Source organism: Tamandua tetradactyla, chromosome X (assembly GCF_023851605.1).
Source record: "Tamandua tetradactyla isolate mTamTet1 chromosome X, mTamTet1.pri, whole genome shotgun sequence".
Lineage (NCBI taxonomy): Eukaryota > Metazoa > Chordata > Mammalia > Pilosa > Myrmecophagidae > Tamandua > Tamandua tetradactyla.
This window is the reverse complement of record NC_135353.1, coordinates 99,784,644-99,845,591: the sequence shown is the minus strand read 5'-3', so window position 1 is coordinate 99,845,591 and position 60,948 is coordinate 99,784,644. Positions and strand designations below refer to the sequence as shown.

At 41.6% G+C, this 60,948-nt stretch overlaps 2 protein-coding genes across 3 annotated transcripts; one reads left to right on the top strand and one right to left on the bottom strand.

Moving 5' to 3' along the window:
* Nucleotides 1–655: 655 nt before the first annotated feature.
* GCNA (germ cell nuclear acidic peptidase) lies at nucleotides 656–43,803 on the top strand. The gene is made up of 13 exons (XM_077146995.1): nucleotides 656–672; nucleotides 1,867–2,057; nucleotides 4,079–4,136; nucleotides 15,313–15,359; nucleotides 16,446–16,485; nucleotides 18,084–18,169; nucleotides 33,052–33,414; nucleotides 35,000–35,075; nucleotides 35,404–35,484; nucleotides 39,116–39,260; nucleotides 40,574–40,712; nucleotides 42,601–42,805; nucleotides 43,116–43,803. The coding sequence occupies exons 1-13, from the start codon at nucleotides 656–658 to the stop codon at nucleotides 43,363–43,365; spliced, it is 1,698 nt and encodes a 565-aa protein (XP_077003110.1). The 3' UTR covers nucleotides 43,366–43,803.
* A 3,357-nt stretch (nucleotides 43,804–47,160) lies between these two features.
* On the bottom strand, nucleotides 47,161–49,717 carry CXCR3 (C-X-C motif chemokine receptor 3). Of its 2 annotated transcripts, none has more exons than XM_077145325.1 (2): nucleotides 49,647–49,717; nucleotides 47,161–48,656 (listed from the first exon to the last, which is right to left on the bottom strand). In XM_077145325.1, exons 1-2 carry the CDS (start codon nucleotides 49,656–49,658, stop codon nucleotides 47,559–47,561), a joined length of 1,110 nt encoding a protein of 369 aa, XP_077001440.1. In that variant the 5' UTR covers nucleotides 49,659–49,717; the 3' UTR covers nucleotides 47,161–47,558. The 2 variants fall into 2 exon arrangements, with proteins under 2 accessions (XP_077001440.1, XP_077001441.1); XM_077145326.1 differs by having other exon boundaries at nucleotides 47,161–48,653; nucleotides 49,647–49,705.
* Between the last annotated feature and the right edge of the window lie 11,231 nt (nucleotides 49,718–60,948).

Sequence of the window (60,948 nt, the reverse complement as noted above, 5' to 3'; positions counted from 1 at the left end):
TTGCTTATTGTAACAGGCTTTTGTTTCCAGGTATCATGTCTGTGGAACACTTAATTCTGAATAGTGATATAGATATTACTGGAAACTAAATGTTTTTTTTCTATTATACTCTGTCAAAAAAGTAAAGCAAATTGTGCTACAGAAATCAAGATGTTGTCTTGCGAACTTTAAATAATAAATGAATGATTTCCCCTTAATATGGCTGGTGTATTTTGTGTTCCATTATAGTAAATGTTGGGCTGAGTAATATGGTCATTAAGTGATTAAAACCTCCATTTGAACAGCTCCAAACACATAAAAGGAGCAGATTTCCCTACTGCAGCTATGATGTTAGGGATCGTTTTGTTTTCTTAGCCAATTTTGGTGGTGATGAGATGGGGTTGGTTAAGAAACATTCAGTAAAAAACAAAGCATGTGATTCTCACCCTGCCCATTCATGCTTGTAACTCTTACTTATGACCACTCTGATTTCATTTACCTTTGTAGTCATTGTTTAACATGGACTACTCTTGACTCTTGAAGGCTCATTTTTTCCTTCCTGCTCTGTACCAGGGTTGTACTCAACCACAGCTATGAGGGAGGTAATTTACTACTTAACTTCAGTGGGTTGTGACCCTCAAAGCCCCAATGTGGTCTACTGTTTGTCTTCTAAAAGATGGTGTGGGAAGAAAGGTGTCCAGTAGTGTACTCTGAAGTTCTTACCTCTACTGTCTTCTATTTTAAGAATCTGCATCAGTTATTTCCAGTCTTTAGCTCCTGCCTTCAGTCTAAAGGAGTTGCTTGCACCCCTTGAACCAACTTGTGGAACTTCTGGACTGCCCATTTTAAGATGTCTGTCTCACTCTTAATCCACCTTACTTGAAGCATATGCTTGTTAATATTTCATAGCTAACACTCGAATTCTTTACCCACACTTTTTTGAGGCACACAGTTAATTGAACCCCACATTTTATAGGTTGGAAAATGTACTTGCAGAGGCTTATTTGCAAGTCTGTCGTAGAGATAAAGTTATAATGATTAAAGCTTTTTTCCAATTCCCTATCTGGAAATTAATAAGTAGGCAGTTTGGTTAAGAGCCTGAGTTTTGGGTTTGAGATTCAGGTTTGAATCCTAGTACTGCCACTTTCTAGCTGTGTGATTTCTAAAATGAGAGTTCTAATGTTAACTTTTTAAACTAAGTGTCCTTATAAAGAGTAAACCCACATAAAACACTTGGGATCACAAACCTCATACACATCTTTAAATGCAGGGACGTTTTATTTATATTCTGTTGGACAAACCTTAAATTATGAAATCTGGGGGTGTCTGCCAGATAGACAGGTGCAATCTAGGAAGCATTTGCTTCCCACTTTTATGTTTTCCTTGGTGTTCTTGGAGTGCATGCCAAAACTTCAAATAACCACCTCTTTATCTCCAGTGATGGTGTTCTGTCCTCCCCCAGCACCCACTTTCAGAGGGTTCTGGAAAATAGTGTCATAATTAACTTGCTAGACGCTGTTGGATTGCTGTCTTGCTCTCATCTAGGGGTCTAGTGGCCTTCCCCCGAAGTTACTTGGAGAGCAGGCCAATAGAATTAAAGATCTGGGCAATTCAAGCAAGGAATTGGCTCACTTATCCAAATTCTCACAAGGATGAAACTTTGTTATGGAAAATTCAGCTTGCTTTTTCCTTACCAAGAAGTTAATTTAGGAAACTTTTTTCCACAGAAACAGGGTCGGAACCCCAAACTCTGAAAAGGCATTTTTGAGACAAACAGGCAACCCGTGGAAGGGATAGATAGCCTGACTCGGGAAGCCCTGTGGCTAGGCGCCAAATTTCAGTTCCTGTCCCCGAGATTTGAATTCGCCTCAGGACCTCCTGTGATAGGTGGGTGAAGGGAGGGCGGGAATACGTCAGTTCCTGTCTCCTGGGTTTCTGGCGCTATAAAAGGCGACTGTGCCTGTCGTCCCTCACAGTTGCTCAGGCTTTTTCGCACGCATTCGTGGAGTTGGAGGTGAGGGAAGAGTTGAGGGAGGGAAAGGAGGAGCAACGATCAGCCTCGCCTCGAGCGATAGGAGGTAAGTGCTCAGGTGGGCACTTGTGGGAACAATCATGAAGACCATTCTGGTTGAAAAGCTTAAAATCGGGGCTGCCATATACCTGGAACTCTGAACGGCCATGAACTTGGCGTCTGAGATTTAGGAAAAATATATTTTTTTGCCTATTTAGACTTCTTTTTTAAAGGCTTTCAGAAGAAAAGACTTTGTTCTTGTAAGGCGAGAGTGGAGAATGGGGAGGTAGAGAGGTGGCCTGAGGAGGTGGAGGCCTGAGGTGGAGATCTCTGTGGGGGCATGAGGAGATAGAGGGTTGGGGTGCAGGGTGGGTGGAAGGGTCAAGGTCTGAGGGGTGGAGAGACCGGCTAACCCCACGGGAGCAGGATGTGGGACACGGGGCTGGTAAAGGTTAGAGGCGCCGCGGGGATGTGTGTCAAGGCCTGATCTGTGGAACTTCGGCAGGCAGTTGGAAGTGGGAGTAGGGGGTGGAGGCCTGAGGGGTAGAAGGCCATTTGGCGTGAGACCCGAGAAGGGATTTGGAAATGTGGGGGGCGGAGAGGGAGGGCAGTGGTGAAGAGTGTATGAAGGCATAGGTGGGGGATGGGGTGTTAAGGGCTGGCAGCGGGAGGCAGGAGTGGGAGCATGAAGGTTTGAGAAGAGTGGAAGTATGAGGGGAGAATGGGGGTGGGCTGGGTGAGGTGTGGGAAGGAGGCCTGATCGGTGGGGTTGTGAGGAGAGAAGTGGAAGTATGAGGCAGAGTGGAGGTCAGCTGCGGATGGGAGAGACCGTGGAGGCCTGATGGGTGAAGACAAGCTGACCGTGTGACGCGGGCCTGGAGGCGTGGAGACCTGAGGAGAATTGGAGGTTGGATAGAGACACCATGAGGGAATAGGCCGGAAAGGTGGCTGACAGGTCGTAGTCAGTGGCTTGAGGGAGTAGGGAATTGGGTGAGATGGAGGCCTGATTGGTGAAAGACTGGCTGGCCGCATCAGGCGGGAGTGGAGTTGCTGAGACCTGAGGAGGATTGGAAGTTGGATAGAGCGTTGGCAGGAAGGGGATTGATTAGTGCAAGACAGACTAAGGTTGCTAGGGGAGAAGTGGAGATTTGGGGAGCAGTGGCGGCCTGATTGGGGGGAGATCGGTTGGGCGGGAATAGGGGGTGGTGGCCTGATTGGTGGGAGATCGGTTGGGCGGAAATAGGGGGTGGTGGCCTGATTGGTGGAAGACTTGTTGGGCGGGACTAGGGGGTGGTGGCCTGATTGGTGGAAGACTTGTTGGGCGGGACTAGGGGTGGTGGCCTGATAGGTGGAAGACTTGTTGGGCGGGACTAGGGGGTGGTGGCCTGATTGGTGGAAGACTTGTTGGGCGGGACTAGGGGGTGGTGGCCTGATTGGTGGAAGACTTGTTGGGCGGGACTAGGGGGTGGTGGCCTGATTGGTGGAAGACTTGTTGGGCGGGACTAGGGGGTGGTGGCCTGATTGGTGGAAGACTTGTTGGGCGGGGCTAGGGGGTGGTGGCCTGATTGGTGGAAGACTTGTTGGGCAGGACTAGGGGGTGGTGGCCTGATTGGTGGAAGACGGTTGGTGGCCAGAATCGGGAGGAGGCCTGTGGAGACCTGAGTGGTCCGAACTTGCTGGTTCGGGGAGCGGTCGAGCACTGGGCAGAGGACCCTGTAGGGCTTAGCATGTGCTAAAGACAAAGATGTAGAGAAAATTTAGTTGGGAACTAATACATGAATGATTCTCCTCTTTGCACAACTTGCAGAGCACACAGAGATTGAGGTGATTTAACATTAGGGGCTGCCATGTACTTTGGCCTTTCTGACCTGCTAAGAGCCTTGGTGGAGTAAGATGGGGTGGGTGGTATGTACTGTTTCTAGTTTTCTTCATCTAGGAAAAGTCTGCTGCAGAATAAATTTAAACATTTCTCATTTTACGAAGCACAATTTAGTCTTCAAATTAGCTGCTCAAAGATAAATGCAAAATGTCTAATTGGCTTTTGGGTTCTTGTTTTCTTAAGAAAGTATATCTTTGTCTTGACTACAGAGGTGGAAATGTCCAAAGGAGAAAAGGCTAGCGGATCGCAGATCCAGGATGAAGACTGGTGAGATTTGAAAAGTTCTGTTTTCTCTTAGTGTAGCTCTATTCTGTTGGCAAACAGCTTTCTCAAGAATATATATGTTTATTTCATTTAGAGTTTGCAGTGGTATATAACTTGGTTAGTCCTAAAATAGGAATTGTAAAGAGGGATCTTAGAATCCTAAGAGTACAGCCTCCTACCCAATGCATGAATCCTCTGTGCAGCATCTCCTTTAGTGGCTAGGAGTGTACAACCCTATGAAGCAAGACAATGCATTGTCAACATGGATAATTTCTAGAAAATTCTTCATTCTGTTGAACTTCAAACGTGTCTATATGTCACTTCCATCCATTGTTGACAGTGCTGCCCTCTAGAGGGGACAGATGAAGTCTTTTTCTTCAGATAGCACAAAATATTAACAGATAGCTGTCTTAAACCTCTTCTAATTCCTGTCTCTCCTGGAATACTGCTCTGTTTTTCTCCTTCACAGACAAGCATATACGTTTTTAATACGGGAGGAGGTGTGAACCATAGAATAGACTAGAGAGTCTGGAAATAGACCCAAATGTACATGAAAATTTAGTTTATCATAAAAATTAAATTTCATGAGACAAAATAAAGTATTGATGGCTGAGAGATTCCAAACAGAGTCGAGAGGCTATCCTGGAGGTTACTCTTATGCATTAAATAGATATCACCTTCTTAGTCAAGATGTAATGGAGAGGCTGGAGGGAACTGCCTGAAAATGTAAAGCTGTGTTCCAGTAGCCATGTTTTTTAAAGATGGTTGTATAATGATATAGCTTTCAAAATGTGACTGTGTGATTATGAAAACCTTGTGTCTGATGCTCCTTTTATCTACCTTATCAACAGACGAGTAAAACGTATGGAATAAAAATAAATAATAGGAACAAATGTTAAAATAAATTTAGATTGAAATGCTAGTGATCAATGAAAGGGAGGGGTAAAGAATATGGTATGTATGAATTTTTTTCTGTTTTCCTTTAATTTCTTTTTCTGAATAGATATCTTGGAACATTTGTTCCAAGAAATTATCACGATGATGAATATGCAGCTATGTGATAATGTTGTGAATTACTGATTATATATGTAGAACGGAATGATCAAAAGTTAAGAATGTTTGCATTTATTTGGTGTTTTTTGGTATTTAAAAAAATTAAATTTCAAATCAGTGGAGAAAAGATGGATTGGGTAGCAAATAATTTGAGGATAGCTGACTGATCATTTGGAAAAAATTGGAGTTGGATTCTTACTTCGTCATTCTTTGTACCAAAATAAATTACACTGGTATCAAATATTTAAATGTTAAAAAAATAAAACCATTAAAAATACTGGAAGAAAACATAAGTGGATTTTGTTTCCAATAATTTTGGAGTAGGCAAGGTCTTTCTAAGTTTGGCATCAAACCCCAAAGCATAAAAAGGGACAAACTGGAAAAAAATATTTGCAATATCTGTGATAAGGAACTACTTTAATCTACAAAGAGCTTTTACAAATCAATTTTTTTTTTAAAAAAACGGTGAACAAACTAATAGGAAGTGGGCAAAGGGTATTAAAAGGTAGTTCTGAGAAAAAAAATGCGCATGGCATGTACACATTAAAATGCAGTCAATTTTTAATTATATTGCTTATAATTAAAGAAATGAAAAATTTTCAAATGAGATACCATTTTTTGTATATCAGATTGGCAAAGATGAAAAATGTTTGATAATCCCCAGTGTTAACAAATGTGTAGCAAAACAGGCAATCTCATATAATCTTGATGGAAATATAAATTGATGTAAACTTTTTGAAGGGCATTCTGGCAGTATCAAAATTTTAAAGGCTCTTGGCCTTTGACCCAGCAATTCCACTGCTAAAACTTTTTCTTTCACTTTTTACAACAATTTATTTCACTTCTTTATACACATACATATAATTTCACACAAGTGTATAGATGTGGTTATATAATGCATGCCCCTTTTTTTGTAGTTCAATGCTATTTTCTCTTGATTCCTTTCTTTCCCCTTTTCCCATCTTTTCTTTAACCCATGCTAAGTATTTGTGTCTTTCCATACATTTTTTCCATGTTCATATAACAATATATAGACATATAGGCTTTTTTGGTCTTTGTTCAGTTCTGTGAAAGAAGGATGTATGATGTAATTTTATATAGATTCACACTGGTATGCAGAGAAATGTGTACAAGGACATTGCGATAGTAAAAAATTTGGAAGGAATTTAAATATCCTAAGGGACTAACTGAATAAATTATGGTTAATCCAAAAGATGTGGTGAAAGCTGTGTATGTTGATAATGGAAAGACTACTTAGATACATAAAGTGAAAAATGTAAGCTGCAGAACAATCCATAAGCATAATACTGTTTGTAAAGGAGGAAAAAAAAGTGTGTGCACTTAATTCGTGCTGGGACATGCTTATGCTTAAGAATTTTCTAGAAATATAAATAAAATACATTGTTCATCTCTGGGGGAGTCAGACTGCTAGAGGAACAGGGACAGATGTTCCTCTTCCTCACTCATTTCATTGTTCTTTATCAGTTACAAAAATTATCTGGTAAGCATTATTTCTTGCCAGTTGTTGAAATTGGAAGTGGGTGGTGGAATACTCACCTTCCATGCAGGAGACTTGGGTTCGAGTCCCAGACCATGCACCTAAAAACAACAACAACAACAACAAAACTGGGGGTAGGGCATTAACAAAAGAATGCAGTAAACTACATTGGGAAATAAACATCTTTTAAAAAAGTATTTTTATTGAGAAATCTTCACATATATACAGTCCAACCATATTATACAATCAGTGGCTCACAATATCATCTCATAATTGTGTATTTATCATCATGATCATTTTCTTTGAACATTTTCATCTCTCCAGCAAAAGAAATAAAAAAGAAAAAACTCATACATACTATACCCCTTACCACTCCCTCTCATTGACAACTAGTATTTTAATCTACTCAATTTATTTTAACCTTTGTTTTCACTATTATTTGTTTATTTTATCCATATTTTATACTTATCTGTCCAACCCTAGATAAAAGGAGCATCAGACATAAGATTTTCACAATCCCACAGTCACATTGTAAAGGCTTTATCTTCATAAATGCTATCATTATACAATCATCTTCAAGAAACATGGCTACTGGAACATAGCTCTACAGTTTCAGGTACTTCCCTCTAACCACTCCAATACACCATAAACTAAAAAGGGAATATGTATATAATGCGTACGTATAACCTCCAGGATTCTGTTTGAAATCTCTCAGCCACTGACACTTTATTTTGCCTCATTTCTCTCTTCCCCCTTTTGGTCAAGAAGGTTTTCTAAATCCCTTGATGCCAAGTCCCAGTTCATCCCAGGATTTCTTTGTCCCATGTTGCCAGGGAGGTTTACACTCCTGGGAGTTATGTCCCATGTAGAGGGGAAGGGCAGTGAGTTCGCTTGCTGTGTCAGCTTAGAGATAGAGAGGCCACATCTGAACAACAGAAGAGGTTCTCTGAGGGTGATTCTTAGGCCTAATTTTAAGTAGGCTTTGCTTCTCCTTTGTAGGAATAAGTTTCATAGGGGCGAATCCCAAAGTTCAAGGGCTCAGCCTATTGAATTTGTTGTCCCTACTGCTTGCAAGATTGTGAAGAATTCCCCAAATGGAAAGTCCCCCAAGCGGACTTTGCAAATACCTTTTTATTCTCTGCCAAATTACTCTGGGATTTATTGCGGCATCATACTAACCTGTACAAACCAACAGAATCTCAAGCTCTATTCAAGATTCCATGTAATTATGGTGTTCAAATAAACTGATCATACAAGTTAAGCTAGATAATGCACTACCCAAAATATAAATTTTGCACCCAATAAACATCCTTTCCTTTGATGTCACACAGAAGTTGAAGTTTTAAAATATGGAGCATATCATATTTTATGCTGTATTCTGATTTACCTTAGTCTTATCCAAATCAGCCTCATTCATATCTTTAGTTGAAGTCTGATCACTTTTTCAACTTTTTCTAAACAGTTGCTGTATGGGGTGATGCTGACTTTCAAAGCTTCAGTGCTCTAACTCAGAGTCTCAGGTGTCACATACATACCCGAAGTTTCAGGGAACGACCAGGTTATAGTCAAATAGCTCAGTATTTCAGAATTTAGAAATAACAGTTACAACTCCTGAATATATGTGACTGCTGTAAGAGTTTACAGTCTAGGACACTTTACAATAGGCCCCAACCTGATAACCCATGCTCTCGACTCCAATTCTCCTCATTTGTACATTATAGTTAGTCCATATGAGTGTGGCATGATAATATTTGTCTTTTTGTTTCTGGCATTTCATTCAACATACTGTCCTTAAGGTTCATTCACCTGTAAATCAACATCTTACAAGTATTAAAAAGAAATGCTGGAGACCTGGATTCAATTCCCGGAGCCTGCTCATGCCAAAAAAAAAGGAATCCTGGTGGTGTATGGAAAAAAAATACACCTAATATAAACTATGAACTATATAGTTAATAGTACTATTTTAATATTCTTTCATCGGTTGTAATGAAAGCATCACATTAAAATGCAGTGTCAACAATAGTGAGGTTTATGGAAGTCTGTATTTTTTACATGACTTTTCTGTAAGCTTACAACTTCTCTAATTTAAAAAAATAATAATTAGAAAGAAATGCTGATTAAAAGTTATCTACCTATTAAATTCACAGATTTGTAGTATTGAATCCTATAATGGTAATGCTGCTGACATCAAAAACTGATACAACCCTTTGTAAACAGTAAAGCAATTGTACCAAGAGTTATAAATTGATTGTACTTTTGATCAAGTTGACTTTGGGAATCAATTCTAAGAAAATCCATTTTATGAAAATAATTAAGTACATAAAGATGCTTATTGCAGCATTTAGTTAAAAATAGCATGTGTGGTGTGTGTGTATGTGTGTGTTCAAAAATGCAAAAAGTGAAATTGCAGCTCTCTCTATGAGCCTCATTCACTACTCCAAAATTGAGGGTGCCTGGGGCAGATAATCAGCATTATTTATCCTGAGAAGTAAAGAGCACTATGGTTTATTAGTCAGTCCGTTGTGAATTTGGTTAACAAGAGTCACTGCTGAATTTGATGAAGAAGTGATAAACCTTAGTTCCTTTAGCTCCAAATGTAAAGACCAGATCCTAGATCTGGTTGGAGATAGCCTTGAGGCCAGTCAACAACCTGCCAGTCTCTACACCCACTCAAGCTTCAAGCTGGGACTATAACTTCCCATGATCTGGGCATTGTATTTTTATTAATGCAGACAAGATCTTTAGTATTTGTTTGTTTTTAAACAGCTCTGTCATGCTTTGGGCTGACTCTGTACCTCAAATCTTCACATACAAGGGCATATATGTGTAATAAAAGTTTTAAATGGAGAAAATTATTACTTAGTAAATGAGATCTGGTAGGCAAAATCTTTCAAAACTTGAAGTCCTATGGGTATGTGTAGGGTGTGGTGGAAAATAATAAAAGGAATCCTTGAAATAATTTTTCTAGAGCCGTTCATGCATTCGTTCATTTAGCAAATATTTATTGAATACTTACTTTGTCTTGAGCAAGGTAAAACATACATTTCCAAACCCTTTATTAGCTTACTATCTGGAGCAGAGGATATGAGCATGTAAACAGGAAATTACGGTATAGTGTGATAAGTGCTGTAATGGGGGAGAAGTACATAATCCTGTAGGAGGGACAGTCATTGCATTAACTTGTTTACTTTTTTTTTTTTTTTTTTTTTTTGGCATGGGCAGGCACTGGGAATTGAACCGGGGTCTCCGGCATGGCAGGCAAGAACACTGCCACTGTGCCACTGTTGCCCACAACTTGTTTACTTTTGACAATAGCCCTGTGAGATAAATGGTTCTTGTACAACTGAGGCCCAATAACTTATTGTAAAAGTCTAGGTAAGAAGTGATGGTGGCTTAGAGTAGGGTGGTCTTATTAGAGTTGGAGAGATTTGGATGAATATGGGATATATCATAGTTTATCATTTCTGAGACACTTTCACACTCACATTTCTGAAATCGGGGTGCATCTTATGCTTGATGGCATGTAGTTTAATTGGTAATTATTTTTTCTTTCTTGGTCTTAATGATGTCATAAATTAGATGAAATATGTTATAGAAGTAGAACCAACAGGCCTTGATGATAGATTAGATGCAGGAGATGAGGGAAAGAGAAATAGGAATCTAGAATGGCTTCTAAGTTTTTGGTTTGCATTACTGAGATGGGGAAGACTCGACAGGAACAGAATTGAGAGAGGAAATCAAGAATGCTGTCAGTCATATTACATTTTAAATATTTATTAAATATCCTAGTTATCAAGTAGACATTTAAGTTCATTGGAGAATTCAACACTAAAAATATAAAATCGGAGGACATGGGCTCTAGGGATGACAGAATGAATGCTCCAGGAGAGAGAAGAAAATGACGCAGCATAGAGTGGAGAATCACGGGAAGAAAATCCTTGAGATGGCTAGAGGAGTACAAGGGAGGAATTGGCCTTAGAAGTGGTAGAGACACTGCATCAGATGTTAATGAGAGAGAAGGCGATAGTTGCAGGTAGGTTGGTAGATTTGTGGGTGGGAGAATGAGTGAGTTCCTGTGTGATTGCTTCTGTTTTCTCGGTGACTTATGAGACAAGGCCATTAACTGAGTTAAAGGTGGTGGGGAGGAAGGGGACTGGCAGTTTGAAGAGAGAAGTACTAGTGAAATCCATAACACAAGTGGTAGAGATTGGTTTGCTCTGATCAATCAAAGTTGTATTAGTACTCTCTGGTGCCCATTGACTAGTCTTTTATAGCCTGAAAGTCTTTGATGATATATGCAGAAATACTGTATTTTTAGAATTACCCTGTTATACTCAGTTTGAAATAATCTGATCAGAAAAGCAAATGGGTCACCTAGTGAACTGGCTATTGTTTTAAACCTTTTGACAGTGCCAGATTTACTTAATTAGCATTCTGTTGATGTTTTCAATTCCCAGTTTCAAGCAAAAGAAGGCTCTAGCACAAAACTAGTGTTCTGAAAGCACAGTTGTCCAGCTTCTGCATCAGAATTACCTGGGGGTGCTTGTTAAAAATACCGTTTCTGATTTCCCTTGTTCAGGAATCTACATTTGAAGCAAGTACACTAAGTGATTCTGATGCATGCTAAATTTTGAGAACTACTGCTTTCCTTTTCCCTGGAAAACCTCAACCCACCTCCTGGATAACTCCTACTGGCCCTCGAGACTTTGGTATCACTTCTTCGCAGAACATTTTCAAGATTGGATTAGATGCCCCTTTTATTTATGTCATCTTTTGCTTTTCTCCATCCACCTAAGGCCTTACCATATCGTATTGTAATTAACAATTTACTTTTCTGTCTTTGCCTCTAGCCTCTGAGATTCTTGAAAGTCTTAGTTCTTTTTGTAGTCTCAGTACCTAGCATATAGTAGGTGCTCAATTAATGTTGAATCAATGGATGAATGATCCACAGATGTACTCATCTTATTCAATTATAGCATAGTGATTGATTTTAAAAAGTTTCTAAGGGAATATGGACCTGTGGCAAATCTATTCAAACAATAATAACAGAAGTATATAAAGTAAGAAGTGAAAGTCCACCTTCCACACATCTTCCCATTCTTCTGAGTTAATAATCATCAATAATTTGGTTTTAGTCTTTCTAGATCTTTTTCTATAGTCATATAAAAGCATACACAATCTTTATGGTATATGGCCTCAATACAATAGGATCTGTAAAGTTTTTGAGGGGCTTGATGTTTCTTCAGAGTCTTCCGAATGGTTTCTTAGTCCTTTCATGATAGCGTTGTGGTTAAGCAAACTGGCTCATCCTGGGTGTATAGATTTTCTAATGGCAGTAATGTGAGGCTTGAAGAACTTTTTTTTTTTTTTTTTTTTGCTGGCATACCTCATTTTATTGGGCTTCGATTTATTGCACTTTGCAGAGATTGCATTTTTTACAAAATGAAGTTTGTGGCAAGAGTAAATCTTTTGGTGCCATTTTTCCAACAGCATGTGCTCACTTTGTTTCTCTATGTTATTATTTTTTCTTTTTTTATGTACTTTTCTTGAGATATATTCACATACCATATGTCCTAGTTTGCTAGCTGCCAGAATGCAATATACCAGAAATGGAATGGCTTTCAAAAAGGGGAATTTAATGAGTTTCTCGTAATTTACAGTTCTAAGGCCAAGAAAATGTCCCAATTAAAACAAGTCTATAGAAATGTCCAATCTAAGGCATCCAGGGAAAGATACCCTGGTTCAACAAGGCTGATGAAGTTCAGGGTTTCTCTCTCAAGTGAGAAGGCACACGGCGAACACAGAATTTCTCTCTCATCTGGAAAGGCACATGATGAACACGGTCAGGGTTCCTCTCTCATCTGGAAGGGCACATGGTGAACACAGCATCATCTGCTAGCTTCTTCTCCTGGCTTCCTGTTTCATGAAGCTCCCTGGAAGGTGTTTTCCTTCTTCATCTCCAAAGGTCGCTGGCTGGTGGACTCTGCTTCTCATGGCTATGTCATTCTGTTCTGCTCTCTCTGAATCTCTTTCATTCTCCAAAATGTTTCCTCTTTTATAGGTCTCCAGAAATTTATCAAGAACCACTCAAATGGGTGGAGACGTGTCATCACTTAATCCAGCTTAACAACCACTCTTAATTAAATCACATCTCCAGGGAGATGGTCTGATTACAGTTTCAAACATACAGTATTGAATAAGGATTATCCTGCCTTTATGAAATGGGATTTAGATTAAAACATGGCTTTTCTAGGGGACACACATCCTTTCAAACCAGCACACCATATAATCATACAAAGCATATAATCAATGGCTCACAGATTCATCATATAGTTGTGCATTCATCATCACAAACAATTTTAGAACATTTTCATTACTCAAATAAATAAATAAATATAAAAGAACACCCAATACATCCCATAACCCCTTCCCCCCTCTTATTTATTTTTTGTCTTTATTTTCTAACTCATCTGCCCATACACTAGATAAAGGGAGTGTCGGTTACAAAGTTTTCACAATCACATGATCACACTGTAAAAGCTATATATTATACAATCATCATCAACAATCAAGGCTACAGTTGATTACAGTTCAACAGTTTCAGGTATTTCCTTCTAACACACTAGAAGCTAAAAAGGAATATTTATATAATGCATAAGAATAACCTCCAGAATGATCACTCGACTCTATTTGAAATCTCTTCCACTGAAACTTCTTTTTGTTTCATTTCTTTTCCCCCTTCTGGTCAAGAAGACTTTCTCGATCACATGATGCCAGGGCCTGGGAGTCATGTCCTATATTGCCAGGAAGATTTACACTCCTGGGAGTCAGGTCTCATGTAGGGGAGAGGGTGGTGAGTTTATTTGCAGAGTTGGCTTGGAGAGAGAGGCCACATCTGAGCAACAAAAGAGGTTCTCTGGAAATAACTCTGAGCTTCTCCACTACAGATACAAGTTTCATAAGAGCATCTGCTTCCTTTTTTTTCCTTTTTAAATTTATTTTTTATTTATGATACATAACCACATACAAACACAAACATTCTTATCATATGATCATTCCATTCTTGTTATATAATCAATAACTCACATTATCATCACATAGTTGTATATTCATCATCATGATCATTTCTTAGAACATTGGCATCAATTCAGAAAAATCTGCTTCCTTTTTGATGATATATTCCTTCACACTTTCCTTGGCCAACTTCTCCACTCAGTTACTATTCAACCTGGAGTTTGATATTTCTCCTTTAAAGCTTAGAGTGGGCTCCTATCATGTAACACTTTGGGACATGTTTTAGATCCCTTGTTCCTTTTACCTGACCTCTCAGAAAATGTGTGTGTGTGTCTGTGTGCAACAAAAGTATGTAAGAAAATACACAAGGTATGAACCACTTTTTAGATTGTTTATTATGCTGTTTACCAATAATCAGCTTGAAAGTAACCAAGGTCATGCATTGAATCATAACTTGGAAATGACACCTAGCAACAGTTTTCTTTCCTGGTTAAAAAAAATAAAACAGAAGTATTGAAACCTACTACCGAATAAGTCCAGTATAAGGTGATTGATAAGTGAATAGGAAGTTTAATCAAAGGGGTGAGTGAGCATTATCTTGAAAGACTAAAAAGTATACAGTCAGTCTAGTATCAACCTCCAGGCCAACTTAAAAGTCCTAAAGAAGTGGTTAACATTAACTTTTATATGTGAAACTTGAATAACTATTATGTCCACCTTCTTCAGAACTTTTAGTATCATCAGTGAGATATATAGCACAATAACTAATGATAAGATTACTTATAATTAGGACCTGGAATATAGCCAGTCTCTCAGCATTGAAGTGATGCTCATTGCAGCATGACTCCTGGGTTGGATTTTGGATCTCTGTAAGGAATGGCTAACAGTGGATATCCAGTCATCTGCTCTCCAGTTTTCTGAATGATCCTGAGCAGGAATATGCTTTGGCTTCACCTCAGGTAGTATTTCACAGCTGTCTGGTAAGCTATAACAGACTAAAACAGCCTGCCATGGGGCAGTGAAGAATGAATACTAAGTCTTCAGACAAATTATGAGGCAGAGAAGCCAGAGGCCCAACATCGCGGCTTATGTAGGTAGCAGTTGCAGCTTCAAAATCATGCTTTGCTCTCCAAGAAGTGGACGTCAGTATTTGCCCATTTACCCAGACAGTCCCAGTACATAGGCCCTTTGCAAGCCGTAAAGAAAGGCCTAAAAGCTGTTTTCCTCACCTAACCGTACCTTTTGATTTTAACTGCAATCTCTTCATTCTTAAGCTCTTTCCCTGGTGGCTTCTTTCTTTCACTTTCATGTCTTCAAATGAAAGTAAATCACTTGGCAGAAAACAGACTTTTCACAGATAGCTAACAATGCTTAACTGACATTCTTCTCCTGACTTTGATTCTCCAGGAAAGACTGAGCAGCTTGTCGCTTCTAGGTTTTCCTCACTTCCTCTATAGTGATCCTAATTTCATAGTCACCTAAATCCCTTAAAACCTTTTTGCATTTCAGAAGCTCTAATTGGTTGGGCTCTTCATTTATTTGAGATTTTTGGCATTTGGTTGCCTATGATGTTAATAAGCCTTCTTTTTAAAAAATGTCTATTTATTTTTGCAGTTACATTCTTACTGTTGACTCCAGCGGTGATGAAGAATTTGAGGCCAGTAAGTAGAGTCTACGAAAAGCAGTAATTTACATTTTTTAATGTTTTTTTAATTGTGAAATATAATATATACAAAAAAGCAATAAATTTCCAAGTACATTGTAACAAGTAGTTATAGCATAGATTTTAAAGGTTGCTATGGGTTACAGTTCCACGATTTTTCATTTTTTCTTCTAGCTGCTCCAGGACACTAGAGACTAAAAGGAATATTAATATAATGATTCAGCAGTCATACTCACTTGTTAAATCCTATCTTCTCTGTTACACACTTCTTTTTTTTTCATTTTTTGTGAAAAATAACATACATACAAACCAGCAATAAATTTCAAAGAACAATACAACAATTAGTTGTGGAACAGATTTCAGTGTTTGGTATAGGTTACAATTCCACAATTTTAGGTTTTTACTTCTAGTTCCTCTAAGGTACTGGAGCCTAAAAGAAATCTCAGTATAATGATTCAGCACTCATACTCATTTGTTAAACCCTACCTTCTCTGTATAATTCCACCATCATCTTTGATCTTTCCCCTACTCTTCAGGGGTATTTGGGCCATGCCCATTGTAACTCTTTCATTTTGGAAGGGGCTGTCGATAGTATGGGGTAGGGGAATGGAACTAGTTGATGTTCTGGAAAGGCTGGCCCCTCTGCATTTCAGGACCCATCTGGAGTTGTAGGTTTCTGGAAAGCTACCCTAATGCATGGAACCTTTGTAGAATCTTATAAAATGCCCTAGGTGTTCTTTAGGATTGGCAGGAATGGTTTTGGTTGTAGTAATCTACATTTTAAAATGTAATTTGACCTTGTCTATGTGCAGATGACTGAAATATGATTTAGAACATTTAGCATAAGCTGGTTCCAGGTTCGATTTCACTAGGGCTCTCTCTAGGCTGGTGAAAGGAAGTTTATTTCCCTATCCTTAGGAGCAGGAAGTTCCCTGTGATTTTTTCATTTTACTTTCCTTACCTTTTTGGTTCTGGATCTTCTTACTTTTATTTCCTTATCTTCCATGAGGGATGTTAAAGGCAGGGCTAAAAGGATTTTTATCATGCTTCAGATGCTTTCTAATGTCTTCTTTCTATGATTTAGTTATGGCCCAAAGGAGAATGGAAAAGAAGAGACAACTCGGGTGAGTAGGAGAATTTTTGAAATGTTTTTTAAAGGTATGATGTTCTGGGTAAGATGTGAGAATAAAATCCTTACTTAGTAATAAATAAAAAGGCATCCAAATTGGATTCTTCTTGCCTCCGCCAGAAAGCTGTGGAAGAAATATTTAAAGAAAATCAGTTTTAAGGGGCCTTCCAGGAATGCCCAGGGATCCTGGTCTAATCCCAAGTAGTTATGTCATACTTATTGTACACAGTTTGGAAAATATAGAAGGGTGGTGAATTTTAAACCTGCTGGAAACTCTGACCCAAATACCAGGGCCAGCTGAGAATGAGGATCCCTCAGGTGTGCTTACCACCAGCACCCTGGGTAGCCCAGGGGCACTGCTGAGGTTGTCTCCTACTAAAGCTGTCTGTTAGAAAGGGTGGTGTTGGCTCCAGATTGCAGAGTGGCACCAAGGAGAAACCTCCCTACTCTTTCTCTCCATCTGCCCTCTACCCTTCTCTGACAGCTGGATCTTAAAGTTGATAAAGAAAAGTGACAATTCACTAAAGATTTTCCTAATTTGCTTTTCCTCTACACCTAAACAATTTGAAGTGTATTTCACTCTCGGTATTTGACAGACACCTCCTTCTGAAAGGAGGTGAGGCAGATAGGAAAGATTAAGTAGAAAGGTGGGAAAAGATGGAAAAGTCAGAAATAATGGAAAGGTTCAGGAGTTCCAAAGAAGGGGAACAGAATTACTATAGGAAACAAAAATATTTAAAAGGTAGGAAATGCCTTGAAAGGAGGAATGTTGCATCTGTATTTCGCAGTGTTGCATCCATATTTCTTTTTTTTTAAACATTTTATTTTGAAATAACTTCAAACCTAACAACAGTTGCAAAAATAATACAAAACCTATACAAATCTCCAACATATCCCTCCCCCCAGATACCTAGATCTATCAATTTTAACATTTTGCCACGTTTGCTGGGTCATTCTATCTATCCCTCTGTCTATATAGTTATCTATTTTCTAAAATTTGAGAGAAGATTGTATACATCATGTTCCTTGAACACTTGCTGTTTCCTCACTTATGTAACCTCCTTAAGTAGTTAACAAGTTCAAGTACTTTTAACATTGATATAAAGCCTACGGTCTACTGCCAGTTTTTCATATGTCTCAATAATGCCCTTTTGGTTCTTTTCTCCTTCATTATTAGATCCCCTCCAGGATCATTATTGCATTTAATTGTCATTGTCTCTTTAGTTGCTCTTTTTTAAAAAAAAATGTTGAAACATATATACAACATAAACTTTCTCATCTCAACTCCTTCCAAGTATGCCATTTAGTGGGATTAATCACATTCGCAGTGTTGGACTGCTTCCACCACTATCCATTGCTACAACTTTCCTATCACCCCAAACAGAAACCCTATACTTATTTTCTTTAACTCCGATTCCCCCTGTTCCCTCTCCTGGTAACCTGTTCCCTATTTTCTGTCTCTATAAATTTGCACATTCCAGCTATTTCATACAAGTGTAATCATACAATATCTATCCCATCGTGTCAGATTTACTTCAGTCAGCATGATTTCTTCAGCATTCCCTTTTATTATTTCTTGTCTCATTTATTCAGCTGCCTGGTGATTGATGACTCAGACTCTGATGAGGAATTCTTCTTTGAGGAAAAGAAACCTAAACTAATTGAAATAAAAAGTGGATGTAAGTACACAGCTACCTCTTGGAAAAGTAGCTATGTGACGCTTCATCACGCTATAGTTTTAGGAAAAGAGTCAACAAACTTTCTATTCTGAATCACTTAGTGAGGGCCACCATTTCTTTCCCCATATGTGCTTAGAGGTGAATATGTCTAGATTAATTACACCCACCAGTAAGTTTCCTAACACAACAGTAACTGTTCTTGCCACCTTATACCTTGGAGAAATAGAATTCACCTGCTTAAATCTTCATCAAGGAAGCAGAAGGGAAAACATCAAGCACAAAGGCAGAGAAGTATAAAGGCTTCCTGTTCCTGTCTTTCCTTCCTTTCTATGAGTGAGATGGCAAAGAGGAAAGAGGAGTAACAGGCTCCTTTTTTTTTTTTTTTTTTTTTTCATTAATTAAAAAAAGAATTAACAAAACAATTAGAAATCATTCCAATCTACATGTACAATCAGTAATTCTTAATAACATCACATAGTTGCATATTCATCATTTCTTAGTACATTTGCATCGATTTAGAAAAAGAAATAAAAAGACAACAGAATAAGAATTAAAACAATAATAGAAAGAAAAAAAAACAAAAAAAACAAAAACAAAAAACCTATACCTCACATGCAGCTTCATTCAGTGTTTTAACATAATTGCATTAAAATTGGGTAGTATTGTGCTGTCCATTTCTGAGTTTTTATATCCAGTCCCGTTGTACAGTCTGTATCCCTTCATCTCCAATTATCCCTTCTCTTTTTTTTTTTTTTAATTAACGGAAAAAAAGAAATTAACCCAACATTTAGAGATCATACCATTCTACACATGCAATCATTAATTCTTAACATCATCACATAGATGCATGATCATCATTTCTTAGTACATTTGCATTGGTTTAGAAGAACTAGCAACATAACCGAAAAAGATATAGAATGTTAATATAGAGAAAAAATAAAAGTAATAATAGTAAAATCAAAACAAAACAAAACAAAACAAAACAAAAACCTATAGCTCAGATGCAGCTTCATTCAGTGTTTTAACATGATTACTTTACAATTAGGTATTATGTGCTGTCCATTTTTGAGTTTTTGTATCTAGTCCTGTTGCACAGTCTGTATCCCTTCAGCTTCAATTACCCATTGTCTTACCCTGTTTCTAACTCCTGCTGAACTCTGTTACCAATGACATATTTCAAGTTTATTCTCGAATGTCCGTTCACATCAGTGGGACCATACAGTATTTGTCCTTTAGTTTTTGGCTGGATTCACTCAGCATAATATTCTCTAGGTCCATCCATGTTATTACATGGTTCATAAGTTTATCTTGTCTTAAAGCTGCATAATATTCCATCGTATGTATATACCACAGTTTGTTTAGCCACTCTTCTGTTGATGGAGATTTTGGTTGTTTCCATCTCTTTGCAATTGTAAATAATGCTGCTATAAACATTGGTGTGCAAATGTCCGTTTGTGTCTTTGCCCTTAAGTCCTTTGAGTAGATACCTAGCAATGGTATTGCTGGGTCGTATGGCAATTCTATATTCAGCTTTTTGAGGAACCGCCAAACTGCCTTCCACAGTGGTTGCACCCTTTGACATTCCCACCAACAGTGGATAAGTGTGCCTCTTTCTCCGCATCCTCTCCAGCACTTGTCATTTTCTGTTTTGTTGATAATGGCCATTCTGGTGGGTGTGAGATGATATCTCATTGTGGTTTTGATTTGCATTTCTCTAATGGCCAGGGACATTGAGCATCTCTTCATGTGCCTCTTGGCCATCCGTATTTCCTCTTCTGAGAGGTGTCTGTTCAAGTCTTTTTCCCATTTTGTAATTGGGTTGGCTGTCTTTTTGTTGTTGAGATGAACAATCTCTTTATAAATTCTGGATACTAGACCTTTATCTGATATATCATTTCCAAATATTGTCTCCCATTGTGAAGGCTGTCTTTCTACTTTCTTGATGAAGTTCTTTGATGCACAAAAGTGTTTAATTTTGAGGAGTTCCCATTTATTTATTTCCTTCTTCAGTGCTCTTGCTTTAGGTTTAAGGTCCATAAAACCGCCTCCAGTTGTAAGATCCATAAGATATCTCCCTACATTTTCCTCTAACTGTTTTATGGTCTTAGACCTAATGTTTAGATCTTTGATCCATTTTGAGTTAACTTTTGTATAGGGTGTGAGAGATGGGTCTTCTTTCATTCTTTTGCATATGGATATCCAGTTCTCTAGGCACCATTTATTGAAGAGACTGCTCTGTCCCAGGTGAGTTGGCTTGACTGCCTTATCAAAGATCAAATGTCCATAGATGAGAGGGTCTATATCTGAGCACTCTATTCGATTCCATTGGTCGATATATCTATCTTTATGCCAATACCATGCTGTTTTGACCACTGTGGCTTCATAATATGCCTTAAAGTCAGGCAGCGCGAGACCTCCAGCTTCGTTTTTTTTCCTCAAGATGTTTTTAGCAATTCGGGGCACCCTGCCCTTCCAGATAAATTTGCTTATTGGTTTTTCTATTTCTGAAAAATAAGTTGTTGGGATTTTGATTGGTATTGCATTGAATCTGTAAATCAATTTAGGTAGGATTGACATCTTAACTATATTTAGTCTTCCAATCCATGAACACGGTATGCCCTTCCATCTATTTAGGTCTTCTGTGATTTCTTTTAGCAGTTTTTTGTAGTTTTCTTTATATAGGTTTTTTGTCTCTTTAGTTAAATTTATTCCTAGGTATTTTATTCTTTTAGTTGCAATTGTAAATGGGATTCGTTTCTTGATTTCCCCCTCAGCTTGTTCATTACTAGTGTATAGAAATGCTACAGATTTTTGAATGTTGATCTTGTAACCTGCTACTTTGCTGTACTCATTTATTAGCTCTAGTAGTTTTGTTGTGGATTTTTCCGGGTTTTCGACGTATAGTATCATATCGTCTGCAAACAGTGATAGTTTTACTTCTTCCTTTCCAATTTTGATGCCTTGTATTTCTTTTTCTTGTCTAATTGCTCTGGCTAGAACCTCCAACACAATGTTGAATAATAGTGGTGATAGTGGACATCCTTGTCTTGTTCCTGATCTTAGGGGGAAAGTTTTCAATTTTTCCCCATTGAGGATGATATTAGCTGTGGGTTTTTCATATATTCCCTCTATCATTTTAAGGAAGTTCCCTTGTATTCCTATCCTTTGAAGTGTTTTCAGCAGGAAAGGATGTTGAATCTTGTCGAATGCCTTCTCTGCATCAATTGAGATGATCATGTGATTTTTCTGCTTTGATTTGTTGATATGGTGTATTACATTAATTGATTTTCTTATGTTGAACCATCCTTGCATACCTGGGATGAATCCTACTTGGTCATGATGTATAATTCTTTTAATGTGTTGTTGGATACGATTTGCTAGAATTTTATTGAGGATTTTTGCATCTGTATTCATTAGAGAGATTGGTCTGTAGTTTTCTTTTTTTGTAATATCTTTGCCTGGTTTTGGTATGAGGGTGATGTTGGCTTCATAGAATGAATTAGGTAGTTTTCCCTCCACTTTGATTTTTTTGAAGAGTTTGAAGAGAATTGGTACTAATTCTTTCTGGAACGTTTGGTAGAATTCACATGTGAAGCCATCTGGTCCTGGACTTTTCTTTTTAGGAAGCTTTTGAATGACTAATTCAATTTCTTTACTTGTGATTGGTTTGTTGAGGTCATCTATGTCTTCTTGAGTCAAAGTTGGTTGTTCATGTCTTTCCAGGAACCCGTCCATTTCCTCTAAATTGTTGTATTTATTAGCGTAAAGTTGTTCATAGTATCCTGTTATTACCTCCTTTATTTCTGTGAGGTCAGTAGTTATGTCTCCTCTTCCATTTCTGATCTTATTTATTTGCATCCTCTCTCTTCTTCTTTTTGTCAATCTTGCTAAGGGCCCATCAATCTTATTGATTTTCTCATAGAACCAACTTCTGGCCTTATTGATTTTCTCTATTGTTTTCATGTTTTCAATTTCATTTATTTGTGCTCTAATCTTTGTTATTTCTTTCCGTTTGCTTGCTTTGGGGTTAGCTTGCTGTTCTTTCTCCAGTTCTTCCAAATGGATAGTTAATTTCTGAATTTTTGCCTTTTCTTCTTTTCTGATATAGGCATTTAGAGCAATAAATTTCCCTCTTAGCACTGCCTTTGCTGCGTCCCATGAGTTTTGATATGTTGTGTTTTCATTTTCATTCGCCTCGAGGTATTTGCTAATTTCTCTTGCAATTTCTTCTTTGACCCAGTCGTTGTTTAGGAGTGTGTTGTTGAGCCTCCACGTGTTTGTGAATTTTCTGGCACTCTGCCTATTATTGATTTCCAACATCATTCCTTTATGGTCCGAGAAAGTGTTGTGTAAGATTTCAATCTTTTTAAATTTGTTAAGACTTGCTTTGTGACCCAGCATATGGTCTATCTTTGAGAATGATCCATGAGCACTTGAGAAAAAGGTGTATCCTGCTGTTGTGGGATGTAATGTCCTATAAATGTCTATTAAGTCTAGTTCATTTATAGTAATATTCAGATTCTCTATTTCTTTGTTGATCCTCTGTCTAGATGTTCTGTCCCTTGATGAGAGTGGTGAGTTGAAGTCTCCAACTATTATGGTATATGAGTCTATTTCCCTTTTCAGTGTTTGCAGTATATTCCTCACGTATTTTGGGGCATTCTGATTCGGTGCGTAAATATTTATGATTGTTATGTCTTCTTGTTTAATTGTTCCTTTTATTAGTATATAGTGTCCTTCTTTGTCTCTTTTAACTGTTTTACATTTGAAGTCTAATTTGTTGGATATTAGTATAGCCACTCCTGCTCTTTTCTGGTTGTTATTTGCATGAAATATCTTTTCCCAACCTTTCACTTTCAACCTATGTTTATCTTTGGGTCTAAGATGTGTTTCCTGTAGACAGCATATAGAAGGATCCTGTTTTTTAATCCATTCTGCCAATCTATGTCTTTTGATTGGGGAATTCAGTCCATTGACATTTAGTGTTATTACTGTTTGGATAATATTTTCCTCTAACATTTTGCCTTTTGTATTATATATATCATATCTGATTTTCCTTCTTTCTACACTCTTTTCCATATCTCTCTCTTCTGTCTTTTTGTATCTGACTCTAGTGCTCCCTTTAGTATTTCTTGCAGAGCTGGTCTCTTGGTCACAAATTCTTTCAGTGACTTTTTGTCTGAGAATGTTTTAATTTCTCCCTCATTTTTGAAGGATAATTTTGCTGGATATAGGAGTCTTGGTTGGCAGTTTTTCTCTTTTAGTATTTTAAATATATCATCCCACTGTCTTCTAGCTTCCATGGTTTCTGCTGAGAAATCTACACAAAGTCTTATTGGGTTTCCCTTGTATGTAATGGATTGTTTTTCTCTTGCTGCTTTCAAGATCTTCTCTTTCTCTTTGACCTCTGACATTCTAACTAGTAAGTGTCTTGGAGAACGCCTATTTGGGTCTAATCTCTTTGGGGTGCGCTGCACTTCTTGGATCTATAATTTTAGGTCTTTCATAAGAGTTGGGAAATTTTCAGTGATAATTTCTTCCATTAGTTTTTCTCCTCCTTTTCCCTTCTCTTCTCCTTCTGGGACACCCACAACACGTATATTTGTGCGGTTCATATTGTCCTTGAGTTCCCTGATACCCTGTTCAAATTTTTCCATTCTTTTCCCTATAGTTTCTGTTTCTTTTTGGAATTCAGATGTTCCATCCTCCAAATCACTAATTCTATCTTCTGTCTCTTTAAATCTATCATTGTAGCTATCCATTATTTTTTCTATGTTTGCTACTTTATCCTTCACTTCCATAAGTTCTGCGATTTGTTTTTTCAGTTTTTCTATTTCTTCTTTATGTTCAGCCCATGTCCTCTTCATGTCCTCCCTCAATTTATCGATTTCATTTTTGAAGAGGTTTTCCATTTCTGTTCGTATATTCAGCATTAGTTGTCTCAGCTCTTGTGTCTCATTTGAGCTATTGGTTTGTTCCTTTGACTGAGCCATATTCTCAATCTTTTGAGCGTGGACAGTTATCTTCTGCTGCTGGCGTCTGGGCATTTATTCAGATTTCTCTTGGTGTTGGACCCAGCAAGGTTGTAATATTTTTCTGTGAAATCTCTGGGTTCTGTTTTTCTTATCCTGCCCAGTAGGTGGCGCTCGTGGCACACGTTTGTCTGCGGGTCCCACCAGTAAAAGGTGCTGTGGGACCTTAAACTTTGGAAAACTCTCGCCGTCCTGGGGGTTCGCTAGCCGAAGCGGCTTGAGCCGGCCCAGGGTCCGAACGCAGGGAGGGTTGCTGGTCGCCGCAGCCAGGGAAAGAGCCCGTCCGAATTTCCTAGTCGGCCCTGGGCAACACGCGTGGCGGGAGGGCGCCAGCGGCAGCGGCCCGCCCGAGAGAGTGCACGTTCCCCGGGAGTCACGGGTTTGGAAGGGGCCTCCCCCACCCGTCACCGTTCTCCGCAGCCTGGGGGTTTCCGATCCAATTCTCTCAGTTGGTCCGGGGGCTGCGCGTGGTGTGGGCGCCAGTCGCCTTGGTTTCAGGGGACCACCTCTCCAATTCTCCCAGCCGGCCCGGGAAGGGGGAAGGGAGTAACTCCAGCCGCTTGCCACCCCGCCCGGTAAGGCCACGCGCCTCGGCGATCTCACCCGAGCTGCTTCTCTCAGCCAGCCAGCCGTTCCAGGATGGGGTACGCTGTCTTTTTTATCTCTGTTGTGGCTTTGGGCGCTTTCTGTATCGTTTCTACTCCCCTAGTAGGTGTCCTGGAGAAGAAACTAAGATCCGCGCGTCTTACTAAGCCGCCATCTTCCAGGAAGTCCACAGGCTCCTTTTCAGCTCGATGGAAAAGCTTGGGTAGGTAATAGTCATGGGCTGCCAGCATGACTTGCCAGAAAGATTCCTTGCTGTTTCCATCTCGCTGTTTATCTTTGCCTTCCACTACTCTCTTTACATTTTCTAGAGATTTCTGTTATTCTTAGAGCCTATTTCCCACAGCAGATCCTTCCCTTTTCAGATTCAGAGGCCCTTTTAACCTTTTGGGAGGCTCAGAGCTTTATTTGCAGATCAGAAACTGCTCTGTTTGTATTAAATGCAGAAAATCTAGAAGTTTCTTAAGCATTAGAAACTTTGTTTCCTCAGTGCCAGGCATAGGGCCTGATACCTAGGCACCTTGTTAACATTTGCTGAACTGAACTAAATTGAAAATGGGAGGTCCTTGAAGCACTGGCTGCTTTCTTTGTTTTTGTTTTGGCTTTTAAAAGGAAATTTATTAACTTGCAAGTTTACAGTTCTAAGGCTGTGAAAATGTTCAAATTAAGGCAAGGCTATAAAAATGTCCAAACTAAGGCATCCAGGTAAAAATACCTTAGCTCAAGAAGTCTGATGATGTTCAGGGTTTCTTTCTCAGCTGGAAAGGCACATGGCAATATCTACCAGCCTTCTCTCCAGGCTTCTTCAACAGCTTCCCCAGGCATGCTTTCTTGATGCATCTCCAAAAGTCTCTGACTGTGGGCTCTGTTGGTTCTAAAGCTTTTTCAAAATGGTTCCCTTTTAAAGGCCTCCAGTAAGCAACCCCACCTTGAATGGATGGAGACACATCTCCATGGAAACCATCCAATCAAAGTTACCATCCACAACTGGGTGGGTCTCATCTCCATGGAAACAATTAAAAAATCTCAACCAGTAATATTGAATGAGGATTAAAAAGCATGGCTTTTCTGGGGTACATGACAGCTTCAAAAAGACATATTCTTTCCAAATTGCAAAATAAATTCATTCGATCACCATATCACAAAGCCTTAAACAATTTCAGTAAAAATACAAATACAGTACAAAGTCAGAAATGGTACAAAATCTCATCAAAATCAGCTACAGGCATGATTAGTTTGAGGGCAAGATTCTCCTCTGGCTTTTTACCTGTGAAACTCAGAACAAGTTATCTGCTGCCAACATTCAAAGGAAGGACAGTTATAGGATACATATTTCCATTTCTATAGGGAAAAAATGGGAAGGAACACAAGGGTCATGCAGGGCAAACTCCATTAGATTTAAAAGTCTGAGAGTCATTTATCCTCAGGGTTTTAGAAAGTGGCAGTCCCACCCTTTCCAAGGGCCTATTCAGTGGCTCTGCATTCTCCAAACGCTAGTGTGGAGTTTGCAACCTTGGAAGACACTGGGGAGACCACATTTTTCTCAGCTCCACCTTCTCCAAGCATTGCGGCAACACTCGGGCTCTCTGCCATCTCTGGAGCACATGCTTAACCCCCTGAGAACAATGGCTCTCTCTAATCCCCAAGGAATGTGCTCCACCCTGTCTGAGACCTGGGGCACTGAAACTCTTGCCCTCTGTCCCCTGCCTTCAGGGCATACTCACCCGCTTGAAGTGCATGGGTAGGTCCATGCTCCTGGTCTGAGGTTTCTTGGCTTCAGATCTTAGCTTCCATGGTTCTGCCTCTGAAGTTATTTTTCCTTCAATTTGTCCATTTTCTGTCCCTTTTAGTCCAGACTGGCAGTGGTCCTGTTTATAGAGATCCCACAACACTCTTGTTGGTTTTTTATGCAGTATGCTGGGGTCATAAGCATCAGAGAATAGGACTTTCCACAAATCCTTCCTGGATAACTTCATCTCCACTCCTGGATTTTTCTGAAATGGCTGACTACTTCCATGACTGCTTAAATTCTCACGTGGGGCCCTGTTTATGGGGCAAGGGCGGTTCTCACTTTCCAAAAGCCCAAATTTTCCAGACCGTCAACTTCTGTTTTCTTTGTATCCAAAAGTTCACTTCTCAACTTACCTCTTTCCTCTTGTATTTTACTATAAGTTGCAAAGAGCAGCCAGACTGCATCTTCCACTTTTAGTTTGGAAATTTCCCCTGCTAAATATCCAAGTTCATTACTCTCAAATTCTGCCTTCCATCACAAAGAATGCCTTCCTTCCAGTTTGTAATGACACGTTCATCATTTCTGTCTAAAGCCTCATCAGAGGTATCTTTAGAGTTCATATTCCTACAAACAGTCTTTTGAAAGCATTCTAGGCCTTCTCTATCAAGCTGTTCATAACTCTTCCAGAATCTTCCCCTTATCCATTTAAAAAGCTGTTCCAACATGTTTAGTATTTGCAAATTGCAGCAGCACCCCACTTCTCTAGTACCAAAATCTGTTTTAGTTTGTAAGCTGCCTGAATGCAAATACCAGAAATGGAATGCCTTTTAAAAAGGGAATTTATTAACTTGCAAGTTTACAGTTCTAAGGCTGTGAAAATGTCCAAATTAAGGCAAGTTTATAAAAATGTCCAAATTAAGGCATCCAGGGAAAGATACTTTGTCTCAAGAAGGCCAGTGACACTTGGGGCTTCTCTCTCAGCTGGAAAGGCACATGGTGATGTCTGCTAGCTTTCTCTCCAGGCTTCTTCAACAGCTTCCCCAGGGGGTGTTTTCTTTATGCTTCTCTGAAGGTCTCTGGCTGTGTGGGCTCCATTGGTTCTCACTGACTGCTTTCTTTCTTTCTTTTTTTTAAAACTTTTATTGTGAAAAATAATATATATACAAAAAAGCAATATATTTCAAACCACAACACAACAATTTGTTATAGAACAGATTTCAGAGTTTGCTTTGGGTTACAGTTCCACAATTTTTGCTTTTCTTTCTGGCTGCTCCAAAACACTGGAGAATAAAAGAAATATCAATATAATGATTTAGAAGTCATACTCATTTGTTAAATCCTGTCTTCTCTTTTGTAACTCCACTTTCTCCTTTGATCTTTTTTTATTTTTAATTATTTATTTTTTATTGTTATTCACATACCATGTAATCATCCAAGGTGTACAGTCTGGTTTGCAATATCATCATATAGCTGTGCATTTATCACCACAATTGACTTTTTTTCTTTTTTGTGAAAAAATAACATATACAAAAAAGCAATAAATTTCGAAGCACACTGCAACAGTTAATTGTAGAACAGATTTTGGAGTTTGGTATATTGTTACAATTCCATCATTTTAGTTTTTGTTTCTAGGTGCTCTAAGATACTACAGGCTAAAAGAAATTTCAATACACTGATTCAGCACTCATGCTCACTTATTAAACACGACCTTCTCTGTAACGCCGCCATCACCTTTGCTCTTTAGGGATATTTGGCCTATGGCCATTCTAATTTTTTCATGTAATGGGGCTGTTGATAATATGGGATATGGAGATGGAGCTAGTTGATGTTCTGGAGAGGCTGGCCCCTCTGCATTTCAGGACTTATCTGGTCCGGGGACCCATCTGGAGGTTGTAGGTTTCTGGAAAGTTACCATAATGCATGGAACCTTTGTCAAGTCTTATATAATGTCCTAAGTATTCTTAAAGATTGGCAGGAATGGTTTGGGTTGGGGTTTGGCACTGGCTGCTTTTAAAAAAATTTTTTTTTATTTTATAATATAACATATATACAAGGCAAAGAAATAAAAAAGCAATAGTTTTCTAAGCACTTTTCAACAAGTAGTTACAGGACAGATCCCAGAGTTTGTCATGGCCTACCATATGATCTTCTCAGATTTCTTTCCTTCTAGCTTCTCCAGAATATAGGAGGCTGGAAGGCTTACATATGTTTTTATCATCACAGTATACTTTTTTCCTTCTTTTTTTGTGAAAAATAACATATATACAAAACAATAAATTTCAAAGTACTGCACCACAATTAGTTGTAGAACATATTTCAGAGTTTGACATGGGTTACAATTCCACAATCTTAGGTTTTTACTTCTAGTTGCTCTAAGATACTGGAGACTTAAAGAGATAACAATTTAATGATTCAGCATTCATATTCATTTGTTAAATCCTGTCTTCACTATATAACTACACCATCACGTTCGATCTTTCCATCCCTCTCTTTAGGGATATTTGGGCTATGGCCATTCTAAATTTTTCTGTTGGAAAGGTCTGTCACTAATACAGGGTAGGGAGATGGAACTATCTGATGTTCTGGAGAGACTGGGCCCTCTAGGTTTTAGGACTTATCTGGAGGGACCCATCTGGAAGTTGTAGGTTTCTGGAAAATTATTCTAGTGCATGGAACCCTTGTGGAATCTTATATATTCCCTAGGTGTTCTTTAGGATTGGCTGGAATGGTCTTGGTTGGGGTTTGGCAGGTTATATTAGGTAACAAGGTCTAACTGAAGCTTGCCAAAGAGCAACCTCCAGAGTAGCCTTTCGACTCTATTTGAACTCTCTCAGCCACTGATACTTTACTAGTTACACTTCTTTTCCCCCTTTTGGTCAGGATGGAATTGTTGATCCCATGGTGCCAGGACCAGATTCGTTACTGGGAGTCATCTCCCACATCGCCAGGGAGACTTTCACCCCTGGATGTCACGTCCCACATAGGGAGGAGGGCGACGATTTCACTTGCAGAGTTGGGTTTAGAGAGAGTGAGGCCACACCTGAGCAACAATAGAGGTCCTCCAGAAGTAGCTCTTAGGCATGCCTATAGGTAGTCTAAGCTTCTCCACTACCTACCTAAGCTTCACAAAAGTAAGCCTCAGGATCAAGGGTATGGCCTATTGATTTGGGTGTCCATAAAGTTTGACAAAGTATCAGGGAATTCCATGATGGTAAGGTTTAATAGTTCTATATTCTTTCTCCCATGCCTCTAGGGACTTTGCCAATATTTTTTTATTAACTGCTTAATATATTCTAGGATATATCCAGGCATTACATTAAGCTAAACAGAATTAAAGGCCCTCAATCTTCTTCTCTGCTCCCTGTGTTTCAGTTGTTCAAATGAGCTATCCAGACAGGTTGAGTTAGATTATGTGCTCTAGAAATTTAGGTTTCAGGCAAAATACACCTTTCTTCATTTGGTCTCAAAGAGTAGGTGCAGTTCTAAAATATAGACAATATCTTTTTTACTACTGTTGTTCTGGTTTGCTAGCTGCTGGAATGCAATATACCAGAAACAGAATGGCTTTTTAAAAAAAGGAGGAATTTAATAAATTGCAAGTTCACAGTTTATAGGCTGAGAAAATGTCCCAATTACAAAATACATTCATTCCATAACAATATCTAAGGCATCCAGGGAAAGATTCCTTGGTTCAAGAAGGCTGATGAAGTTCAGGATTTTCTCTCAAGTGGAAGGGCACATGGTGAACACAGTCAGAGTTTCTCTCTCATCTGGAAGGGCATATGGTGAACATGGCATCATCTGCTAGCTTCTTCTCCTGGCTTCCTGTTTCATGAAGCTCCCTGGGAGGCCTTTCCCTTCTTCATCTCCAAAGAGCGCTGGCTGGTGGACTCTGCCTCGTGGTGGTGCTGCAGCATTCTCCTCTCTCTCTGAATCTCCATTCTCCAAAATGTTTCCTCTTTTATAGGACTCCAGAAACCTATCAAGACCCACCCAAATGGGTGGAGACACGTCATCACCTAATACAGTTTAACAATCACTCTTGATTAAATCACATCTCCAGGAAGATGATCTGATTACAGTTTCAAACATACAGTATTGAATAGGGATTATTTTACCTTTATGAAATGGGATTTAGATTAAAACATGGCTTTTCTAGGGGACATACATCCTTTCAAACCAACACAACTGTGTTCTGAATTACCTTAATCCCGACTTGATCAGATTTGTTCTTATCTCTAAATACCAGGTTATAGATATATAAAACAGCCTCTCAAAATCTGCAAATAATAATTGCCACTCTGGACTAAATGTGTCTGCTATAAGAGCTTACAGTCTAGGCCCCTGGTTTCTTACAAGCATTTTCTCAAGGAGACCATACAATAATTGTTCTTTTGTTTCTGACTTATTTTGCCTCACCAGATGTCCCACAGGTTTGTTCACGTCATTACATGCCTCACAACTTCGTTCCTTTTTGTATCTGCACAAAATTCAATCATATGTATACACCATCATTCACTGATGTAATTCTCAGTCAGTGTATCCACCAGGCACCTGCCTTCGTTAGGCATCATGTATAATGCACAAAGTCCACAGTCCATCAACATTCTCAACTTTGGATAATTTCATTGTTCCCAAGAAAAAGATAACCAATAAGCGTACATCACCAAATAGGAAATCTAAACCTCCTCTTAACTCTTGTCCCAAGAGTTGTCCCAACTCCTGCTGTTGCTGTGATACTGCTGATGTTTTCCTGTTACACATAGTCCATAGTATGTAATAGCAGTTTTCCCCCTGTACCCTGTGTTAGGTCTTAGAAAGAAAATTCTAAGAGCAAAAGGAATTTTTGATGCAGAGCCCCCCTCAGCTCCCCTCCTCAGCATCCTTGGCAGGTCCAAGGATCCAGATATAAATCTGTTACCAGCCCCCATAATACAATCAGGAAATGACACACCACCTAGTGGAGACCTTCCCCTCCTGGCATCATTGTCCCTTTATAACACTGCCCACAGAACAAGGAGCTGGAGACTGACTGCTTTCTTAATAACTATCCAGAGATATCATTTAGAGCAAGGAAAGGAGAAGTGACTTAGAACCCTAGTTTCCTACTGCTTCACCAGCTGTTCCCTCTAATTTCTGTGTAGATATGCCTGAGCAGGACAGAGGTTCGGAGACAGAGTAGGGGGTATGACAAGCTACCAGAATGCAGGGGAACTCCAAGGGAGGTTGGCTTCAGAGTATGGTGTGGGCAACAGAGCCAGAAACCAACTCATCACCATAGGCCACAAGTTGCTGACCCCTTGAATCAGAAAATACATGTCTTTTGAGAATGAAGTTTCACCTGAGGCTTGCTCTTCCCTTTCTGACCTCTGGGCTCTGACTATGGGCATCCGTCCCAATAATGGAGTGATGAAGGATGCTTTAAAAAGGACTGTCTTTGTATGTTTCTTTACTGTTCTCCACATGTCATTTCTTTTGTTATTATTTAACAAATCTAGGCAATTTTATAGAAGAAAAGGCCTGATCAGCTTTAAAACATACTTCCAATTTCACTTCTGATCTTCGTCAATGTATATAGTCAGTTCATATAATTTTAAGTAGTGAGTCCCTGTTTTCTTTTGTTTTTAATTTTAAGTGCAGTGAACACTGTATTAATTTTCTAGGAAGAATGGCTTTTTACCATAGGAATGCCCACTTCTTTCTTTTTCCTTACTGCATATTTCAAGTTCTTTGATAATTCAAATAATAGATGACACTTTCCAAAAAATGATCCCAAATCTGCATTTTTAGGATAGAGATTTTGCTCTATAAACGCATCATCAGGTCTTATCCATGCCATGGTTTACATTTTTACATCTAGAATCATAGAAACATAGATGTTGAGCTCTGAACAGACTTCAGAGAGCATATAGTATTAGACCTCTCCCTTATTTTCCAGATGAAGAAACCCTCAATGATTTTCCTAATATTTCCAAAGCCTTTTAGAGAGTGCAGGCGTTAGGACGTAACTCCTGACCGGTTTTGTCTGAGAACTTTAAATTTATGGATTAGTTAAAAAAAATAAATAAATTTTGGTGACCAAGATAGAGTTGCCAATTTTTAATTTTTCTAGTGAAGAAAATAAAAATTTCCAATTGCTATCTACCATCACCATGATTTCATAAAGTAAAGAGCACCAAAAGTTTAGCAAGGACCATCCTAGAAATTTAACTTAATGGGGTACAAAAACCCACTTCATTCTCACTTCTCTCGTTTGCTGTGAACCAGTTAAAATATATGTGCAACTACATCATGCTACTTAGAGAATGCCATTTGAAGATTGCCATTAGACTTTGCTATTTTATCTGTCATTGCTTTCAGTAAAATAAAAAAAGTAACAACTGATTGTTAAAGGTCATAATGTCACAGTACCCAATTCGTTTAATTTTGTGCTCAGTAATTGCTGCTGAAGTTAAGTGTATAAGGGGTGCAGAGAAGGAGTGTGTTTATATATGATTGTGTCTCCTCAATTTCAGGTGAGGTTCTGGAAAAGTCATCTAGTACTGAAGAAGAGGCTTCCATCCAGGAGCCTCCATTGCTTATTATTGATGACAGTAATGATTTGGAGGGCCCAGTGGTGATAGAAGACTCTTCATGCAGTAAGGGTCAAATTTCCTTAGATGAAAAAGAGCCGGATGAATTTTCTGTCCGTAAAGGCAGTTCTTCCAAAGATGTTGGTGAGCAGAACCTTGGCGAAAATGTCCACCCATCACCAAAGAAGCCTGAGGCTGCACTGGAAATTTTAGAAGAAAATTTGCCAGCTAACAAAGAGCCTGAACCTGTGGTGGAACAACCGAAGAAAAAGAAAACTAAGACCAGAAATACATCCGTGACATCTGGTAAGCCAATCATACCTGTCCTGCCAAAACATGTCTATCCCATCGAGTGCTCCAGGGGCACTCATGCCTGCTGGGGCTTTTCGGCCACATAGACCTGTCTTGTCACAGGTCGTTCCTGGCCTGCCTATCAACCCTGTGCCATTTCAGCAACTTCTTAGTGGCCAATATAGGAAGCCATCCTAGTGAAAAGGATTTTTCTGGAAATGGAGGAGACACATTCCGTATTCTAAATTCAAGAGTTGCAAATGGCTAAGTTAATTGACAAACACTTAAGCATTGATTTGTGTAGCAAGGACTCCAGAAAATAATGTAAGTTCTTAGTCCCTGCCTTCAGGGAATTTTCAGCCTAATTTGGGAGGCAGAAATAATATATAGGAAATGACAATTGAGTACTAAATTACGTAGTAGTGATTAATTTCAGCTCCAGAGAATTCCAGAGAATGCACAGGTTAATGAGGACTGGGGTGGTCAGCAAAGGTATATCCTTGTCGAGGTGAAGAATGAGTCCAAAATCCTTTTGGATGGGTGGGATTGAGGAGAGAGGGCATTCATGTTGGCACATAGAAGGTGAGTGAAGACCAAAAACTAAATGAATATATGAACAGAAGTGATGTTATTGGCCTGACTAGAGAGGAGGGAAAGCTGCAATTTGAAACAACTGGCAAGGGTTCACTAATGGTAGGTTTGCTATTAGTTTGTTGCCATTGTTGTTTAATGCTTCCTTTAGTAGGAGGGAGGTACAATATTAGTTTTGTAGGTGGATCTGGGGGATGGTTAACCTAGATGACTTTTTTAAATGCAATTTTACTGAGACATATTCACACACATACAATCCATCCAAGGTATACAATCAGTGGCTCGCATCTCATTACCTAATCGTGCAATCATCACCACATAAATCAGAGTTGCTCCTCCCCCCTGGGTTCCAAGAAAGAACCCATCTCTACTAAAGCCCTTATCACAATGTGTTGTTATGACATATTTCCGAATCTGTCTCCCAGGATTAGGGCTAGAGTATGTGAGCTCTTTGAGCTCTTGAGCCTTTTGTGGGGAGGACTTGAACTCATCTTTCAGTCTCTTGCAGAGTCTAGCCTGGTGCTTGGCACCCAATAGATGTTTAATCATTTGTTTTTTTTTAAATAAATGAACGGGTGACAGTAACTATTGATATATAAGTCTCTGGCTAGAGCAACCAGTAGTATGGATCCTAGACTAGGGTGGAAGGGCTTGGCTGACAGATTAAGTAAAGGTACTACTAGGATACCAGCCACTTTTCTCAGAGCAAGAGAATGAGCTATGCCATACCACTCCTTATACTTCAGTTGCCTCAGTTGCCCATAAGATCTAGCCTCTAGTAGAATATTCTTGTAACTTCATTACAATCCTCAGTTCCTATCACAGAATCCCAGCTTACTCAGCTGTCAGCTCTGCAATTTACCAAAGTAAAATCTCTCAGAATGAGTAATGAAGTGGTATGTGAAGTCTTCATTTATAGATGTTGCTCTCTGGGCTTGGCTATGGGGGCTCTTGGGTTTATCCTTTGGCCAGTTGCTTGATGATAAAGGTGAATTACTGTGTTTTTCAGCTGTTAGAGGACGAAAAAGGCGTGTGCCTTCAACGAAGAAAGCCAGCTCGGTAAAATCTGAACACTGCAAGTCTGGGTGTGTATTGCTTACATTCAATGTAACAGGAATCCATGACAAAATTGTCACATGTTCAGGAACCCACTAGAGCACTGGGAGGGGAGTCTTCAAGGGCATGAAGGAGTCTGGTGGTTGGGGGTGGGGTGGGGGCAATGACTCCCTTATCTCTTTGCCCATGGTGTATAAACAGCAGATACAGCCATGGGCACTCTGCAAAGTCCACTGCAGTTGCTTGGTCTAAGGGGAGCCCTTCTGCCCTGAGAGTAGCTCTGGTCTCTGAAGTTTCCTTTGTCCTTAAACTCAGTTTGAAGAATGATGTATAGCCAAATAAAACATTTTTTTTCAGGCTGGATACAGCCTACTGGCCACCAGTTTACACTAAACCAAGGCAAATGCAATGGAAATGGCGAGAAGGCAGCACTGACAGGTTTTTATGACCCACTGGAATTGGAGGGAGGGGAGTCAAGATTATTTTCCAGATTTCTATATCCTTTTGGATTAACCCAGTTACTCATACTACTGTGTATATCCTTGTGAATTTTTAAGGCTTAAACCATAGCATGAAATGGATTTCTTATAGTTCCTTCATTTTTATTAGCTTTGCATAGCTGATACTGAAAACCACAACAGATCATTTAGATCAAAAACATGTTAATACTTAAAGAAAGCAAAAAGTTGATGTATTTTCTAGTGTGAGTTCCAGGAACTTCTCACTTTTCCCCTTACAAATATGATGTAGTAAGCATTCTTTTCTTTATTTTTTTTCTTGCATTCTTAAAAAATATGAATTATCTCACAAAGGAAGGAATATATGTGAAGGATTGTATATTTATTTTTTACCTGGATTTGGGGATAATAAAGGCAATGATAGGTCAGGCAGGCATTAAGGCAAGAAAGTGGCTTGGACCTGAGTGGAGAGGCTCAGGTCTCTGTTTCTATACTTCTCACTGGGTGAAGATAGCTGGCAGCAGTTTTATGTGTTCTCTCTTAGATGGATCCCCTTTTATCAAGGTTTCTGCTCTGGTGTCCTAGATGTTTATTTAAACTGCTTTGCCTATAGGGATATGTGTTTTGGATAGCTCCCAGGTTGCTTTGCTGGAGAGTATGAGAAAGGGAACAAGCTGTCCCCTTGTGTCATTACCAGTCTATATCATGTAAAGGAGGCTAGCCTCTTGCCTTGGCACTTCCTGTATCAGTCTATAGGCTTCCTGTTGTGCTTAGCATTGTTCCTTTGTAGGCTGCTTTTTGGTTATAGTATCTGACATACCCAATTTGGGTTCCTATTGGTTCCTCTGATGTGGAGCTGCTTAGGCTTCAGTGACACGGACATTGAGGCAAAGATATGCTAAGCCACAACGCTTGGTTTCCATGAGCACACACATACAAACACACACAGGGATTGTGTTCTCTAATGCAAATTTATTTTCAAAACTAAATAATTTGAGACAGAAATGCTGGAGTCATCTGTTTCAGGCTTTGGGAGAAAGACCCTTTCTTTAACCTCATTTGCCTTGTCGGACACTTCTCCCCCTCTCTACTCCAGTCTCCTCACATAGTGTTGATTTGGTGAGGTAAAGGTTAATGAGCATTCTGGCAAAATTTCAGTCTTGACAGTTAAGTTAGAACTCACTCCCTTGTGTTTGTTCCTGCTTTATCTTTCCAACTCTGTGGGCTCTTCTCTCTGGACTTTGGGATTTTTCCAGAAGATGAAAATGCTTTGCTTTTTTTTTTTAAACTTTTTTTTATTAATTAAAAAAATTAACAAACAAAACATTAAGATATCATTCTATTCTACATATACAATCAGTAATTCTTAATATCATCGTAGTTGCATATTCATCATTTCTTAGTACATCTGCATCAATTTAGAAAAAGAAAAAGACAACAGAAAAAGAAATAAAACGATAATAAAGAAAAAAAAATTATACATACCATACCCCTTACCCCTCACTTTCATTTACCACTAGCATTTCAAACTAAATTTATTTTAACATTTGTTCCCCCCTATTATTTATTTTTATTCCATATGTTCCACTCTTCTGTTGATATAGTAGCTAAAAGGAGCATCAGACACAAGGTTTTCACATAGAGTCTCATTGTGAAAGCTATATCATTGTTCAATCATCATCAAGAAACACGGCTACTGGAACACAGCTCTACATTTTCAGGCAGTTCCCTCCAGCCTCTCCACTACATCTTGAACAACAAGGTGATATCTACTTAATGCGTAAGAATAACCTCCAGGATAACCTCTCGACTCTGTTTGGAATCTCTCAGCCATTGACACTTAGTCTCATTTCACTCTTCCCCCTTTGGTCGAGAAGGTTCTCTTAATCCCTTGATGTTAATTCTCAGCTCATTGTAGGGTTTTTCTCAGTCCCTTGATGCTGAATCTCAGCTCATTCCAGGATCTCTGTCCCACGTTGCCAGGAAGGTCCACACCCCTGGGAGTCATGTCCCATGCAGAGAGGGGGAGGGTGGTGAGACTGCTCATCATGTTGGCTGGAGAGAGAGGCCACATCTGAGCAACAAAAGAGGCTCTCTTGGGGGTGACTCTTAGGCCTAAATTTTAAGTAGACTTGACCTATCCTTTGCGGGGTTAAGTTTCATATGAACAAACCCCAAGACTGGGGGCTCTGCCTATAGCTTTGGTTGTCCACACTGCCTGTGAGAATATCAAGAATTCAACTTAGGGAAGTTGAATTTCTCCCCACTCCCACCATTCCCTGAAGGGGGCTTAAAATGCTTCACTTTCAATAAATAGTTATCCAAAGCTTGAGAACTTGATGTGCCCAGCACTCTTCTTTGTGCCATTTGAATTAGGCCTTGAAATATGGGGCAACAATTGTGGTCTGATGGCAAGACTGTGAGATTTGGATCAGAAGATTCATTGTCTTTATGAAATCTAGCCAAGTAACTTAACCTCTGAGCTTCAGTTTTCTCATCTCCAAAGTGGAGATGATAAGAATAGTCATAGCTTCTTTGAAGGATTGTTAAGGATTAACTTTAATAAAGCAAAAGGTTGTCTTTTCAAATGATAATGCACTAATAAGATGGTTGTTATTTGAGATGTGGTCATTCTATGCCATGGGAAACAATGTATGCTAAGGGATGAAAGTGGAAAATCCCAGTTCATATCCAAATGATATTTAAGTAGCCCTCTTTGGCCAGACTGGCAATGATAGCTGGAAAGAGAGGTTGGGACCAGATTGATGAGGGCCTTGAATGCCAGGCAAAGCAGTCAATGAAAAGCCAGAGAGGGACATCATTGGAATGTGGTTCAGGAAAACTAATCCAGAGGAGTGAATGTATGTGGTTGGATTAGAAGGAAGAGAGCCTACAGATAAGTAGCACATTTACGGGGAATGCTGTAGTATCCAGGCATAAAGAGAAGGACAAGAACTTGAATTAGGTTGGGGACAGTGGGAGTGGAAGGGAGAGGCTGGATGGAAGAGATGACCTGAAGTAAATATCAGTATTTTTGTGTGTGTGCCTAATTGAGTATGGGGTAAGGAAGAAAATGAACTAAAATATACCTCAGATTTTCAGTCCGTTATAACAGATGTTTGGTAATTAAACATTTTGAGCTGGAGATTTACTCATGTTACTTGGAAATTTGACTCGAGTAATTCTAAACTCAGAACTAGATTGTAGGAGAGAGATCCAGATTGATGATACAGGTAGTAGGCTCACTCTTATTGGGGTTGAAACCATGGACTTCACATCTCTGAGTGAATGTGAGGAGTAAAGAAAAAAATAGCTCTGAATGGAACCTTGGAAAAGGCCCTCATATAAGGACCTGAGGAGGAAGAGAAATCAGCAGTTTCCAAAGTCTCTCTCTTTTTTTATTAAAGCAGTTTTATTTGCACACCACATGATCCATCCAAAGTGTACAATTAGTGGTCCTCAGTATAATCACAGAGTTATGCTTTCATCACCACAATCAGTTTTAGAACAGTTTGCTCCAAAAAGAACCAAAGTCTCTTGACATGAGCTTTATGTTTGCATTTCTTCTATTTCTCTAGCTGTATAAAACTCAGTTGAATTTACTTTTGCAGGAATTCTGTATGCAAAATACCTGGATGTTTCTTGCTTGGCCTGGAAAACACCAAGCAATATTCTGGAAAGAATTACAAGCACAATAAGGATGAATTGGTTCAGAGAATCTATAGCCTCTTAAACAACTCCGTCTTTGATAAAAAGGTAGAATCAATAAATAAGTATTTATTGAGCACCTCCTATCTTCCCAGTATTCTTGGGAGCTGTGGAGTGTACAGATATGTTAATCATATATATTTGCTGCCCATAAAGAGTGTCCATTTAGGCGGGGAGATGAGACATGCATACATGAAAGAAATAGCGAATACTTAATGTGTTATAAAATGTGGTACAGATCTTTATTACCACAGGAAACCAATGGAAGAAAAAATCCCTGAGGCCAAATAGTCAGATAATAGAATTGCCTAGGGAAAGGGAGACTTCTTCTGGGCATTAAGGAATGGTAAGTGGAGAGAACAATAGTGATGGAGAGGGCATGTGTTGAGGCTTGATGAACTGGAAATGGCAATTCCTGTTGAAGAATAATGAGAAAGAGCTGTGTGACCTTGGGCAAGTTACTTAGCCTTTCTGCCTCAGCTTCCTCATCTGTAAAATAGGGGGTAATTACAGTACCTATTACCTCATAGAACTATTTTTAGGCCTAAATAAGTTAATACAAGTAAAGTGCTTGGTACATAAAGTGCCAAGAACATAGTAGGCAACACATGTTAGCATTGTTATTTTTGGTAGCATAGCAACAGCTGATGGAGGGCCTTAACAATCAACTGGGAGGAGCTTACGTTTAAATCAGTAGGTGCCACTGTACAGGGATGCGATGTGACACAAAGTGGCAGCTGAAATAAACTAATCTGACAGTAATGTGAGGTCTGGACTGTATTGGAGAGAATCTGGAGGTAGAGAGACCTCATTCAGTTTTTCAGATTTCGCTGTCTCTGGTGACACATCTTCTATGGGAAAGTTCTGATATCTTCCTAGAAGTTCCCCAAGTTTCAGTGTCCTTCCTGATGACAGAGGTGTCACATCAGGTGACTCTGATTAGCAGAAACTGAAGTGTTCTGAGTTGTATTTTCAATGTTGCCTCACCACACTTACTCAGTTTCTGTCTCCCACCTCAGCAGGCTTATACTTCTCTCCTTGGCTGCCCCAGACTTTTTTCTCCGTGAAAGAGAGCACAAATCCTGCATTCATTTGGTCTTAAAAACTTCCTTTGTGTTCTGATTGCCTGTTAGTTGTCTTTACCCGGGCTTTGACTTGGCTTTTTTTCTCCCCAGAATGTTTGGATTTGTGTACCTTTTGAATAGATTTCTTCTCAAACTTGAGGCTCTTGCTCTGGGCCAAGAACATGGGGGAGAAAATCCCTCTCCCTTTTTATTAGAGGGAGAAAAATCTGTGACTTAATATTTTCTGGTCTGCTTAGAATTGCTTTCTGACTTATTCCATTTGCTTTTTGTTCTCAGCTGCCGGAGAAGATAGACATAAGCTGGAACAAAAAGATGCTTAGAACTGCTGGCTTATGCACAACTGGCGAGATACAGCACCCGAAGAGAGAGCGCTACGCAAAGATTGATATTTCTCTTAAAGTCTGTGACTCTGCAGGTGATGGCAGGGGCATGCAGCTTTGCCCCTGTGCCCTTTCCTTTTGACACATGGCCTATTAAATTACTCTTAGATTCTGGTATCCTCTAACAGCCCGTGTCACAGCTTTAACTATTATTCCTGCATGGGCAGACCTCCTGTGTGTTGCTTAAGGAACATGATTGTTGTCTGTCCCACCATCTGTGAAAATTCAACTCATCACTGTCTCTACTAGGCTTGACTTTCTCTCTGCATTTCTGTGATTCTAGCAGCAGCATCTCCATTTTCCCAGTAGCCAAAATTCCGGGTCCCTGTATGTAGCCAATCACCAACTCTTCCTTCATAAATGCCTCTCCAATCATTTCTTCTCATCTTTGCCTCTCCCCTGGTATAGGCCCTTGTCACCTCACTCTCTTCTCGGCTCCCTTCAGTCTCTCCAGCATACCACTAGATTGCTTTCCTGCTAAGAAACCTATGTTAGGGGAGTTTTCTCTAGGAGAGAACCGTTTCCTTGTCAATCTGTGTCAAAGCCTATAGCCTGGCTTGCAAAGCCATTATAATTTGCCTCTACTACATGAGGCCAGGCTTTTCCCTCACTCCTCCAACACTAACGTGTGATCCAACCAGGCCTTGTTCACACCAGCCTTCAAAACGTGCTATCCTTCCTGGCCCCAACCTTTTCTTTTTTAAATATATTTTTATTGAGAAATCATCATACACATACGTTCCATACATGGTGTACAATCATTGGCTCACAATATCACCACATAGTTGTGTATTCATCACCATGATCATTTTTTAGAACACTTGCATCACTCCAGAAAAAGAAATAAAAAGAAAAAACTCATACATACCGTACCCCTTACCCCTCCCTCTCATTGACCACTAGTATTTCCCTCTACCCAATGTATTTTACCCTTCGTACCCCCAATTATTTATTTATTTTTTATCCATATTTTTTTACTCATCTATCCATACCCTGGATGAAAGGAGCATCAGACACAAGGTTTTCACAATCACACAGTCACACCGTAAATGTTATATCTTTATACAATCATCTTCAAGAATCTAGGCTACTGGAACACAGCTCAACAGTTTCAGGTACTTCCCTCCACCCACTCCAACACACCATAAACTAGAAAGGAGAATCTATATAATGCATAAGAATAACCTCCAGGATAACCTGAGCTATTGGCCTCAGGCCCAAAGCAAAGATTCTTTTTTGCTCTGTTTGAAATCTCTCAGCCATGGAAATTTTATTTTGTCTCATTTCTCTCTTCCCCTTTTTGGTCACGAAGTCTTTCTCAATCCCTTGAGGTCAGATTCTGACTCATCCCAGGATCTCTGTCCCATGCTCCCCTGGGAGTCATGTCCCACATAGTTGGGGAGGGACGTGAGGTCACCTGATGAGTTGGCTTAGAGAAAGAGCTTGGCTCCAACCTTTGCTCATGTTCTCCACCATGCTTAGAATGGCCTTTTTAACTCTAATCCAATCAATTGGGAAAGGCCCAGCTTAGATCCCAGTTTCTCCTGACCAAATCTCGTGGCCATAGTCATTGCTCCCCACCCTGTCCAGTTAAGTTCCCAGAAGGCAGAAACCATGTCTTATATATAGATGTATTCCTAGCAGTACCTCACCAAAAGATGATTACATCAGAGCTGCTCCATAAAGCCTTACTGGATATAGGTACCCGACCTAGGCTTTCTACCCTTAACAAAATCTGGTTGAAGTATATGGGAATTTCGCTTTCAAAAGCCTGGGAAGGTGACACTTGTGCCTGCCCACTTATGCTTACATAAGATGGCTTTGTGTCTGGAGAGGTTGAGAGTCTAGGGGTTTTGGAGTGAGTAGCAGACTAGAGGAAAATTGACTAACGTGCTCATGATTTCTTTTCACTCCTTTCCCAAGACCGACTCCGGGACACCTTGATCCATGAAATATGTCATGCAGCCTCCTGGCTCCTTGATGGTATCCGTGACTCCCATGGTGAGGCATGGAAGTACTATGCCAAAAAATCCAATATGGTGCACCCCGAGCTGCCCAGGGTCACCCGTTGTCATAACTACAAGATCAACTACAGGATTCATTATGAATGTACTCAGTGCAAATCCAGGTGAGTCTCTTCTCCTCAGACTTTTTCCTATTATTTTTTCACTTTGGCCTCCAAGTGGCTCTCCAGTGACTTTGTTAGTAAAAACAGGGCTATCTGACTTGAGCATTAAAACCATTCAAATCCTTTCCATATCTTCTCTCTCCATTATTTTCCTTAATGTGAGCCTGCCTGACCAGTGCTACTAGTTGGTGCCCTGCTGTCTAAGAACCCACAGAAAATCTTTGCTTTGGGCCTGAGGCCAATAGCTCAGAAATAATGCTAAGGTCCAATGACTGAGTCCTTCGTTTTGTGGTATCTCTTTCCTTCCTAGGATTGGCCGCTACACCAGATCACTGAACACCGATCGCTTTATCTGTGCTAGATGCAGAGGCTCTCTGGTCATGTTGCCACTAACTCGGAAAGATGGAACCCCCATTGCGCCCCATGTAAGACCATTTGCCAAATATGTGCAGGAGAATTATAGAGCAGTGAAGCGTGAGGTGAAGGGGATCAGCCATGGGGATGTGATGAAAAAGCTCGGCAAGGATTATGTTGCCAGAAAACAAAAGCGAGATCCTTGAAGTTATCTGAGAATATATTTGCATGGGCTTAAGTTCCCTACTAGTGAGAAGTATTAAAATCTTTTTCTATGAAGTAATATATATTAGATTTCAAACATTTATTTTTGGTTCATGTTGTTAACAAATAGGGAGGGTTCTATTGCTAACCATTTTGTGGTCCCAGTACTTCCAATTGGGTCTTTGACTCTATATATTCGAGGCATAGAGCAAATCGCAAAAGAAAAGTGAGTTTTTGAGAGTGGCAGTTTGAGAGAATGAAAATAATGCTGGAAGGAGAACAAGTCTTAAAAGGCAGCACTTCAAAACCAGGGCTGCTGTCAGATGTAATACCTATAGAAATAAAAAACAAACATGTTTCATGAATTTAGTTGTTGTCCACATTGAACAGAGCCCTCTGAGCCATGTAATTGTTCACTAAATAAAATAAACTGTTTTCTGCATTGCACTTGGTGAAGTCTGTTCATTGACTCTTCATCCCTAGAGCAGAACAGACCCCTGGGTCTTTTGTCCAATACCCTGTTTCTAAAGCTCTCTGGGATGTGTCTAGAAGAGCACTCGCCATTCTGTATTTCTCTCTAATTTTTGTAACTGCCCAGAGCACATCAGCAGCCTCCCCACTTCTAGGAGATATCCAGGATGTAGGCTAGAATCAACACTGTATTGGTTTCCGATTGCTGCCATAACATATTACCACAAACTTTGGCTTGAAACCACACAAGTTTATTATCTTTCAGTTCTGGCAGTCAGAGGGTGAAATGGGACATATTGGGGTAAAGTCAAAGTGTTGGCAGGCAGGGCTGTCTTCCTTTTATTTTTCTGAATTCTTTCAATCTTATTTATTTATGTATTTAATATTTTTACTGAAACATCTTTGCACACATACAGTCCATACAGGGTGAACAGTCAATGGCTCACAATATCATCACATAGTTGTGTATTCATCACCATGATCACTTTTTAGAACATTTGCATCACTCCAGAAAAAGAAATAAAAAGAAAAAACTCATACATCCCATACCCCTTATCCCTCCCTGTCATTGACCACTAGTATTTCCATCTGCCCAATTTATTTTGCCTCTTCTCCCTATTATTTATTTATTTTTATCTATATTTTTTTACTCGTCTGTCCATACCCTGGATGAAAGGAGCATCACACACAAGGTTTTCACATTCACACAGTCATGCTGCCTTCCTTTTGAAGGCTTTAGGTGAGAATCTGCTTCCTTTCCTTTTCCAGCCTCTGAAAGCCACCTGTATTCCTTGGCTTGTGACTTCTGTCTCCATTTCCAGAGCCAGCAGCCTAGCATCTCTCTGACCCTGCTTCTGTTGTCACATCTTCTGACTTCCTCTTCGGCTGTTGAGGGTCTTTATGATTACGTTGGATAATCCAGGTTGATCTGATTTTGAGGTCAGGTGATCAGCACCTCAATTCCCTTTGCCCTGTAAATTAACCTTTTAATAAATTCTGGGGATTAGGGTATGGATACCTTTGAAGGGCATTATTATGCCCACTGCAAATATCTTTACTAGGGCTGGTGTCACTGATAATATTTATAGGCAGGTTGTACTGTTGGATGCATTATGCTCTTGTTTTCCGTCCTTCATTTTGCAGATGATCAGTCTTCCTTCAGTGGCCACAAGCAAGCTTAACCAGAAGGCTAAATGGGACTGGAGGTGTACATAGGGTAGCACAAGCTTCCCCACTAAATCCTCTAATTTCTCCTCCCAGCTCCCCTTTCCAGCCCACTGCAGTCTTGGCAAGGACCCAGCGGGCACATGAAACTGGATCGTGCCACGTCGGTGACCACATTAAGGTGCAGTGGATGCACCTGATAAGGCATCCCTGCAAGGGGGAGGGGAGGGCCAGGCCCCCTGCCTTCACTCAGTAGTCCTGCCATCTGCCCCCTGGGAAGCCCTGGTTATCTCCTCCACTTATGTAATCCTCCGCTATAGCTGTGGAATAATGCTCCCTGTAGCCCAACCATGCCCATGGGTGGCCTGTGTGCTTATTCGTGTTGGCAGATCACCTAACCTCATTGCTTTTCTTCACTCCCACTGCCACTTCTCTAAGTCAGAGCCTACCTCACCTCTCCCCAGCTTTCAGCCTGGTCTCTGATTGCATCCCCCAGCCCAAACTGACTTTCAGTCTTATTTTCAACACCTGCCCCCCTCCACGTGCCCCACACCTGAACCCATAACTCTAGGCAACTGTGACCAGTTCTTATTCTTCCCACAAATATTGCCATTTTCAGCTTTCCCTCTTCCTGGAGACACTGCCTTGCCTTCCCTTTACCTTTGGAAATAGTGCTCACCTTTTATTTTTATTGAGAAATCTTTGCATACATACATTCTATACATGGGGTACAGTCAGTAGCTCACAATATCATCACATAGTTGTGTATTCACCACCATGATCATTTTTTAGAGCATTTGCATCACTCCAGAAAAAGAAAGAAAAAGAAAAAAAAAACTCGTACATACATACTCCTTGCCCCTCCTCTCTTTGGCCACTAGTATTTCTATCTACCCAATTTATTTTATACCTTATCCCCAATATTGTTTATTTATTTTTATCCATATATTTTTTACTCATCAGTCCATACCTGGGATAAAAGGAGAATCAGACACAAGGTTTTCATAATCACACAGTCACATCATAAAAAAGTTTTGTCTTTATACAACTGTCTTCAAGAATCAAGGCTACTGGAACACAGCTCAACAGTTTCAGGTACTTCCCTCCAGCCACTCCAATAGACCATAAACTGAAAAAGGATAGCTATATAATGCATAAGAATAACTTCCAGGATAACCTCTCAACTGTGTTTGAAATATCTCAGCCACTGAAACTTTATTTTGCCTCATTTCTCTCTTCCCCCTTTTGGTCAAGAAGATTTTCTCAATCCCTTGGTGCCAGATCCTAGCTCATCCTGAGAGTTCTGTCCCATGTTGCCAGGGAGGTTTACACCCCTGGGAGTCACGTCCCACGTAGGAGGGAAGGCAGTAAATTCACTTGCCATGTCAGCTTAGAGAGAGAGGCCACATCTGAGTGACAAAAGAAGTTCTCTGGGAGGGTGATTCTTAGGCCTAATTTTAATTAGGCTTAGCTTATCCTTTGCAGGAATAAATTTCATAGGGGCGAACCCTAAGATAGAAGTCTTGGCCTATTGATTTGGTTGTCCTCACTGCTTACAAGAATATCAGAAATTTTCCAAATGGGAAAGTTGAATACTTCCTCCTTTCTCCCCAGTACCCCAAGGGGACTTTGCAAATACTTCTTTGTTCAGTGCCCAAATTACTCTGGGATGTATCAGGACATCACACTAACCTGGACAAATCAACAAAATCTCACGCCCTATTAAATATTCCATGTACTTACGGTGTTCAATTAAACTGACCATACAAGTTAAATTAGGAAATGCACTACCCAAAATATAAATTTAGTTGTAAACTTTTAAGGTCTGTTCAGTTTTCTTTGTCTTCAGGAGAATGTGCCAAAGGGCTCCAGCCCACAGCTGTCTGAGCCCCAGTAATCACTGTGTCACACATTTGCCCTTGCTTTCCTAAGCTTCTGGAGTGCAGGGTCTAGGTCTCATCCAGCCGAAGGCCCGTTCCTCAAATTTTGTCTAGACAGTTTCCAAACAGCCAGTTGACTACCTACTTACCTGTCACCCAGGGACCTGGGTGCTTCACCGTGAGGGACAGGAGGGCAGAGAGAAGGCAGGATGGGTCGGCACAGACCCAGGGCCAGGCAAGGCAAAACAGAAAGTAATGACACACAAACACCCTGGTCCTGATTCTCTTGTTTATTGAAAGGTCTTCAGCAGGATTTTAGCCATAAGCATAAAAGGGGGGGCAAATAAAGAAGTCTCAGGGCCTACTCACAAGCGCTGAGTTTCCCTGCCCTGTTGACTTCATGCTACCTGCATGTGGGAAGGCCAAGTAGTAGTTACTGGATTAGAAGGGCAAGTAGGGTTCATGGCAGCCAAGAAAGATGGGCCTGAAGGCAGCTGACCCTGAAGCAGTAGGGCTGGGGCTGCTGGGGCTGCTGGTCAGTCTCAGGGGTGCTGTGTCTGGGGAGACAAAGCTATGGGGTGGGGACGGACTCAGGGACAGCCCAGGAGAGAGGAAAGGCAGGAACTTGGAAGGTAGGAATCGGGCTGTGGGGCTGAGAGGGGAGCGCCCTGATTCCAGCCTCACAAGCCCGAGTAGGAGGCCTCAGTGGTCTCGGACCAGGATGAATCCCGGCGGGAAGAGGCTGGCGGCCGCTGGTGCCCTCTCTGGTCAGGGCAGCCCAGGCGCACCAACAACATCCACATGCGCTCTCGGAACTTGATGCCTACAAAGGCGTAGAGCAGTGGGTTGAGGCAGCAGTGCATGTAGCCAAGGCCTGAGGTGACCGACTTGGCTACATCGATGCGGCTTTCTCGCCCACAGTTGCGGGCCAAGGCTCCCAGGTCCATGAGGGTGTCTACCAATACCACCAGGTGGTAGGGGGTCCAGCAGAGGGCAAAGGCCACCACCACCACCACCACCAGCCGCATGGCTCGCAGCCGCCGCTGGCCCCTGGAGAGCAGCAGCACGGCCAGGATGCGGGCATAGCAGTAGGCCATGACCAGCAGGGGCAGCAGAAAACCAGCCACCAGCTGCAGGAGGCGCAGAGCTGTGCGGACCACTTGGGGGAAGCTGTACTGGCAGTGGACAGCGCCGAGGCGCTCATCGTCGTGGGCCGACAGGAAGATCAGGTCTGGGAGAGCAAAGAGTAGGCAGAGTCCCCAGATGATGATGCAGGTGAGGGCCACGCGGACTGGGGGACCCCGGCGGTAGAGCTGGGTGGCATGTACTATGCTCAGGTAACGGTCAAAGCTGATGCAGGCCAGCAGGAGGGCCCCGGCATAGAAGTTGATGTTGAACAGGGCCCCTGCCACTTTGCAGAGGCCGGAGCCAAAGACCCACTGGACAGCAGCGTCAACTGCCCAGAGGGGGAGGGTCAGCACCAGCAGCACGTCAGCCACGGCCAGATGAAGCAGGAAAGTGTCGGTGCTACTCAGGGCCACCCGTTGGCTCAGCAGCACAGCTGCCACTGCACCATTGCCCAGCAGCCCCAGCAGAAAGAGGAGGCTGTAGAGGACTGGTAGGAAGGCCCTGTCGAAGTTTAAGCTGAAATCCTGTGGGCAGGGTGGGGAGTCACAGCAAATATCACTCTCATTTTCTCCATAGTCATAGGAGGAGCTACAGTTTTCCAGGAGGAAGGCGTACTGAGAGACATGGAGCTCTTGGCGTTCACTTATCTGCTGAGGGAAGGTGAGAGGGAGGGAACTGGGTAAAAGGCCTTGAAGTCATCCCTTCCACTGTTTAGTCTGAGGAGGGTTTGCTTGGGGGGGTGCAGCTCCTCTATAAGGGCCTGGGCCCTCCGCCCCTGTCTTCTGAAGCTGGGCTTCCTGAACTCCACCTGCCCTGTCTGGGCTCTGCAGCAGTAAGTTCCCTTCTCCAAGGCTGACCCTCTCTCCCCCTTCTGGGCCTTCCTATGGGGACAGGGTGAGGCAGAGCTTCCCTCCTTGTGTAGCAAGCCTTCCTTGCCCACTCTCCTCGCTCTCCCTGCCCTTCCCTCAGGGTTTTTACCACCATCAGTGCCCCGGCCATGCCTAGTTCACCCACTTTTCTCCCCACAGTCTCCTCTCTCAGTCACTGGTCCTCCTCTTCCCTCTTTCACCCTTGTCCATCAACTCCAACTTCAGCCCCCCACCCCCTGCACACACACACAGGTGCATCTCTACAAATCACTGCAGCCCCTCAAACACGCAGTTTCTTCCTCTGTCCACCCCTTCCGCCTGTCCCACACTGAGGCTTACCCAGCCATTTAGACACCCCCTGGGCCCCTCCAGCTGCCACAACTCTAATGGAAATATTCCTTTCCCCCTCCCACACTCTGATCTAGAAGGTCCAGGCCTTCCCAGGGCCAATCGAATCCAGCAGGTTAAAATGAAAGTTCAAAGTAAGAGCCAAAGGGAACTGCTGAGACCACTGAAGCTGAGCCTCTGCCCCCTGCTTTGCAGATGAGGCACCAGAGCCAGAGAAGGGAGGAGACTGGCCCACCACTAGTGGCCAAGCTGGGTTATCAATTCCCGTCCAATGCTTCTTCCACCACTGAGTCCTGCCACCTCCACCTACTCACCCAACCCTCTGGTAGCCCTGGGTTGTGAGCCGGCCCCGAAGTTATTCCTGAGAGTCCTGGGCTCTCCACTCAGAATCCTAGCCTGGCCTGGTGGGGCAGCAGCACTTACCTCGAGAACCATGGTTAGGCTGGTGCTCCGGCTGCTTGGAGCTGCTTGTTGCCTACCCTCTACCTTGGCGCTTGTGGTTGGAAACCTGCACAGCACAGAGGAAGTGAGGGTTTCACATGGTTCTCAGCAGCAGCCTCTTCCATGGGGTTATCTACACCAGACCTCCTCAGACCCGAGGCCACAAAGTTCCTTATCCTGGCCATTTCCCTGGCTCTGGAGGAGGCGGCCACAAACCTGGGAACAGAAAGCCTGGGCCCTGGGGATAAGGACAAGAGGGTGATTGGGCAGGGGGAGGTCCTTTGAGGGGAGAGGTCTGAAGGAGAAGCAACGCAGGTGGGAAGTGAAGGAGAAACAACGCAGCTGGAAAGTGAAGGGAAGCCAGGGGCAAGAATTGCTCCTCCTGCACTGTATGATTAATGTTCAACAAATGGGAATTTTTGCTGATCTTTCCTGGGCTGGAGGTGATCTTTGTATGATTGGAAAGACTGGGTTGCTCAAAGTATTAGGTGTATAAATCAGAGCAACTTGCTTAAGAAATGAAAATATTTTAAAGAAATGTATCACATTCAATCTGGGCCTTTACTATTGCCCCTTGCTCTTTGTTGTCAGGGGAAAAGGAGGAGGGCTATGAGCTATGAACTTGCTTCATGCTAGATGCTATTTTAGGTGCTCTTTCTGACATCATCTTATTCTAACCACACAACTCCCCTGTGAGGCAGGGGGGTCATCGCTGCTGTACAGATGAGACACACCATGAAAGGGGCCAGGCCTTCACCAGACACAGCAAGTACAGGTGGGGGGTGGGATTGAACCTGTGGCTGTCCGACTTTCCTTTCACCTACCGCTCATCACACTGCCTTCATTTTTTTAATGGATAAATTGTGATATATTCATGTGGTAAAAAATAAACAAACTAAAGTTACATGTTTTTAAAAAAATTTATTTGAACATGGATCCATCTAGAAAAGCCAATGACTGCATGGTGGAAGAGGAAAGTTGCAGAACATCATGTTACAGTTTGGCGCAACTTATGTAAATTCTAAAAACCACACACACAGAACAATACCCATATTGTTTTGGATACACATGTTTGTTCTAGAAGTTTAAAACAGACACTGGGGACACCACAAATTCATGAGAGTACTTGCTTCTGGGGGGAGAAGAGGGGGAACGGGCTTGGAGAGGAGCACATAGGGACCTCCCATCAAGGAAAAGCTGTAACACAGCATCTGTACATCAAATCGGGTAACATGGCCAAGTGGTGGAATAGCTCCTCTCCCCACTTTGCCCTCAGCTCCCCCTTAACCCTCTTCCCCATCTCCACTTCCCTTTTCTTCTGATCAGCTGGGAAAGAGTCCCCCTAACACTTGCCTCTCCCAGGCAGTTTCCTTCTTTGCTCTCTTCTCCCAGACTTGAAAAGGAGTGTGTGGGACGCAACTGCTAGCCCATGGCCTTGAGGTGCAGTTTTCAGCCAGACTTTCCGAAAGGACTCCAGGCTGGTGCCTGGAATTTAGTCAAATTAATCAATCAGATGTGGGCTCATGAGGCACTGAGCACTTCCTTCCATGGGCTGTGGACAGAAGCTGCAATTATCCTGGCTTAGAAACCATTTATCACCTGCAGTGTCCAGGCCAGATGGAATTTATGACTTAGAGGAGATCAGGGGCAATATGAATGAAGAGGACAGGATGGATTCCACAAATGGTGCCAGTTAGAATAAGAAGGACTTGGCAAGTGTCTGCTTGGGGGTGATGAGGAAGAGGGACCATGGTTTACCAAGCTGGTCTGTGAACGGCTTTGATTTTTCCTGGGCCTCTACAAATAAGTAAATGAGGACAGTGTAGTGGAGTTTTCAAAAAGCTGAACCTGTTTTGTATTCTGCAAGTATGTGCAGCCCCCCCTCACCTGCTCCCTGCTTTTTTGTTATTAAAATGACATTTCTTTAGGAAATAATTGTGAGAAGAGTTAGTTGCTTTGAAAATATTTTGAACTGGCAGAAGTTACCATATCCAATGTGGGTCCTCCAGATAGATGTGGAAATTTCACCAGTCCATGATAAGTCAAGAAACCCCCTTGGTTTCCTTCCTATGTCCTGGTCTCCTCATTTGTCATTTTGGGTTGATCCCCACCTTTCCAGGCTGCTGGCAGGATAAATGAGAGAAGGTGAGGGCAAGGGCTTTGGAAAGGCACAAGAGGTCTCCTTTCTGATGGGACCAGGGGACAGTATGCTGACAGGCCTGCCTGCCTGGGCTGCTCCCACGGCTCCTGGCATGGAGTGGGAACAACGCTGAACTTGTCCGGGCCCCAGCACTGACTCCACCCTGTTCGAGGACCATGGGCATATTACATGAACTTTTTGGGCTCTCCCTCAACAAGGTCATTATAAGATGAACTGAACTTGTCAAGGCTGGAAGGCTCTCAGCATGGGAGCTGGCACTTTAGCAGGAGCACAGCTGAGAATGTGAAGTGAGAAGGTCACAGGCCACAGACTTAAAGCCACCGGGGAGCCTTTGAAGGCCATGCAAGGCCTCGGGGTGCTGGTGTAGACTTGGGCCCAGGGGCTGGTCCTAGGGTTGGACCAGTCCTAGCCTAATCCTCTGGCTGCATAGCTGTGTGACCTTAGGCAGAATCACTTCACACCTCTCTCTGCCTCAGCTTCCTCATCTGAAAAACTGGGGCTAAGGATAGTACACATTTGATAAAGTGGCTCTGAGGACCTGCAATCAATAACATGAAGGGCTGGTGCCTAATGAGCAGCAGTTCCTCCCTCTACCCCCCCTCTGCTCCCCCCCTTCCAATGTCACCATCTGGTAACTTTCCAAGCTAACCCCTCTCAGGCCTCAGGATGGCAGATTTGCAGGGGGTAGATCTGTGGCTTTCCCTTGAAAGGGTCAGCTCTTGTGTTCGGGAGCAGATTGTGCCTCACCAAGTGCAACCTGGCCCTCTCATTTGGTCCTTTCTGGTCCCAAGCAGGCTCTGAAGAGCCAAGCTGGACCCTTTAGGAGACCCACTTAGATGGGTGGGATGGGATGGGGGGAGGATTGCAATCTGTGACCTCTTGCTTTTGCCTTCCAGAGCAGCTATGGGGAGTCAGCGGAGGAAGTTAGTCAGAGTGAAGCTGCCCCAGGGCCCCACCTGTGGTCAAGGTGTGAAATGTGCACCTGGCTCCTCTCTGCCGCCCCTCCCCCTGTTTTTTTTCTTTTTTCTTTCACACCTCTGGGCTGTGGTTTGGGGAGATGGGAGGCTCCGAGGTCTGAGCCCTGGGCCCAGTCCCTCACAGGAAGGAGGGCCCCTATAAGCTGTCTGCCAGGAGGTGGGCTGGGGAAGGGGGTGGTTTCCTCCTTCTCCTCAATGTCTGCTCCCTCACTGCCTCCCTTACATTTTCTCAGAAAGTCCCATGGAGCCAGCCCCAGGCCGTCAGGGGAGCAGGCTCTGGTGGACCAGAGGTTCTCTTGGGGGCTCAGGCAAATGGCCCAGACTGGACTTGAGCCTTTTCAAAAATGAATTAGAGGGTGGTGCAATGGTGGCTCAGTGGCAGAATTCTTGCCTGTTATGCTAGAGACGTGGGTACGATTCCCGGAGCCTGCCCATGCCAAAATAAATGGCCTAAGGTGTCCTACTGAGTGGTAGAGATAGTCCCAGCCCAGGAAAGTAAGTTCACAGAGCTGAGTGAGCACTCCGTCTTCCCAGGGCCAGGGAAGGCCTCATGGATGAGGTGAAATTTGAGCTGGAGTCTTTGAGGATGTTGCTGCAGTTTGTCTGGTGGCAAAGGGGAGGCAACAGCCATTTGGGCAATGAGAGCAACAGGTGTCAAGGCTAAAAAGTGAGGCAGAGCTGGTCATATAACACGCAGTCAGTCTGATTAGAACTGAAGGAACTTGCAAGAACAGGAGGGCAGTGGGGGCTGGAAGGTAGCTCAGGTCTCAAGTCCCACCACTAAACACAAGGGTCCAGGTTGTGATCATCCTGTCATCCTGTTCCCAGTAGTGCCTGGGAACTGATAAAATATAGTTTCCATTCAGCAGGCCTTCACTTTCATACATGCGATCACTTTTAGAATCTCTCAACCATTCGATGAGGCAGAGATTACTGTACCCATTTTGCGGAATGGAAAGGGAGGTTCGAGAGGGGAAGTGAGCAGTTCAAGGCTGGTGGTTTTGTGACAAGATTCCTATAAAAGCTGTCTTTTATTTTTCTTTTGAAACTTTTTTTTGAAATAATTTCAAACTTACAGGACAGTTGCAAAAATAATACAAACTCAGAAACAGGAAATTCCAACAGGCCTCCCATCCAGATACCCAGATCCACCAACTTTTAAGGTTTTGCCACCTTTGTCATATCATTATATGTCTACCCATTATCTATCATGTGTCTGGCTATCTATCCATTTCTGTTTTCTAAACCTTTGAGAATAGGTTGTATGCATCATGCTCTTTGAGCACTTAATACTTCCATGTCCACCTCTCCAGGCTGCTTTATTTTTCCTCAGCAGTTTTATTGAGATGTATTCAATCCATCCAGAGTGTACAATCAGTGGTTCACTAGTGTCATCACATGGTTGTGCATTCCTCACCACACTCAATTCTAGAACAATTTCATTACCCAGCAAAACAAAACAAAACAAAAAGCCCCAACACATCCCATACTTCTTATCCCCCATTATTATCAACACTTGGCCTTGGTGTGGTACATTTGATAAACGTTGATGAAAGAATGGCAAAACATTACTGTCAACTATAGTCCATAGTTTGTAGTAAGTGCATTTCCCCCCATATACCACTCTATTATTAACAACTTGTAATAGTGATGTACATTCGTTCTAGTTCATGAAAGAACCTTTGAATATTTGTACTGTTAATTACAGTCATCATCTACCACAGGGTTTACTGTGTTATACAGTCCCCTGTTTTATCCTCTAGCTTTCCTTCTAGTGACATACATGACTCTAAAACTCCCCTTTCAACCATAATCACCTATATAATGAGTGCTGTAATTAGGCTCACCATATTGTGCCACCATCACCTCTCAGTTGCCTAACATTTAAATCCAACCTAGTTAAAAATTCTCTCCAGGCTGCTTTTTTTTCACTTCTTTTAAATTATTACATAATAATATAATAATTATTATTATCAATAATAATATAAGAAACATAGATATGTGTGGAGTGTATCATTACAACACGATCAGGAGGCGTCAAGGCTGGCGCAGGGGTGAAATGCCCCAATGGAATTCCATAGAAAAGGAGGGGTGAAGTGGAACTGAGCTTGTAAAGTTAAAAACCCCAAGTGAATGGAACCAAAACCCACAGATGCAAGTAAGACTGGATGTGCATGTGGCAGGTTGTTACAGTGACTGTTGTGGGTGTGTGACCTGTTCTATTCATGACAGGGTTACAGGGCATGAGTTCATGTGCCAGAAAGACTGGCGGGATGGGGGACTGGCAAGACCCAGCACAAACCTGCATGTCAGGTCCCCTGGGGCTGTAAAAACTTCTGTTTTCGTTTTCTTTTGAAATTTTACTTTAAAAAGCCAGAAATACAAACAGAAACTGGTGAGTGATGTGGATGGAGCTTAATCCAGTTTCCAAACCCTCGGTTTAAAACACCTAGACACACCCCCACCCCCACCCATCCCCACCCTGCCTCACAGGTCATTTCTAAGAGTGAAGAGCCACAGTAAGGGGGGCTGGGGCACCCTCAGGGATTCTTTCCTGCCCCAGGGCCTGTGGTGCTCTACTGTAGGGGTCCTCCCATGATTCCCACCTCCAGAAGCCCGAGGGGCAACTGCTGCCCAGGAGACCTTAGTGTCACCTCTAGGCAGCAACACTTCACCAGGGAGTCCAGCTCGGAGTAGAGCAAAGTCCCTGGAAGCCACAGGTTGGGGCAAACTGCAGGTTCCAGGTTGCGGGATGGCCTCTCACCTTCCTTTGGAAGAGAAGACAAGACACTTTCACAGACACCCACCTTCTGCAGCCCACCATGCCCAGTCCCGGAACAGCACATCCAGTGGTCTCACATGCTCACTCAGTAGGAACAGGAGACTCTAAAGTTGGAGGCAAGGAAGGCTTCACAAGAGGGTGGGGATGGAAGCGGGACCCCACCTTGGGGAGAGACAGATCCTGTGTGGGAGATAGCTGGGGTTGGAGAGTGGCTTTCTGCTAAGAAGATGGTTTCCCAGGCTGGCCAACCATGCTGGTGTCTAGCAGGACCCAGCTGTCCAGACTGACTGCTTTTTTTTTTTTTTCCCATGGGCAGGCACTGGGAATCGAACCTGGGTCTCAAGCATGGCAGACAAGAACTCTACCCGCTGAGCCACTGTGGCCTGCCTCAGACTGCTTTTGAATAGACTGTATGAACTGCCTGGACTGAAGACCCTTGTCCTCAGCTCCAGACACGCAACTGCTGTCCAAGGACCCGTCTTTTCAGCAGCCACACCTTACTCACCATGAGACCTCAATGAGGTATCTTGTTGCTGTGGCAAGGGTAGGTATCACCTGGCTGGACCTGTCCTAGGGAGGGTGCTTTGGTGAACTTCACTGCAACCCCACCCTTCCTGCCAGCTCCTTCCTGCCTACCAGAGAGAAGAAATGCCAGAATATCCCAGAGGAGGGCCTGGAGGGCCAAGACAAATACGAGGCCCCTTTTGCAACTCCCCCAGCTATGTCTGTGGTGCTCTCAGAAGTCTCTGTCCCATCCTGGCCCAGTTCCTGAAGGACTGGCTTGGAAAATTCACCACCTTTGGATGGGGGTAGAGGGGGGGGTGGCAGTGGGGTGGGGGCAGCTGGGAGTGCAACATGCTTTAGGCCCCACTTTGCCCTGAACTGGGGCCCGTCCAGATTCCCCTGACATGCAGATGGCACTGATTGTGGAAGCCTGCCTTTTGAGTGGGATTTGATGACTCAGCCTATCTCAGTGGGTGGGAGGGCTGTCCCCCTGCACTGCTTGGCTGGGCCACACCCTTGGAATGAAGTCTCTGCCAGGCCCAGGTTTCTGTCAAACTTTAAGGTGAGGTCAAATGGTAATAAGATCAGCTGATATGTATTGATGACTTAGCTATGGGGCAAGCACTGTTGTAAGTGCTTTATTGGGCTTAATTCACCTATGTCGCAACTCTGAGGTTGTTACTATAATGGTCATTCCCGTTTTACAGATGACAGAAACACAGAAAATTTAAAGAACTCACCCAAATTCCCACTATAAAGTTACATTTTAATGCCCCTTAAGGTGTACTACCTGTGTGATTAAACAGCCATTGAAATGAAAATAATATTAACCTAACAATTTGGGACAATGAGTGAAATGTGACTATGACTTGTGGATTAGATAAAAACATCATATCCATGGTATTTTGCTAATTTCCATTATGTAATAGAATGGCTTTGTTTGTAGGAAATACCCATTGCTGTGGTTAGGGGGAAAAGGGCCAACATAGCTGCAACTTACTTTCAAATCCTTTGGAAAATAACATGCACAGAGAGAGGATGCCAGCAAAAATAATGAAAAAATAATGAGAAACATCACATCCCCACCACCCAGACATTCATGCTATTTAAATTTTAGCATACAGCTTCTTGGGTCTTTTACCAGGCTCACAGAAACATTAGGGTTTTGTTTTGTTTTTCCAAATTGGGATCTTATGACTGTATTACTGAATGATGAGGTACTTTGGTTTTCCAAGAGAAGGTCATTGTTTTTAGGACATACTGATTAAATGATCTTAAAGTAGTTTCATTCTGGTAACAAAACAAAGCATACTGCTTTGTAGCCTGCTTTAATCAGTCAGTGATTGCCATTTCTGTACATTTTCATCTCAGCTAAAGCAAGACTTCATTATGATTTTCTCAGTTAACCCAAAATTGTCTTTGACAGCTGGTTTGTGCAAGCCTGTGTTCAATCCAGTGCACTTGTCGCATCCGTTACTTATGTTTTGAGCTTCTTTTAATTTAGCACTTCCCTTTTTTTGTGATAGTGATGTGTTGAAGAGATGGGGCCAGACGTCCTACAGAAAGTTCCAATCTCTGGATTTGTCTCTTACTACCTTGTGGTGCTGTTCAATTTCTTCCTCTCTCCCCTGTATTTCCTCTAAACTGGAAGATAGAGCAAGGCTTGATGGTATGAAATATGGGCCCATGATTAAAATTCCCACCTGTACAGAATTCTGTCAAGTAAGGAGTGTGGGTGATACCACAAGCACGGCTCTTTGCTATAGAAAGGACAGCCTGGCCGGCACCAGAAAGGAGAAACATATCTCTTGGTGTGAAGGTGATTTTATTGCAAGTATACCGGCAAGGAACTTGAGGGAATCTTCCCCAAACCAGTTCTAAGTGAAGATGTGAGTTAGGCTTTTTACTGGTAGAGGAAGGGGTTTCTGGTTATAATTAAACTAAGACATAGTCACATAAACATTCTTATTTTCTTGATTCCTTGGTCACATCTTGCCTTTCTCATGGTTACATCTTACATGCAGAACTTCATGATCTTAAGTAATCGGCCATGGGGTTCTGAAGTTTTTTCTCTTGATGTCCTATAGTCTGGGGCAATATAGTATCTGCCTCCTCTCCTAGAAACTCAAAACAAGATTTTACTTAAGGTTTGCAAATGTACTATGATGCCATGTACTATGATGATTAGGTTCATGTGTCAACTTGGCCAGGTGATGATGCCCAGTTGTCTGGTCAGGCAAGTAATGGCCTAACCATTGCTGCTAGGACATTTCGTGGCTGCTTGATAAACCGGAAGGCTGGTGTATTAAATCGTGAGTAAGTTGATTTACAGCTGTGGCTGATTACACCTATGGCCAATCAAAGGTGTGCTTCCCGCAAATGAGATGATCCAATCAGATGAAAAGTTTTAAGGAAGAAGAGAGAATTTTCACTGCTTCTTCCGCCAGTGAGCCTCTCTTGTGGAATTTGTAAAGACCCTTCAACAGAGCTGCCAGCCTCACAGCCTGCCCTATGGATTTTGGACTCTTTCATTGCCACGGTCGCATGAGACACCTTTATAAATCTCATATTTAGAGATATCTCCTGTTCTGTTTTTCTAGAGAACCCTGACTAATACACATATGAAGGAGAAAATGCTATTTAAAGATCTAAGACCCTTGCCATTGCTATGATTTTTAGCTACTTATGTTTGTATAAGCTTTTTTTAAACTAACAAAAGTTTTTCTACTCCACCCTTGCTGGTCCTTTTCCCCAGAGGTGAATACATCTATTACCAGTTGGGTATCTCTTCTTCTAGACCTTTTTCTCTGCTTATGCAAATGCATAGCTCTCCCTGTGTGGGGGTGTTTGCTTTTGTTTTTACAAAAAAGAGAATGCTATAATACCTATTGTTCTGCCACTTAAAAAATTTTACGTATTTTGGCCATCTCTCCATGTCACTACATAGAGAGGTGTAGTGCCCATGGGCCAGGCCAGCAGCCCAGGTGGGAGCAGCAGACCAGCACCTCAGAAGGTCATGGAGAGGGATCCCCTGCCTTTGTCCCAACTTTGGGCAGTGGGCTTGACATATGGTAGTGTAAGAATCAAGCTAAGTTTAGCTTTCACAAAAGATGACGGCAGACAAGGAAAGGGGAGGACCTCTGATGCAAGCTTAGAGCGCCAAATCCTAAATAGCCAGGGTCATTAAAAATGTAAAACATTATCAAAGGAGGAACCTTAGGCAGCAAGTTCAAATTAGTTAGATTATCCAGATAGGCTGTGACCTCTGGAGTATCCAATCAGCAGAGGAACAGGGGAGGGTCTGCAAATTAGTCACAGGTATAACCGTTTCTGCATTCTATTGTTTGGCACACTAGCCACCATTTTGTGTTGGGTTAGGTGCCCACCTATTCTTGCAACATGGTGAATAAATTATTTTCTTTCCACAATCCAATGAGTGTTAGTTCTCCTTCAGGTATGGCATTCTTTTTAACACATAGAAGTTGTGAATTCGATATAATGCAAAGATTTTAAATAATCAGGACTTGGCCTTAAGAAGTGTTTTAATAACAAACATGACCAAAACTTTGTAGAACTGGGCTGTATAACTTAAAAAAAAGAAAACCCTGTTCACTATTCAGTATCCAAAGGAAAGAGGGGTTCACAGGACATTCTCAGGGACTTGATGGATAGAATTCACCTGCTCCTGGATATGCCCCCAACTAGTTGTGCCTCAGCTGCCTTATTTGCTGCTGTGCCCCCATATCCAATATTATGATTGGCATACGGCAGTGCTCATTAAATGTCTGTCGAATGACACTTGGAAACAAATAGGAAATTTGGCCCCTTCTTGCTGGTGTGGGGTGTGGAGCAGAGGGGGAGGGGAACATAGGCAATGCAGCACACAGTTGGGTGGGGTGTACAGGAGGGGAAGCAGCTTCTATCCACTTCTCTTTGGGATGCTTGAACTTCAGTGTGGGTCTCCACCCAGGGCCGTGGGAACACATACAGCAATGGGGTTCTTTGGTCCCCAGATCACCTTACTCAAAATTCCTAGAACCTCAATATCACTAGAAAGCCTTCTTTCCTGTACCTTCCTGAGCTTCCCATCCCTGGGGCCCAGTCCACCCTCCAGGCTTATAGGACCATCCAACCCCGTTTGGGGACTTCTGCATCCACCAGCTGATTACTGCATGACTTGGCAGGCTGGGTCTCTGGACACACTGAGGTCACACCCTCCCCAGGAGGTGGACTGCCTTTCTGCCAGAGGTCTAAGAGATTGAGGGGAGCAGGACACCCACTTCCTCATTCTCCATCCTAAACCTCTGCCAGTATACCCTAAGGTCACATTACCTTTTCTTTATTACTCAACTAAACAAAGAAATTCAAACAAAAATGGAGATTAAGTTGATGGTGGAGTTATACAGAGAAGGTCGAGTTTAACAAATGAGTATGATTGCTGAATAATTATACTGATATTTCTTTTAGTCTCCAGTATCTTAGAGCAGCTAGAAGTAAAAACCTAAAATTGTAGAATTGTAACCCATACCAAACTCTGAAATCTAATTGTTGTGATGTGTTTTGAAATGTATTGTTTTTATGTATATGTGCTATTTAAAGAGACAGAGGAGTGTAACAGAGAAAGTAGGGTTTAACAAATGAGTATGAGTGCTGAATCATTATATTAATATTTCTGTTGGTATCCAGTGTCTTGGAGCACCTAGAAGAAAAACCAAAAAATCGTGGAACTATAACCCATAACAAACTTTAAATCTTTTCTATAAGTACTTGCTAAAATATACTTGGAAATTTACTGCTTTTTTGTATATATGTTATATTTCATGATTAAAAACGTTAAAAGTAGATAAAATTATAATGGAC

Coding starts and splice junctions, on each gene's coding strand:
- GCNA (XM_077146995.1), top strand. Junction 4,137..15,312: donor CAGATCCAGGATGAAGACTG/GTGAGATTTGAA, acceptor TTATTTTTGCAG/TTACATTCTTACTGTTGACT. Junction 18,170..33,051: donor AATTGAAATAAAAAGTGGAT/GTAAGTACACAG, acceptor CCTCAATTTCAG/GTGAGGTTCTGGAAAAGTCA.